Consider the following 57,103-nt stretch of genomic DNA (forward strand, 5'->3'; position numbering starts at 1 on the left):
AAATGACGCATTATATTTTGTCCTACAATTTTAGTATCCTATTCCAATCCACAACATGAAGAAATGCAAAAATCAAACAAGGATAGTAGTATTCAAAACATTATGCATACAAGGTCCAAGGTAAATGATTATAGATATCACTAAATGGCCTAGTAATTTGTACAAAAGACCAGTTCCACAGTTCTAAGGAAACATCCTACAACAAGATGTATACATTTGAACAAGATCATGAGAAATGGTGATATTTATATGAACTTAATCTTCTCAAGATGTTCATCCAAAATGAACTTTACTTGCTAATGTTGAACCACACTTAGGTTTTCGGTTAATTGACACCCCTGTATACAGATCCAGGGCAGAGCTCGTTCATGCTATCAATATTCCGATACCCACTGTACTCTCTTAAACATGTCCAGCCACGACGGGACAAGAAATCACGAAAATCATCTTCACTGTAAAAGGTTTTGTCCTCTGCGTGCACTGGCAAGTGATCTGACTCCTCGTACAGACATAGTTTTATTGTCAGGCCTACAAAAGGAAATATAACTTTCGAAGTTAGCTAAAATTAATTTTGCTGTTATTTTTTGAAACTATAAAAATAGCATCCTTGTACGATACGACTACTAGTGTCCCCACTTGTGTACCTATAGGACACAATCAAGTGAAGATAACTTATTTCCAACTTTAACCAGTCAAAAACTCTAATTATTTAAAACTTACTTATTTACATATAAGTAAAATTTTTAAGCTTAGTCAAACAAGTTTATAGTTATAGATGTTACAAGATATTCCACCTTCATCGACATGAAGTGTGTAGTTTCCCAAGGGCATATCTCTGTCAAGTGTTCGGACTACATTATCTTCATCTTCCAACCAAAAAGCACGCTTTGTCCTCAACCTAAAAGCAGATTTGATGGCTTCCTTGATGGCGTCTGCAGTGCCATCGATCCCTATTCTCTTTGTGTAATCTCCCAATTTCACTGTTATCACCCTTCCATCATACGAGTGACTTTGTTCACCTGGCAAAAAAGGAATATTAATCAGAGAACATAGAGGTCCAAACCATAAATTAAAAATGTCAAACTTTCATCATTTCATCAAACAGCTGACCATAATTAACAGCACGAATCTGAACAGTAGTGCATCATGAGGGAATATTGCAGCATTGGTCCCAAGACCCAACCTATTATCCCAATAGGTTCCCAATGATGGGAACAGTCCACAGCTTCATTAAATTAAGAAATCATGACACACTTCAAATTTCTTGGCACAAAATCAAGTTGAGAAGCAAATTCTAGCTTCATAAAGTCGTAAATGCACAGGCCACATAACTGTTACGATTTAATAGAGATTTTTACAGCTTCTGTTATTGTGACTAATTGGGTGACTCTAATTAAAGGATGGGAACTATTTTGCTCCTTTTTAAAGGTTGGAATTAATTTTCTACAGGGGCCATAGGTTGAGAGCAAAGTTTCCCTAAACCATAATGCTCTATAAAAATAATATCACGTGATGGAACAAATTCCCAGGTTCTCCACATAATCTGAAGACTGACCATTTCCAGAAGTTTCTCTCCAGTTCCAAGGAGATACTCCACTTGCTCCAATGGCATCAGCTGCAGTGATAGCAAGAGGATGCCCGTCATGATCTGAATGTCTTTCTAAACTGACAGCTGACCTGCCATTAGCTGTATGCCAAGGTTTTAGCAAAGAAAATTCCCATCAAAATGGGCATTATTAGAAGAGTGTATAACCCACAAGAAATTAAGTCCAAGATCAGATGGACGAGTCATTCAGAAGAATTAAAGGAGGAACCTTCATGGAAGTTAAACAAGCACATAAACATGCTGAAATGAAGATCTGAGAGTACTACATAATATTGGATGATATCATTTTAGAGAACATTCTTTATACATTACCGTTTTCACATAATTTTAGCATTTATTCATGTTATAAAATTAACTAATCATTTTATCTTACACTGATAGAGTTAAAAGATACTTATAACAAGAAAGAGTAAGAATGAAATTTCTAATCTGTAAAATGTCATGTGGTGTGGAAGAAGTGTCTCATCCACTACTAAGAAATAAACAGTATCATAATCCAAGGGAAATTACAGTACACAATCATGTCAATCCAGGGAGTTTGTACAGTGGACAGCTTATAAGCCATTCTCTGTAATAAATAATCTCGAACATATGATGATAACTCCATAAACAACTTCCTCTCACTTCCCAAAAATTAATATTTCAAATACCAGTCTCTCTCTCCCCTTTCACTCTCATACACAACTGGTCTGCTATTATTTTTCTTTTTTAAGAAAAAAGTTAAGTTAGATTAGCAAAAAAATAAAAAATAAAAAAAATCCAGACTGGTTTCTTAATTAAATGCGGTGTACACACGTTATGCATAGAATACATGGAGCAAAGGTGCCATCCAGAGATCCAAGCAAATGGCACTAGCAGACCTTGAAAATGTAAGTAGCGTTCCATCACGCAAAAAAATCATATGACATGATTACAACAAATATTTTAAAAAGGGAATTTATATAGGACTTTATTACCAATTTTGCTATATGTTCAAATATATACACACAACAGTAGTTGTGACTATTGACCAAAACTGAACTTGAGTTTAAAGATACTTATAAAAATTGAACACTTTGAAAGACATAACAATAAGAAAACTTGCCTTCCACAGGTCCAAAAGAAATACCAGAGTCATCAAGACCTGCAGAACCCAAATAAATTTAGAAGTTATTGGAATTTGTGCTACGTTTGTGAGCATTTGGCAAAACAATTAATTCCTTACAAATATGTAAGACTTCACTAGGCATCATTATTAAATCCATCTAATAAGCAGAAATTAAGAGGGATTCTGAAAATTAATCTACACAAGATGCAGAGACAGGGAATTGTCGAGATGGACAGATACGAGGAAACTAAGTGATCATTTCATCGTTATGATATATGCAGGTGCCAAACACTTCCTAATTAGAACCAATAAAGAAAAGATGCCCCAAGACATTCTCGTCCATTTTCAGTATTCCCAGAAGCTAAAAACCACTAAAACATTAAAAGAATATGAAAATGACAAATTGAACACATTCCTGCTCTTCCTGATTTCTCACCAACGATATGAAACCACCCAAAAGGACAAAAGCATGTGTGCTCGTTCTCCTAAGTTAAAAGAGTGAAATTCACTATATCATTCATTTCTGATGACCAGATGGAATCAATTAAAAAGCCCGATTCAATTATTAAACTTCCACATTCTCCCAACCCATAAAATAGAAGAACAACAGTCAAATAATTAAGCATATCATTGCCTGAAAAGCACTAGGAGAACCAGTATCAAGACAGAATATGAGATGGCTACAGTAACAGCAGCAAACACATAAATAAAATATATTCAATACTGAAATCACAATGATTCCCACCAATTCTCACTTCAACATGCCGTTATTACGCATAAAGAAATTAACATTCAAAGCAAAGAGCTCAAATAACATAAACCAACAAACAGATTTAGAAAAAATCAATTTCCAAGATTGAAAATTCACAACATTTTTCACACCAAAATCACGAAATAATCTGAATAAAAAAGGAAAACCTTTTTCAGCGAATTGCAAAAAGGATTCAACTTTTGAAACGCCAGCAGCAGCATTAGGAGGTGTGGGACTCTTGTAATTAGCTTCAATCTTGCTCCTGTCCCTCAAAATCTCCTCAATGTCCTTGTAATAAGACATCTTCGCAGAACCATTTCCATTACTATCTTGATTCTGCTTAGCTTTCCTGAACTCCTTCAATAAATTCCTCCACTTGTCGGTGCACATAGTGGGGGATCTATCAAACCCCCTCTCCCTCATTTTCATCGAAATCTGGTCCCACAAATGCTTATTCGATTTCGAGGTGTTAAAAGAAGAATCGATTTCTCGGCGAAGGGATATGAGGGATCGTGTCTCTTCTTGGACCCAAGTCTCGGCCCTTTTCTTGGAGGCAGTCGATTTTAGGTCATAAGAGAATGATGGGTTGGCTGAGTTATCATTAATTGCGTTTTCCTCGCCTCCACCGCTACTGGCGGCGGCGGCAGTGTCACCACCATTGGTAATGAGATGGTGAGAAGGAGGGACTTGGACGATCATGCTGTTTTGGTTGGTTTCTCGTTTGTTATAGAAATCTATGGCCTGTTGCTGAGATTTTTCAGATACGTACATGGTTTTTGGGTGAGGAAAATTGAAAACTTGAGGAGACCTTTGGGTTTTCCTTCTTCAGTATAGAGTGCAGGAACAAGAGAGACGACACTTGTAACATTCAGACATTTGTGTTGTTTGGTTACAAAGATTACAAGGGCATATCTAAGCCTTGATAGTCATTATTTGGCCAAAACAATGTTTTAAATAGTATTTTTTAATAGAATATATGATTAAAAAGTAGAAAAAATTTTAAATTTATTTATAAAATATTTTATTGTGTAAATCTGTATTTAAAAACGAGTATGTAAAAAAAGAGTTTTGAAATAATGATTGTCAAACTGGTACTTACTCTTAGAGCCTGTTTGAGAGTGATTTTAAAAATTGATTTTTTGACCGTTAGGAGAAAAGTGGGGTCCACATGTGAGAGATGAAGTCAAATATGACGGTTAGAATAGTGAAATAACGGTCAAAAAATCAATTTTTTGGAGCAAAAAATCGCTCTCAAACATGCTGTTATTCATTTATTAACTTTTGTTAAATGTGGAATAATATTTTCTTTAATATACATTCATATTTGTAGCTGCTGCATAAGTTTTTAATGTTTTACTGAAGAATTATATAGTTCATTGTTCTTATCAAATGAATATAACTCTAGCCAGGTAAACCGCACTATGCAAACTCAGTGCGACAGGCTCGATCAAGAAAGTATTGGCAGGGAGAATCGAACTCGTGACCAAAAGCTTTCGCGCTCATTTACTCCACCAATTCGACCACCTCATAAGGGGCAAATGACTAGTTTGATTGCATAAGAGTACATGTAATCTATTGGATAATTCTTCTCTGATCGTATATTAGAGATAATGCAATGATTACATCTTGTCGACCTTGATATGAGTTACTATTGAGGTAAACGCTTGAGTATCAAGCAAGGCTTTCATATGCTGATAAAAGCAAGTGGGGGTAAAAAGATATTGAGTCTTATCTGGATGAAGAACATTGGCAAGAAATCTGAAAAATGATTAAGATCTTTCGTACATTTAAAAATGAATTGAAATAGTGACGAAAAACGAACCAACCCATATTTAGCCATATGGTTTTCGTTGTTGGTAAGCATTTGTACTTTGGTTGTGTCTTGCGTGCTTTAATATTAATGATTCATGCACTTTATTTTTTTTTGTAGCTCCTCTTATTCATTATAAACAATATTCAGTACAAAAGCAAAAGGATGTTATTTCAGATCTACTATATGTACAGAAAAATGGCTACCAAAATTTATACAGCTAACACTTGGCTGCAATCTATCGACTAATGAATAAAAAAGAAAGAAAAACAGGATACACCGGATGCTGCTACAAGAGCATCTCGTGCAGTTCTGACAACAATTTCTCTGTACAAGAGGAATTGCTAATGTTATTTATGCTAGTCATGTCCTCTGCACAGATACAAGATGCCAAAAGGCCATTCCCTTGACACTTACTGATGAGAATTTTGATGACTCTGATGAATTGTACTTACTTTTTATCACAAAATTTCTTTCCTCTTTCATCTTGTTGTATGATAGCTATAGATTCTATAAAAAATATTTCTTTTTAAGGGGGGTGGGGGTTTGGTTCTTGTTATTGCACCTAAACAAGTATATTATTATACTCCTTGTACCAAAAAAAATAAAATAAAAATGAAATGGTTAATGATAAGGTTAAAATCACGAGATATTATTTATTCAGTAGAAGTAATTAAAAACTTTTGCATTAATTAATAATCTTCGTGAATTAATATTATTGCTTCTGTATTTGTAATTTGGTATTGATTCATGTAATGTTTACGCGTCTATCGCATTTTGTTCCTTTTTTTCTTGATTTTAGAATGTTATTTTGGTTGTTCTATCTATACAAGCAACTAGTTGGAGTGAGGTTCCCATTCGGGTGGATAGGACTCCAACCTACCTTTTTTTATACGTTGATGGTCAACTCACGATTCTTGTTATGAGAATGATATGTGTATCGAGAATGATATGTGTATCAAGCATGATCATGATTGAAAAGATCACGTATCTTTAGAACTTAACAAAAAATAAAATTTACTTTTTAGTTGAATGGTCAACTATTAATATTTCACTTTGGTTAAAAAAGAAATTCAGAATTTTCCTTTCTACTCGAAACCTAATTTTTTTTCCCTCTTAAGATTTTTTAAGTATTTAGCACAAAATACAGAATTTAGAAATTTGTGGCCTGTATATCCAAGCTACTTTCAACTTTGAAATCTAGGAATCACTGTTATTTTTGTGAACACGGTTCCTTTTTCTCTAACATTTTTTTAGGGAAAATTGCATAAATGATTTCTAACATTTTTATTTTTTACAGACTTTACTCCAACCTTCATTTTGTGCCAACGAAAGTTCTTAACCTTTCATAAATATGCACCTGAGATCCATTTGGATGAAAACCATTCAAAACACTATCAATTGACCCGAAAAATTCTTTGAACTATCTGCTATCGCAACGATTTTATTGGATGTTGATATTTTTCTAGACAGTGTTTTGGACAATTTTATTGAATGTTGATTCTTTAATTTTCCTGATTAACTAGTAGTGTTTTGGACTGTTTCCGTTCAAATGGACCTCAAGTTCATATTTATGAAAGGTTAGGACCTTCGTTGGTACAAAATGAAGGTTAAGGTAAAGTCTGCAAAAAAATGAAAATGTTAGGGACTGTTGCTACAATTTCCCCTTTTTTTATTTTTTTTTATCGCACTAGTGTGAGGCATTTTTCGTGTGAAAATATATTTGATTCAGATCTATAAACCTTAGCATAACATGTTACAAAAAACAAAATCAAACTTAAAAAAACTCCTCATACTATATCAAAGAAAAAACTAAATATAATTGAATCCATAATTTTAATAAATAATATCTCTTGATATACGATTTACTCAATAAACATGTTGTTGACCCCAAGAAGTGCGCCAACAGATGTCGGTCCCACCCGCGCTTGCGTGGGCGAATGTCCAACACGCTAAGACACGTGGACGGTCTAAAACGAGCGGTTTAAAGGGGCATGGGAGTAGCCCAACGACGCGGGACGGTGACGTTCGAAATTCGGCGGGTTGTTCGTAATCCGATTGTACAATAATTACCAACCGGTGCTCGTAAATGTATATGTAAAAGTGTATAAACTCGATTTGTGTATCGCAAGTAACTGAGAGAGAGTTGAGTAAATGTAGTCTTTGGTATTGATTCTTGCATTAGCCTTTGACATTACACAATGGGAGTATTTATAGTGATATATATGAAATGGGAGCCCTTGGATGAAGTGGCACGTGGCCTCATCTCTTTAGTTCAAACGTCTATTCTTAGGTATGGGACTTGACTTGCTAGCTTACGGCGCATTTATTGCTTGCGCAGGTCCTTGATACTAGTGACAAGACTTGACCTTTTATGCTTGTGACAAACGTTCTATCAGTCATTCGAATAAGATCTCTGAGCAGGCGATCTCTTGGGAGAAGTGACAGTGGAGGAAGCTCCTTGTGGTTAAGAGGCTCGTGCATCAGCTTCGGGGCTTCGACCATTTGACAAATACTTCCACCTGAGGACCTCAGCTAAATTCAACAGGTTCCATACTTTGGGTCATGGGGCTTGGTAGTTGGACTTCGGCAGGGTACGTCGGATCGTGGAGCCTCGGTGGATGGACCTCGGCTCGAAGCAGTTCGATGTAGCCCACCTCAGCAGGAACGCCACGTGGATCGGGATGAGTGGGCCATTAGCCCAGGTGGGTAGGACAGGTGCGACAATACGCAACAATAGTCCCCCAAGTCCAAGTATAATCATTAATGTAATGCGTGAACTTTAATGGAGTAAAAGTTGAAAGAATTTTTGAACCCCAAATAATAGTCCCCCAAGTCCAAGTATAGATATTTATATCATGGTTGGGGTTTGAGAAGTGTTGTCGTGGATGAATGATGAAGAAGCCGAGGTGGTTGAGAAAATCGAACCTGCGAGGCTTGATTGCTTAATGGTGAGGAGGAAGTCGAGGTGGTTCAAGAACCGAACCTGCGAGGCTTTGATGTTGAATGGGGAGGAGGAAGCCGAGGTGGTTCAGGAACCGAACCTGCGAGGCTTTGATGCTGAATGGCGAGGAGGAAGCCGAGGTGGTTCAGGAACCGAACCTGCGAGGCTTTGATGCTGAATGGTGAGGAGAGAAGCCGAGGTGGTTGAGGAACCAAGCATGCAAGGCTTGCTGAGGTCCAATGGTAATGATTGTACGTTGGCTGCTGTGCCAATGATTTGATGTTTTGTGCTTGTTTTAGAGGAAAGGTGGCTGAACCGTTATGACTTCCAAGGCGCTGTTGCCGTCGAATTAAAAATGCAATTATGAGGGCAGCTGGCGCTTCTAGAAGTAGATGCGTTGGAGAGGTGCATGGGAGGCACGCATAAATCTGAAGCGTAGGATTTAAAAATCGTTTGAATTCAACGCCTCGGATTGGATCTGAAATGGAGGGCTCGGATTGACTGAGATTTGATCTGATGGCTGGGGTTCGTCTTGGACCTTTATAAAAGGCGAGAAAATCCCAATTTTCAGGATTTTTGAACACTTTGCACTCTGAAACTCTTTCAAATCTCTAATTTTCCGGCGTCGAGGTTCTCTGTGATATTAAATTCCGACCAGTCTCCGTTTGTGTCGAACTCCTTTAGGTATTGTTTGCATAAAAAAACCCTTGTTACTGTCTTTGCACTGACAAAATGGAGTCCACTTCGGGTAGGGAGCTCGTTACAGTGGCGTCTTTAGACTATGGGGTCGGTCATGGGGGGATGTCCGAGGTGGATAGGTATGCCATGGCCGAAGAGCCTGTAGATTATACCCAGGAGTGGGGGGCTTCTAAAGCGCCCTCGAATATGATGGGGAAGAGGTTGGGGGAACATAGGGAGAGGTACAGTGTACCCCACTACATAGAAATGTTAGTCCCCGAGCCGAACGAGCGGTTATGCTATCCGAGGCCCGGCTGCGTGGCCGTGAGTGAATGCCTGTTCAAGGCAGGTATGCGTCTTCCTCTGCACCCCTTCTTTAGGGCGGTGCTTAGAAAATTCATGCTGTCGTCGACCCAGGTTCTGCCGAACGGGTGGAGCCAGCTGGTCGGCTCGTACTTCCTGTGGAAGGAAGTGTCACTTGGGGAGGACATGCCTCTGCACGTGTTCGTGACCCTGTTCCAGCCCCGGGTAATTGGGGAGGAGTCAAGGGGGTGGTACTACCTCACGCCTTGGGGGGCTCACGCACCCTTTGTGGTGAGACTTCCTTCCTCTATCAAGGGGTGGAAGGAGTCCTGGTTCTGGGTGCGAGGTAAATGGCAGGCAATAGAGGGTGTCAAAGCCCTGTCATGCACAGTGCCGACCCAGTACTACAAAGCTCGTGAGTCTCCGGACCTCTGCTTATCTTTTGAAGTCAGAATATGAATTCGTCTAACTGTTGGGGGTTCCTTTGCAGATAGTAGTACGAGGTTCGAGCTCAGCAGGGAGGAATTCGAGCTGATAGAGGACATTTACAAGAGGCCTCTGAAGCTTCGCCACTTCGATCACCTAATTGATAGGAGCAGATACTTTTTGGACTTCAAGCTGATGGCATCCAGAGGTATGAGACCCCAACACTTTATCCCTTGTTTTTATCCTTATTGTTTCTTATACTGATGCTGATATGACATATTGTGCAGATAAATTCAAGAAGAGGGAGTACCCAGCTCTGGACATGGCCTCTATCTTGAAGGCCACTTCTACTGCAAGGCGAGGCCCCTGAAGCCTGGGTCCAGCGGGGCAAAGGAAGTCCGAGGCAGGGTTGAGCGCCTGTCCAAGGACTGCACTCCCAGGGCTTCGGAGGAGGCAACTACTCAAAGGCCAGAGAAGCCTAAGGAGCCTCAGGGCAAGGAGAAAGTCTCTGAGGAGACTAAGAAGAGGAAGTTGGTGCACATCTCCAGCTCAGCTGGCAAGTTTGGGACCTCAGTGTCCCATAGGGCCGAACAGATTGGAGAGTCGAAGCTTCTTGCTGCAGCCTCCAAAGCCATCAAAATGGAGATGTTAAAAGAGGTAGAGGCTGAAGAGACTAGGGTAGAGGCCGCAAGGCGAGTAGCAGAAGCCGTCGAAGAGGAGGCAGCAAAGGAGAAGCCGGTTCGGGAGAAGGGGAAGTCTCCAAACTTTCTAGCTGGGAGGGAGGAGGAGCTGGCCCCAGCCTTGGTGGAGGCTCTCCCTGAGGAAATCAGAAGTGCCATCGAGAGCTTTTACAAGTTCTGGACAGAGAGGTGGCAGCTGCATGCCTCGTCTTGTGATGCCACCGACTTGACAAGGGCACTGGTGAGCCAAAGCGCCCGAACCTTTGGCCTCGCACTCGAATGCAGGGAGACCTTGAGCGAATTATAGACAAGGACCCACGCCTCGGAGGGGAAGGCTGCCTCCCTTGTAGAGGAGATTAAAGCTGCTAAGGCCGAGGCCGAAGAAGCCAAAGCCCAGAGAGTTGAAGAGGCGGCGAAGCTTGAGTCTGCTTTGGCCTAGATTGAGGCCCTAAAGAAGGAAGTATATGAGTCATAGTGCGAGATGGCCTCCTTGACAAAGAAGGTGGAGGTCTCCAATGAGCACCAAAAGGTGACTGCTGAGGCTCTTGAGAAGGAAAATCTCTCCTTGGCCGGTGCTCGAGATGCCTATTAGTTTCTCGAAGGCCAGGCGAGGTGGTGCATGAACGACGCCTCGGTTGCCAGAGAAGAGGGAACTGTAAGGAAAGAGGCGGTGAAGGAATACATCGCCAATTTCCACACTACAGAGGAGTATAAAAGCTTCAGCTCGTACTGGAGGAACTTCGCCTATGCCGAAGTGCTAGAGAGGGCAGATGAGCTGTATCCCAATTTGGACCTGGCTCAACTTAGGTCCGAATTTGTGGATGAGGTACCTCAGACCCCAGCTGAGGAGGTCCAGGGTGATGAAGAAGTTGATGCCGAAGCCCCAAGTGCCGAGGCAGAGAAAACAACTAATGATGCCCAAGTTGCCGAAGCCCCTAGTGCCGAGGCGCCTCCGTCATCTAGCCAGGCATAGACTAGGTTTTATTTTTCAGTAATTTGGATGTAATGGCCAGAGGCCCTCCTTTGTAACCTTTGAAATATCAATATAATATCTTTCTTCTTTCATTGTTGCTTTTTGTCAAAGTTTTTATACCTCGTTAAACAAATTTACTGGAACTTGATGGAAACTTTGTGAGCTTCGGACTGAAATAAATGAACATAACTTGAGTGACTAAACTGTACGAACCTCGGACTTAAGCAAAATAACATCACTTAAGGAGATGAACCGTGTGAGCCTTGGACTTAAGCACATTATCATAACTTAAGGAGATGAACAGTGCGAACCTCGGACTTAAGCACATTAATATGACTTGAGGAAATGAACAATGCGAACCTCGGACTTAAGCACATTAATATGACTTAAGGAGATGAACAGTGTGAGCCTCGGACTCTAGTGGTTGTGGCTTCTCCCCTTGGCGTTTAGCAAGGCCAAGGGGAAGCATGTGCTAGTGCCTCAGAGTTCAAGCGAGATGGCCCAGAGGTGGGTCCCGAGCCTCTCCTCCGAGGTGACGACGCATCCCAGACATGGTGGATGGCGCAGCCATGTTGAGGCTTCTCTCCTTGGTGTTCAATAAGGCATGTGCTAGCGCCTCGGAGTTCAAGCGAGGTGGCCCAGAGGTGGGTCCCGAGCCTCTCCTCCGAGGTGACGACGCATCCCAGACATGGTGAATAATGCAGCCATGTTGGGGCTTCTCTCCTTGGCGTTCAGCAAGGCCAAGGGGAGGCATGTGCTAGCGCCTCGTTCCGAGCCTCTCCCCCGAGGTGACGACGCATCCAGACATGGTGGATGGTGCAGCCATGTTGGGGCTTCTCTCCTTGGCGTTCAGCAAGGCCAAGGGGAGGCATGTGCTAGCGCCTCGGAGTTCAAGCGAGGTGGTCCAAAAGTGGGTCCCGAGCCTCTCCTCCGAGGTGACGACGCATCCCAGACATGGTGGATGGTGCAGCCATGTTAGGGCTTCTCTCCTTGGCGTTCAGCAAGGCCAAGGGGAGGCATGTGCTAGCGCCTCGGAGTTCAAGCGAGGTGGCCTAGAGGTGGGTCCCCAGCCTCTCCTCCGAGGTGATGACGCATCCCAGACATGGTGGATGATGCAGCCATGTTAAGGCTTCTCTCCTTGGCGTTCAGCAAGGTAAAGGGAAGACATGTGCTAGCGCCTTGGAGTTCAAGTGACGTGGCCCAGAGATGGCCCGCATGTGGGTCCCGAGCCTCTCCTCCTAGGCGATGACGCAGTATGATGATTTAATCAATGCATTTTATTGAGCCATAGAAATATTACAAAGGCTGGGAAAGTCATCCAGCATGACACAATTCATTGATAAAAGATTCTGAGGTGTTCAATGTTTCATGAACGGGGTTGTGCCTTGCCGTCCATGTCTTCAATCCAGTAGGTTCCAGGTCGGATTTCTTCTCTGATCTTGTATGGACCTTCCCAGTTCGGCCCCAGGGAGCCGGAACCAGGTTCTTTTGAAGATGGGAAGACCCTCCTGAGCACAAGATCGTTGATTCGGAATGACTTCTTCTTGACTTTGGAGTTGAAGTACCTTGTCATCTTTCTTTGATAGGTGCCTAGCCTCAGTTGGGTGTCATCCCTTCTCTCCTCAATGAAATCGAGGTCGAGCCTCCGGAGCTCGTCGTTGGTCACTTCGCTGAAGTGTAGACGCCGTGGAGATGGGAGTTCGACCTCTACGGGGCTCATCGCCTCAGTCCCAAAAGCTATGAGGAAAGGGGTCTTCCCAGTTGGGGTCCTGGTGATGGTTCGGATTGCCCAAAGTACTTGGGGCAGCTCATCAACCCAAGCTCCCTTGGATACATCAAGCTTCCTTTTTAGGACATGCTTGATTGTCTTGTTTATGGCTTCAACTTGGCCATTAGCTTGTGGGTGGTGAGGTGTAGAAAAGTGCTTCTTTATGCCAAGATCTTCACACAGTTCTCTAACCTTCTTATTATCGAATTGCCTGCCATTGTCTGAGACGATCGAGTAGGGAATTCCGAACCAGCAAATAATATTCTTCCATAGGAACTTGGAGGTGTTTGCTTCTGTGATTTTTGCCCGTGGTTCAACTTCGACCCACTTTGTGAAGTAATCAATGGCCACTATTGCAAAACTTGCACCTCCTCTACCCTTAGGTAGGGAGCCTATGAGGTCAACACCCCATTTCGAGAAGGGCCATGGGCTGGAGACTGCAGTCAAATCCTGTGATGGTCGTCTTTGTACGGGAGAGAATAGTTGGCACTTATCACATTTTTGCAAGAATTCAAGGGCGTCCCGTTTCAGGGTAGGCCAGTAGTACCCTTGCCTCAGTATTTTTTGTGCCAGAGATAAGCCTCCAGAGTAGTTGCCACACACTCCCTCGTGGACTTCCCTTAGTATGTAGGTAGCCTCTTCTCCCCCGACGCATCGTAAGAATGGAGAGGAGAAGCTTCTCTTGTAGAGAATATCATCAATGAAAAGGAAGTGGGCTGACCTCCTTCTCAGCTTATAAGCGTCATTCTTGTTGTCGAGCAGCGCCTAGTCTTTCAGATATGCTATGATTGGTTGCATCCAGGTCGGAGTTCCAGCGACCCACATGACATTAGGGGCCTCGGTAGAAGGCAGGAGGAGGTGCTCGATAGGCACTACAGTGAGTAACTCCGAGTCTTTGCTACTAGCTAGCTTCGAGGGTGCATCCGCATGAGCGTTTTCGATGCGGAGAATCTGGGTTAACTCGAACTTCTCAAAGGATGGGATGAGGTTCATCACCATTTTCAGATAAGAGGCCGTCGTTTTGTCTTTGGCTGAGAAGTTACCATTGACTTGGTTAACAACCAGCTGGGAGTCACTATTGACAATTAGCTTCTTTACTTGCATTTCCTTGGCCAGTCTGAGGCCTGCAAGGAGTGCTTCATACTCTGCAACATTGTTGGTGGCTTTGAATCCGAACCTCACGGTCGAGGTGAGTTTGTGACCCTCGGGGCTGATGAGGACAACCCCGGCACCAGAGCTGACCTTCCCAGCTGAGCCATCGACGAAGAGGCTCCACGTGGGGGGTTCGACGGATTCCATGATTTCATCCACCTCGGGTAGGTTGGCGAATTCAACAACAAAGTCGGCTACAGCTTGTCCTTTGATGGCTGCCCTGGCTTTGAACATAAGGTCAAATTCACTTAGTTCTACTGCCCATTTCAACAACCTTCCTGAAGCATCGGGCTTTTGGAGAACTTGCCTTAAGGGAAAATTTGTAAGTACATGGATGGTATGAACTTGGAAGTAGGGTCTCAACTTCCTAGAGGCCATGATTAAGGCCAAAGCAAGTTTCTTCATGTCGGGGTATCTGGTCTCCGGAGATAGGAACGCTTTGCTCGTATAGTAGACGGGAAGTTGGGTGGACCCTTCTTCTTGAATCAGTAGCGAACTGATGGCATCATTGGAGACGGTAAGATATAGTTGCAAGATGTCACCGGACTTTGGCTTGGAGAGGAGGGGGGCCTGCCCCAAATGCCTTTTCAGTCCTTGGAAGGCTTCTTCACATTCCTCAATCCATTGGAATTTCTTCCCAGCCTTGAGCACTTTGAAAAATGGGAGACACTTGTCAGTTGCTTTAGAGACGAAGCGACTAAGTGCTGCCACTCATCCAGTTAAACTTTGCACCTCCTTTGGCTTTCGAGGGGACCTCATCTGGCACAGAGCCTCAATCTTCTCGAGATTTGCTTCAATTCCTCGCTGGTTGACCATGTACCCCAAGAACTTGGCGAAAGCCACCCCAAAGGCACATTTCAAGGGGTTGAGCCTCATCCTGTACCTTCTCAGGATTTGGAAGGTGTTGTTGAGGTGCGCTACGTGGTTTTCTGCTTCTAAGCTCTTCACCAGCATGTCATCCACATAGACCTCCATTGTCTTGCCAATGAGGTCGGTAAACATTTTGTTCACGAGTCTTTGGTAGGTTGCTCCGGCATTTTTCAACCATAAGGCATCATTCTATAGCAATAGAGGCCTCGATCCGTGATGAAAGAGGTGTGCTCTTCATCGACCGGGTGCATGGGGATCTGGTTGTAGCCAGAATATGCATCCATGAAGCTCAACAACTCATGCCCAGCCGTGGAGTCCACCAATTGGTCAATCCTTGGAAGCGGAAAGCTGTCTTTTGGGCAAGCTCTATTAAGGTTGGTAAAGTCGATGCATACCCTCCATTTGCCATTGTCTTTCTTAACCAAGATCGGGTTGGAGACCCACCTCGAATAGGTGGCCTCCCTGATGAAGCCATTTTGGATGAGCTTCTGAACCTCTTCCTTTAGGGCCTCAGGGCCTCATACCTCTCAGGGTTGAGGGCTCTCCTTTTTTTGTCTATACGGGGCAACATTAGGATCAATTTTCAAATGGTAGCAGCTGATCTTGGGGTCTATGCCCACCATGTCCTCATGCCTCCAAGCAAAGACGTCAAGGTTCTTGCCTAGGAAGTCCTTAATCTTTTCTCTTAAAATATTGGATAGGCCTCTGCCTACTTTCAATACCTTGGACGGATCTCATGGGCCGGCTGAGAAGCTTTTAAGTTCCTCTACAGGGGATGCTTGAGGCTCATGTTCCATTATGCGGGGGTCGATCTCATCAATGATCAGCACCTCCTGATTAAGCGGTGCGTCAATCATATCAACATCTTCCTGGTCAGTGGGAGCGTCACCTGGGACATCCGCCATGACCACATCAGCTATGATCACGTGGACGTCCCGGGGCTCTACCTTCTTAATAGAGCTTAGATAGCACTCTCTCCAACCTCTCTGGTCGCCTCTCACCGTTGCCACCCCATTTTCTGTTGGGAATTTTGATGCATAGGTGGTGGATGGAGGTGACTGGCCCAATTTCTTTAGGGCCGATCTGCCCAAGACTCCGTGGTAAGCCGACCTGCTGTCAACTACGAGGAATTCCATGAAGTTCATCGTAGTTTGAGGAGATTCTCCCATCTCCACTGCTAGTGTTATCTTTCCTCTCGGAGTGATGCTATCTCCGGTAAATCCATACAATGGAGTGGTGGTGGGCGTCAACTGATGGTCCAATATCATTTTGTCAAAGGCGGACCCGAATAGGATGTTGACGGAGCTGCCGTTGTCGACTAGCATTCGTTTGATCCCATTTCGGGTTATGACAGCCCTCACCACCAGCGCATCGCAGTGGGGGTAATGAACTCCCTCGGCGTCTTCCTGGGTGAAGACAATTGGTGGTACTTGGTTTCTTCGAGAGCCACTGTCCACGATGTAACTCGTCATGGGGGTGCTTAGCCTCCCTAGCATAATTTCTTTTGGCGTTCCGTGTTTCACCGCCAACATAAGGGCCTCCAAATATGGTATCTATCTCGTGGATAGGGGCCTCATCTTGAGCTTGCCTATTTCTTTGGTGTCTACGCCCTTCCTTGGGCCTCCCTGTTTCTTGCTCTCTTCGCCTTGGGGATACATCCCTTTGACGAAGAGCGGCCGCCTCATGTCCATGTCGGTTGTCTTGCCTGGGCGGTGGCCTGTTCGCCTGGGGCGAGTTATGTCTTTCTCTGGCGGGTTCTTGTCGGGAGTGGTGTGCATAGTCTCTGCAATTCACGGTGTCGTGCCCGTAGGACCTTTGGTGCAAACAGTATCCAGGGAGGTTTGGATTGGACCTATTTCTAGGTGCAAAACCTTGGCCTCGGCCTCTTCCTCTACAGGGTCCCTGTTGGGCTCCCATCTGATGTGGGTCAGCAGTTGGGTTGACATCCTCATATGCCAAGGTTGGAATCACGTTCAGAGTTGTGGTGGCCAGGGCTTGGCCGGAGTTCTCATTTTCGGCTCGGTTCATCTGGTAGTCCATGAGGTGGGAGGTCGGTCCCCTACCTCGCTGTCTTTGAGGAGGTGGGAGGCCTCTGCTTGCCGTGTTCCTATGCTCAATCAATTCTTCATTAATTATCTCCCTTCTCATCATCTCTAGTAGGGCGTCATAGGTGGTGGGGTCTTGATTCTGCACATCCCTCCAGAATAGGGTGTTCATGTTCAAGCCTCCTCTCAATGCAGATAGTGCTTCTCTGTCGGTGACTTGTACGCAGTAGGTCATCTCGTCGGTGAAGCGGGATAGGAAGCTTTTCAGGGACTCGCCATGTGCCTGTCTCATGTCTTGGAGACGCTGGATGGGGGCCTCTCCTTCCTTGCTCACTGCGAACCTCTTCAAGAAGGTAGTTTTGAACTCGGGCCAGCTTCGAATGCTCCCAGGTGGTAGCCTACTATACCAGATTTCAGCCACTCCACTGAGGGTTAAATGGAATGCTCTGCACTTTACGACTGGGGTGGCGCCCCTCAGGCTCATGTGAGTTTTGTAAGCGTTGAGGTGCTTTTCTGGGTCACCTCTCCCATCATACTTTGGTATTTTTGGCATGACATAGTGGCTCGGGACCTGGGCATTTCTTAGTTCTCTTGAGAATGGCAGGTTCTCATCATCATCGTCCAAGTCACTGGACCTCTGCTGTTCATCAGAATCGTAGTCTTCGACCTTGTACCTCGGTTGTTGGTGAGAGGGTCCGGGCCGGTTCCTAGCCTCTTCCTCCCTCCTTTGCGGCCTACTTCTAGGTGGGACAGCGCGGGGGGGCATTTTCATGCCTTCTCTCCGGCTACTGGGGCATCGGAGGTGGAGGCTGTGGCCTTATCCGAGGCTGCTGAGTCTGCTGTGGATTGGGCCTCGGTTCGGCGGGGCTGATTCTGTCAAAAACACTTCCTGCTCTCCTATGTCTTGGGTCTTGCTCATATGGGGGTGGAAAGTTATCATGGCTCATTTGGACCTCGGTGGGTTGGCCAGATGCATAGTTGGAGAAAATGTCGACTCCCACTTCCCTCTCGAATGGGCTTTCACCTCGGCCATAGTCTGGCGAGGCAGCCCTATGACTCTGGACCTCGTCCTCTTGCTGATAGTGCCCGTGGGGGGCATATGGAGGAATGGGGAAGCCTCTCTGGCCTTGCATTTGGGCCATGAGCTCCCTTATGGCCAAGTTTTGGTTGGCTATATCCCTCATGTTGGCTGCCATGGTAGCCATTTCTCTTGATAGTCGTGCTGTCGCACGCATCCCACCTCTCCTCTGGTGGTGGTGGAGCTTCGTTCGAGCTGCTGGGGCAGCAGGCTGGGGAGGCACATTCGTGCTTTCTCTTACCCTCCTTGGGGGAGTATCTTCGTTAGAACTCATTTTTCTTTTATCAAACTTAGATTTCTCTAAGTGATAAGGGTTCCTCCTGTTCTTTTTCTAGAACAAATCCTTTTTCAAGGTGGGTTGCCCAAATATTTTTTCAGTAAGCTTCTACCACAAGGTTGCTCGTGGTTATGGTATAGTTTCCCACAGACGGCGCCAATCTGTTGACCCCAAGAAGTGTGCCAACAGATGCCGGTTCCACCCGCGCTTGCGTGGGCGAATGTCCAACACGCTAAGACACATGGACGGTCTAAAACGAGCAGTTTAAATGGGCGTGGGAGTAGCCCAACGACGCGGGACGGTGATGTTCGGAATCCGGCGGGTTATTCGTAATCCGATTGTACAATAATTACCAACCGGTGCTCGTAAATGTATATGTAAAAGTGTATAAACTCGATTTGTGTATCGCAAGTAACTGAGAGAGAGTTGAGTAAATGTAGTCCTTGGTATTGATTCTTGCATTAGCTTTTGACATTACACAATGGGAGTATTTATAGTGATATATATGAAATGGGAGCTCTTGGATGAAGTGGCACGTGGCCTCATCTCTTTAGTTCAAACGTCTGTTCTTAGGTATGGGACTTGACTTGCTAGCTTACGGCGCATTTATTGCTTGCGCAGGTCCTTTATACTAGTGACAAAACTTGACCTTTATGCTTGTGACAAACGTTCCATCAGTCATTCGAATAAGATCTCTGAGCAGGCGATTTCTTGAGAGAAGTGACAGTGGAGGAAGCTCCTTGTGGTTAAGAGGCTCGTGCATCAGTTTCGGGGCTTCGATCATTTGACAAATACTTCCACCTGAGGACCTCAGCTAAATTCAACAGGTTCCATACTTTGGGTCATGGGGCTCGGTAGTTGAACTTCGGTAGGGTACGTCGGATCGTGGAGCCTCGGTGGATGGACCTCAGCTCGAAGCAGTTCGGATGTAGCCCACCTCGGCAGGAACGCCACGTGGATCAGGATGAGTGGGCCATTGGCCCAGGTGGGTAGGACAGGTGCGACAATACGCAACACATGTCACTAGATTTCTCTTTGATTTTCCATCTCCAAGCGAGAAAATCTATCCATATTTTCTTGATAATGTGGACAAATTATTTCTAAAATCTTCCACCATTAGTCTATTATACTCATTCCACCTTCCAAAAACAAAAGAAAAAGTCATCTTGATGAAGATTTGGTTTGTGCTATGCACAGATTAAACGAAAGTTCACGATTATTATATTATTTATGTTAGTTATTAAAATTTTTTAATTAATTCACAAGGGTTAGAAAAAGGCTATTAGTCACTAACTTTTTAATTATCCAACTTTTCTATTTTTTCAAAGTTCACCGCTAACTCTGTCAGCATCCATACGTCTGCTGAAATAAAGAAAATAATAAAATGACATAAAAAATTGGAACGGCGTTTGATTGTATAATATTGCTCTTCCTTTCGTCGCTTTGATTGTCTTTCCATCTTTAATTAGCTTCGCCATTTTTGTATATGTCCAGTTTCCGCCTAATAACTGAAATAAAATCTTTCGCCATTTTTATATTATCAGTTTCTCCTAATAAATGAAATAAATCTTCATAGCACCACATCATCAGTATCTTCGATTCTCTCTATTTCTGAACTAAAATTCCATTTCCTCAATTAGTTGAAAATTGCACTATTCTTCTTCGACTTATTGTTTTCTACTAGCAACTTTCTGTCCATATCCGTGTTAAAATATATCAATTTAGACACGTCCAAAAATTCAAAGTGAAAAATATTTTTATAGTAGTTACGTGAGATTTAAGTGACATTTTGACGCTTTACGTGATTGATGATTGATAAATTAACTATTATGACAAAAATCGAGCACATGCTTGCTCATTTCAAAGGTTGGAGATGGACTTGCTCGTTGAGCACTAAGTTACACATCAATATTGTCGCAATTTTTTATTAAAATCTTACGACAAGCTAATTTCTTTAGCACTTCCAGTCTAATTTTGGCTAGTTTCGTTTGCTGCACCTTTCCGTGAATGTACTGGAGTCTTATCTTCTTTGTGCCACTGATTCTTTATTAGTGTGCCCCGTTTGGCCCCCATTTTCTAGAAATGAAAATGGACGAAATAATATTTTTTTTTAAAAAATGAGTGATTGAAAAAGAATGAAAAGTTTTCGATTTATATGTAATATTATTTTATAGAAGATTGAGTGGTTGAAAATAGGAAAGAGAAAAATGAAATGTAATGTAATAAAATTAAATGGGGACCAAACGTAGTAAAGACGATCACATTTCCTTCTCATCTTTGCATTCTATTATAAATAAGCTCATCGACCGTTTGATTTTATTTCAACTACCTAACCTCAAAAATTAAGAGAGAATAAGAAGCTTTCGGATTTGAGAATCGATGGAGTCTTTCATTAGTAACAGAAAATATTTAGATAGTGGTTGGTTTGCATTTTCATTTAAAACGATTTTTAGTTTTCTTCGAAAACGGCTCGTTTTCCACGTTTTGAGCGTTTTCGACATTTATAACTGAAAACGCTGAAAACGATAAAAAGCCGTTTTACGTTTTCAGTTATAAATTTTAACTCATTTTCGAAAATCGAAAACGAAAAATGGGTCGAAAACGGCAAACCAACCACAGCCTTAATGTTCTTATGTTCCCATGGTTGGCTCATGGACACATATCCCCATACTTAGAATTAGCCAAAAGATTAGCAAAAAGAAACTCCATTATTCACTTATGTTCCACCCCAACAAATTTGAGTTCCATTAAGCACAAAATTGGTGAAAATTTTGCACTTTCCATTCAAATAGTTGAACTTCATCTCCCAAAATTGCCTAATCTTTCCCCTTGTTACCACACCACTAATGGTCTCCCACCCCATCTCATGCCAACCCTCAAAAAGGCATTAGAAATGGCTGCCCCCAATTTCGGCAATATTTTGTGCACCATAAAACCCGACTTGCTCATCTATGATTTTCTTCAACCATGGGCATCGTTGGCTACTTCAGTGCATAATATACCAGTAGTCGAGTTCATGACAAGTAGTTTGAGTATGACTGCCTACATGTTCCACTTTTGTAAGAGACCAAGTGTCGAATTCCCCTTTTCTACAATGTTTTATCGTGATTATGAGATTGGTCATCGCGAAAGATTGCTAAAGACTGTTGCCAATGAGCAAGTAAAAAAAGGCGCATTTCAAGGCATCGATAGGTCATCTAGGATTGTATTGGTAAAGGGTTTTAGGGAGATTGAGGGAAAATATGGTGACTATTTGTCGAGTTTACTTGGGAAGAAAGTTGTGCCTATTGGTCCATTGGGTCAAGATCCTACACATGACGTATATGACAGTTTAGACATCATGGAATGGCTAGACAAAAAGGATAAGAATTCTATTGTTTTTTTGTTTTTTTTAGACTGAATATTTTCTTATAAAACCGGATCTGTTGGAACTTGCTTATGGGTTAGAACTTAGCACTGTGAATTGTTGGAGAAAATTGACCGGATTGGAGTAGATATCACAAAATATGAACCGAAAATGTCAATAACAAGATAATCATGAACTTGTATCAATGAATGACTTGAACACGATATTGTCGTCCTCAAATGATATTTGCCCCTTTTCCTATAAATTTGAGATGTTTTGAGGGTTGTTGGTAAATTGTTTGCAGGATTATAACAAGCGCTGCAAGAATTTAAACATCAAAGTATAAGTGCAAATCCTAGAAAACTTGAAAAACACAAAGAATAAATATGAATATGACTTTTAAAGATTTTGATCTTTGATACTGGAAGTAATATGGAACCTTGGTGTTTTTGTAATGTGTTTGCCTTCAACGTGGATCCAATATATATAGGCATACACTACATTCACGAAATGGTACCAAACTTTAAGCCAAAAGTCACTAATTTTGAATTTACAACGGGAAAAAACGGTCTCCAACAGTCAAATAATTGCACCATGCAACAGCATGGTACAAACCCATGCGGTTGCATGGTTTGCCCATGCTGAGAGCATTTGGTCTTGACATAAGGCCATGTGATTGCATGGACCATTATTTATTTATTTATTGTTATTGTTGATTTTGAACAATATTATCACAGCAATCCCCTACTTTTTCAAAATTAACAAGTCTCATATTAATAATATATGATACTCATGCATAAGGATTATATATCTTTCGATTTGAATCTAACCATAGTGTAATTCAAACAAAATATAGTCGAAATCAAAGGTAGGTGTAGCTTTGAACCAATTATTCCATATGACAGTACCAGTAAGAACACACACACGAGTACCACGTGTTCTCAAGTTTCTCATAACTCGTTTAGCTCTTTTATGGCCTTTCGCTTATCCTTTTCAACGATCTTTCTAGAAAGAAACTTCAACTCTCTATTAAGGTGATATCACCTTGAAGATTCTTTAGGTGAAGTTCTTCCAATACATTTGTTACCTTTAGAGGTACTTGTGTTTTAGCACTAAATTTCATTAAGAGCTTAAAACTCATCCCTCATTTCAGTAACAACTAGCATTAATTTAATTAGGATAGGATTATTACAGATTTAATAATGCTGCAACTATTCACATATCGAATGACTTGTTGTTACCTTTTGAACCCGTAAATTACCTTTTGAGTAATGACAGGTAGGGTTGCTATTATTGGTGAACTTTTTTAGTCAAGAAGTTTCAACCACATCCTACTCAAAGTAGATGCTACTAAATCTCTGTTTAGAAGTTTAGTCAAAGGATTTGCCAAATTCTCAATTGACCTTACATAATTTAGGAAAATTATTCCATCATTGATTAACTTCCTTATATAGTCATGTCTAAGACTCATATGTCTAGACTTTCCGTTTGTATACCTCGTTGTATGCTTTTGCTAATGTGGCTTGACTATTACACATGATAGGTATTGACGAAATATTCTTCGATCCTAAAGGTATCTCATAAAAGAGATCCTTAAACTACTCAACCTCTTTTCCGATATCCGATAGGGCTACAAATTCAGATTCCATGGTCGAGTGTGTTATGCATGTTTGTTTCTTTGATTTCCAATAAACTCCTCCTAGAGTGAACACCCAACCCGAGGTGAATTTACTTTCACCCTTACTAGATATCCAACTAATATCGGTAAATCCTTCCAATATTGTCGGGAATTTAGTATATTGCAGGCCTAAGTTCTTGATTTTCTTTAAGTATCCAAGAACTCTCCCAATGGCCCTCCAATGATTTTTGCTTGGATTGTTAGTAAATTTACTAAGTTTACTAATAGTATATGCTATATCCGGTCTTGTGCACTGAACTGCATACATAAGACTTCCAATAGCACTAGCATATTCCAATTGAGCAATCGCCATTCCATCATTCTTTATAAGTTTTGAATTTGGATTAATTGGGGTACTAAATTCTTTTATGTTCAAGTGTTTGAACTTGTTTATCACATTCTCAATATAATGTGATGGACTTAGGTGATAACCCCCACTAGTCTTTGTGACTTTGATACCTAAAATGGTATCCACTTGACCAAGATCCTTCATCTTGAATGTGGAAGATAGAAACCTCTTTGTTTCTTCTATGTCGTCCATGTGATTACTCATAATTAACATGTCGTCAACATTTAAACATATAAATGTCACATAATCATGATACACTTTAGAATATAAAAATGTCGTCTTGACATCCTCATCGAGATCCCCATTTAAAAATGTCGTCTTGACATCCATTTGATGAACATGCAAGTCATGTATTAAAGCCCATGCGAATAATATCCTAATCGATGTTATTCTAGCTACCGATACATAAGTGTCAAAATAGTCGATTCCTTTCTTTTGTCGATAACCTTTAGCTGCTAATCTAGCCTTGAAAGTATTTAGAGAGCTATCAACATTATATTTCCTCCTAAATACTCATTTACATCCAATAGATTTGGATCTCGGTGGTAGATTGACAAGTTCCCAAGTTTTATTAGATATTATCAAATCCATTTCATCTTTAATTGTATCTTTCCAAAAAATGCTATCACAAGAAGCCATAGCTTCTTTATAGGTTTTAGGGTCGATTTCCACTTGTAGAACAAAAGGAATTGTTCTTACAACATTCAACTCATTTCCTTCTACTAAGTAAAAGAAGGTTGAGAATCAATTTCATCCAATCCCAAAGACTTCTCAACTCGAGTTCCTTGCTTCATCATGGTTTACTAGACTCATCAATATCTTTAGAAGATATTTCATCACGTGTTCCACTTGAGCTAGGAATGTTTTCAATATTTTCCTTTAATTCATTATCCGATGATAACAACTCTTTAAAGAACTCTACATCACTTGATTTGATAATCACATTGGTATCCAAGTTTAGCAATTTATAAGATCTGCTATTATTAGCATATCCAACAAAAGAACATTTAATGCCTCTTGGACCCAATTTGGTCCTATTAAGATTTGTATTCTTGCAATAAGCAAGACACCCCCATACTTTGAAGTATCTAATGTTCAGTTTTCCTCCTTTCCACAATTCATAAGGAAAAACATTTGTATGTTTAGAAGGAATCCTATTAAGTATCCTACATGTACTTAATAAATTTTCACCCCATAAATTAAACGGCAACTTAGTATATATAAGCATGACATTAATCATTTCTACTAAGATTCTATTATTCCTTTCAGTCAAACCATTTTGTTCGGGTGTCCTAGGTACAGAGCATTGGTGAACTATACCATATTGTTCACAATATAAATTAAATTCACTAGAAAAATATTTACCACCTTTATCACTTTTTAAGATCTTTATTTTCTTATTTAAGTGATTTTCAACTTCATTTTTATAAGTCTTAAACAAATCAAAGGCCTCATATTTATGTTTCATCAAATAAACATAAGTATATCTTGAACAATCATCAATAAATGTTATGAAATATCTATTTGCACCTCTTGTTAGCATGTCATTCAATTCACATATATCGGAATGAATTAATTCTAATGTACTAGAAGTCCTCATCATGCTTTGGTAGGACTTTTTAACCATTTTTGCTTCTACTTATGTTTTACATTTAATGGCATCGTTTTCATAATATGAAATTAAGTCACAATTTCTCATGCGTTTCATGGTACTTTTACCTATGTGACTTAATCTAGCATGCCATAAAGAAAATAAATCAATCATGTAAGCAAAATCAACTTTATTTATTTCATTGTCAATAGTACAAAGTTTGAGCATTCCTTCACATGAATAGCCATTTCTAACAAATTTTTCGTTAAATGATAATACAAGTTTACTGGACTTAAAGACACTTTTAATGCCCGATTTTCCCAAAAGATTTCCACTCACTAAGTTCCAATTCATATCCGGAACATGTAGTACATTTATAAGAGTAACATTTTTCCCAGAAGTGAAGATGATTCACTTCCTTTTCCAATTACTTTGGACCGCACCTCTTTACCTATTTGGATTCCTTGGTCTCCATCCACGTCATTGTATGTTTTGAACAAAGATTTGTCATATGATACATGCATCGTGGCGCAAGTATCATACCACCAGTCGGGAATCTTTCCCTTAATTGCATTTATCGCTCATGGTGGCCACAATCTTGTCTTGTTGGATGAAATTCACTTTACCCTCGGAGTTGTTGTGTTTCCAGTGTCTACAATCTTTTGCGTAGTATCTAGATTTTTCAAAAACAAAACATCCTCCTTTGGTCTTCTTCTTGAACTTATTAAGGTTCCTCGAATGCTTCCTTTTGTTGGATTTTGTTGGCGGTTCAAAATTTTCTACAGCATTTACTTTGGAAGTGCCCTCATGTGAATTGCTTTTATCACTTATTCTCGACTCTTCCTCAATCTGAAGATGTTTTTGCAGTTGTTACAAAGAATAATGTTCGAAATTATGTATTATCTTCTTCCGGTATCCTTTTCAAGTTCCGGGAAGTTTGGCAATTATAGCCCCCACTTGAAAGGTCTCCGGTATTTCAATTTTCACCACCTTCAACTTATTGACAATTACTTGCATTTCATGTATTTGGGAAAGAAGGTGAATATTCTCTAAAAATTTAAAATCGAAGTACTTAGAAATTAAAAATTTCTTTGTATCTTCTTCTTCTGCTTTATACTTATTTTCGAGGGCATCCCAAATTTCCTTTGTTAAAGTTGTGTTTGTATATAGGTCGTACAAACGATCCGATAATGCTTTGAGAATGTGGCCACGGCATATCAACTCATCTTCTTGGCGCTTTTGTCTTTCATTCCTCACCGCTTCAGTTTCTCCATTTGTTGGTCCCGGTAGTGGCGCCAATTTCGAATCTAGGATGTAGAAGATCTTTAGTGCAGTGAGAAAAAACTTCAATTTGTCTTTCCATCGAGTGTAATTAGTTCCATCGAATCGATCTAATTGCACCAAATCTTGATTTATGAGTTTGATTGTCGTCAACGTTGTCTCACTTTCCACTGCAGAAATATCGTTTGAGATTGTTGGAGAAAATTCACCGAATTGGAGTAGAGATCACAAAATATGAACCGGAAACGCCAATAACAAGATAATCACCAACTTATATCAATGAATGGCTTGAACACGATATTGTTGTCCTCAAATGATACTTGCCTCTTCTCCTATGAATTTGAGATACTTCGAAGGTTGTTGGCAAATGATTTGTAGGATTATAACAAGCCTTGCAAGAATTTAAACACCAAAGCACAAGTGCAAATCCCAGAAAACTTAAAAAACACAAAGAATGAATATGAATATAGCTTTTAAAGACTTTGATATTTGATTTTGGAAGTAATATAGAACCTTGATATTTTTGTAATGTGTTTGCCTTCAGCATGGATCCAGTATAAATAGGCATACACCACATTCACGAAATGGTACCAAACTTTAAGCTAAAAGTCACTAATTTTGAATTTACAACGGTAGAAAATGGCCTCCAACAGCCAAATAATTGCACCATGCAACTGCATGGTACAAACTCATGCGGTAGCATGGTTTGCCCATGCCGAGACCAATTGGTCTCGGCATAAGGTCGCATGGCCCTTTTTTTTTATTGTTATTGTTGTTGTTGATTTTGAACAACATTATCACAGTATGAATTTCATATGGGTTGTGAGGTTTCCCAAGGGAGAAAAAATAAAACTTGAAGAGGTTTTGCCATTAGGATTTTTCGAAAGCGTGGGGGAGAGGGGACTAGTGGTGGGGGGATGGGCACCACAAGCTAAAATATTGAGTCACGAAGGAATTTGTGGTTTTGTCAGCCATTGTGGATAAAGTTCTGTGATGAAAAGTATGAAATTTGGGAATCCAATAATTGTTATGCCAATGCACCTTGATCAGCCACTCAATGCTAGGCTGGTGGAAGACATTGGCGTCGGAGTCGAGGTAGTGCGCAACTAGTTCGGAGTTCTGCAGAAGGATGTAGTTGCAGTAGTGATTCGGCATGTGGTGGTTGACAATGACGGAGAATGCATCCGGCAAAAGGCTAGAGAGATGAGTGAGAAGATAAAAAACAAAGGGGATGAATAGATTGATGAAGTTGTGCTAGAGTTTGTGCAACTTCGTGCCAACAAGAAAAGGAATGGATTCCATTGAACTGCTTATGATTTGCTTTTCAGATTCTGATTTTTTTTCCCTCCGCGCAATTTGTGGACATTGCAATTAAGGTAGGTTAAGATAACACTGCATAATTTATGAATTGCAGTTGTGTAAGCTCTAACTTCAGTTTGGATTTCAATAGTACATCTGGTTAATTATCCATTATAAGAGTTGTTTAAATTTCAAAATTTATGCATTGTTTAGTACCATGTTGTTGGAGAAATTAATGTAGTAATACCAAATCAACAAGACAAATGGATTTTGAGTTTTTGTGCTACTAAAATATTTATTTCTTTGATAAGTGGACGTTGCCCTAATCTCCTTTTTAAGAAGTGTTAAGCCACATTGTCCAAAGTTCAAGAGGCTATAGAATAAAAAATTCTATTTATCTAATTATTTCTCTCACATGTATCTTATGTTCGACTTTATTTTTTGGTAAAAAACGTACCTTATATTTAGTTTTCAATAATAGGTCATATTATGCTGCTTCAAATAAAAGCTTGATTATGTATGCTTAAAGTTTATTGAATTATATCTTCATAAAGAAGACTGTTTTACCTTTGCTTTCTCAACATTCATTTCTCTTCATTAGCTGCTTTTGGGGCCCTCTCATGCGTTTCAATATTCCATTTATTTTTTTTATTTGTATTTGCATTTTAAGAACTTGTTATCCTGCATTAAATTATTAATTTGTTTAAATTTTTTTGCCTCTTATTGTGACTTGGTTTTTACATAGAAAGATCGATTTGTTGTAACTGTTAAAAAGTTCGAGAGTAATTTGTAATCTTCAAAGAATTCAAATCCAAATTGAACACTTCAAAAACATAGGAAGATTGAAAGAATGTTATAAGATTTACCATTCAAGTTGTATACTCAAGTTCAATATTCAATAGATGCAAATGGAATTGAAAATCAACAACAAGCAACAACCAAGCAGCAGTCCGACGATTCAAATACAACTGCAAATACAGATTCATGAGCTGCAGATGATAAAAAATAGCTGTTATGTTGTTGTAATAGTAGAGAATTATTAGAACTACTTTACTCCATGTTCTCTATAAAAGGAAGGTATGCATCTAGTGTTATGTATGTAGAAAAAGTGAAAGAAAAATCTCAATAAAAAAAAAAGAAAAAACATATAAAAGATGTGCTGTAGCAACTCCTTTGTAATCTCTCAAATTTCATAAGTGAAGTCTCATATTTTTTAATAACTATTTCCTTCTATACCCAACAAATTTTGGTATTGGAGCCAGATTGAATATAAAAACCAAATTCTACCAAAAGTTGAAAAATAATCAGCTTCAAAAACCACCATAGCAGCAATAGGTTTTTAATTTTTTTGAGCAAAAACTGGGAAGCTATGGTAACAAATTTAGCAATCTCCTTGTTCACATATTTACCAAGTCAAATACCAATCTTTGAAGGTGAACATTATGAATATTGGAGTAGTCAAATGCAAACTTTCTTAATCTCTTCAGATTTATGGGATGTCGTTGAAGATGATGAGGTGGTAGAAGATTTGACCGAAGATGATGAAGAAGTTACAAAAGGAAAATAAAAAGAAAGATACAATGGCGTTGCAATAAATTCAACAAGGGGTTGGAAAATCAAAATTTTCTCTTATATTTGGCGTTAAAAAAGCTAAAGATGCATGAAAAATTTTAAATCAAGAATTTCGAGGCTCAAAAAAAGATAAAATATCTCCTTGAAACTTATTAATCTTTATAGAAAGATTTTGACAATCTCAAAATGGAAGAACGGGAGTCAGTTGGTGATCTCTCTTCACATGTTTAGGAGATTGTAAACCAAATCAAAAGTTGTGGAAATACGATCAAAGACAAAAGATTTGTTGAAAAAGTGCTTCGATGTCTCCCTTCATAATTTGATCATGCAATTGCTGCAATTGAAGAATCAAAGAACTTGCCTAAAATGATCGTGTATGAGTTGACCGAATCACTTCTTGCAGACGAGCAAAGAATCAATCGTTCAGCTAGTCAATCAATTGAACAAGCCTTCCAATCAAAGCAAGCATCTAAAATAATCTCAAGCAATCACGTGGGTTCAAATAACAAAAAAGGAAAATTTAGCAAGTGAGTCAAAATGAAAAGAGAAGCAATTCGAAAGCCAAGGCACCACAACAATCCACTAAGGCTCAATTTTACATTATTTGCAAAAAGTATAATCATGAATCAAAAGATTTCTATTTTAAATGCAAAAGATGCAAAGTTCCTTATCATTCTCAAAGGATTGTTGGTTTCAAAATAAGGAGAAAAATGAAGAACAAATTTTTTAAAAGAAAATAAAGATGAGATTCTATTTTATATTCACCAAAATGGTGACTTTGAATCCAAGAACCAATGGTATTTGGATAGCGGTGCTAGCAATCGCATGACAAGAAATAAAGATATCTTTATAGAGATCAATCCAAATATCACATCTCAAATCATTCTTGGAGATGGAACACAAAGAAGTGCAGAAGAAAAAAAGGCATCATTGCAGTCCAAATTAAGAGAGGTAGTAGAGAACTCATTACTAATGTTCTTTGTGTGCCAAATCGTTCTTATAATCTCTTAAGCATTGGATAACTCTTGCAAAAGAATTTTTCGGTTCACTTTGATGATGAAAGATGCAAAATCTTTGATAAGAAGAAAAATGTCAACGTGGCAAACATTGAAATGAGAAACAAAATGCAAATTTGTCACATCTATGGCATTTGTGATAGGGTAATTTAAATTGCAAGGGTTGTCATTTGCTCAAGGAGAAGAATATGGTGGTTGGACTTCCCAACATTGAAAATAGTGAAAAAAATATGTGAAGGTTGCATATATGGGAAAATACACAAGCTTTCATTTTTCAAAACTTCATGCACCATTAGAACTTGTACATGCATATATTTGTGGTCCAATGCAAACATTAAGTCTGAGAAATAAAAAATATTTTATTGTCTTTGTTGATGACCATAGCAGGATGATGTGGATTTATTTCCTCAATCAAAAATCGAAGGCACTCTCTACTTTTCTACAGTTTAAAGCACTAGTAGAAAGACAAAATGGTTGTCTTATAAAGACACTAAGGACTAATTGTGGTGGTGAATTTCTATTCAATCATTTCATAGAATATTTCAAAGTGGCATCCAAAAGCAGTTGATAATTAATATAACCTTGCAACAAAATGGCACACCAGAAAGAAAAAATCATACAATTGTTGAAATGCCTAGAAGCATGCTAAAGGCAAAGGAACTCCAAATCTTTGTTGGGTAGAAGCTGTAAACACAGCAGTAAATATTCTCAATCGATCTCCTACAAAAGCTATCAGGAACAAAACTCCTTATGAAGCTTGAGACAAAAAGAAGCCAATAGTAAACCATCTCAAAATATTTGGGAACATTGCATATGCATACATTCCATCTCAAAATCACGAAAATTTTTATGAGAAGGCCAAAAACTTCTTTTCATTGGCTATAGTGACAAGACCAAGGGATATTGTTTAAATCCATCAACAAACAAAATTACAATATCTTGAGCATCTAGTGTTATGTATGTAGAAAAAGTGAAAGAAAAATCTCAATAAAAAAAAAAGAAAAAACATATAAAAGATGTGCTGTAGCAACTCCTTTGTAATCTCTCAAATTTCATAAGTGAAGTCTCATATTTTTTAATAACTATTTCCTTCTATACCCAACAAATTTTGGTATTGGAGCCAGATTGAATATAAAAACCAAATTCTACCAAAAGTTGAAAAATAATCAGCTTCAAAAACCACCATAGCAGCAATAGGTTTTTAATTTTTTTGAGCAAAAACTGGGAAGCTATGGTAACAAATTTAGCAATCTCCTTGTTCACATATTTACCAAGTCAAATACCAATCTTTGAAGGTGAACATTATGAATATTGGAGTAGTCAAATGCAAACTTTCTTAATCTCTTCAGATTTATGGGATGTCGTTGAAGATGATGAGGTGGTAGAAGATTTGACCGAAGATGATGAAGAAGTTACAAAAGGAAAATAAAAAGAAAGATACAATGGCGTTGCAATAAATTCAACAAGGGGTTGGAAAATCAAAATTTTCTCTTATATTTGGCGTTAAAAAAGCTAAAGATGCATGAAAAATTTTAAATCAAGAATTTCGAGGCTCAAAAAAAGATAAAATATCTCCTTGAAACTTATTAATCTTTATAGAAAGATTTTGACAATCTCAAAATGGAAGAACGGGAGTCAGTTGGTGATCTCTCTTCACATGTTTAGGAGATTGTAAACCAAATCAAAAGTTGTGGAAATACGATCAAAGACAAAAGATTTGTTGAAAAAGTGCTTCGATGTCTCCCTTCATAATTTGATCATGCAATTGCTGCAATTGAAGAATCAAAGAACTTGCCTAAAATGATCGTGTATGAGTTGACCGAATCACTTCTTGCAGACGAGCAAAGAATCAATCGTTCAGCTAGTCAATCAATTGAACAAGCCTTCCAATCAAAGCAAGCATCTAAAATAATCTCAAGCAATCACGTGGGTTCAAATAACAAAAAAGGAAAATTTAGCAAGTGAGTCAAAATGAAAAGAGAAGCAATTCGAAAGCCAAGGCACCACAACAATCCACTAAGGCTCAATTTTACATTATTTGCAAAAAGTATAATCATGAATCAAAAGATTTCTATTTTAAATGCAAAAGATGCAAAGTTCCTTATCATTCTCAAAGGATTGTTGGTTTCAAAATAAGGAGAAAAATGAAGAACAAATTTTTTAAAAGAAAATAAAGATGAGATTCTATTTTATATTCACCAAAATGGTGACTTTGAATCCAAGAACCAATAGTATTTGGATAGCGGTGCTAGCAATCGCATGACAAGAAATAAAGATATCTTTATAGAGATCAATCCAAATATCACATCTCAAATCATTCTTGGAGATGGAACACAAAGAAGTGCAGAAGAAAAAAAGGCATCATTGCAGTCCAAATTAAGAGAGGTAGTAGAGAACTCATTACTAATGTTCTTTGTGTGCCAAATCGTTCTTATAATCTCTTAAGCATTGGATAACTCTTGCAAAAGAATTTTTCGGTTCACTTTGATGATGAAAGATGCAAAATCTTTGATAAGAAGAAAAATGTCAACGTGGCAAACATTGAAATGAGAAACAAAATGCAAATTTGTCACATCTATGGCATTTGTGATAGGGTAATTTAAATTGCAAGGGTTGTCATTTGCTCAAGGAGAAGAATATGGTGGTTGGACTTCCCAACATTGAAAATAGTGAAAAAAATATGTGAAGGTTGCATATATGGGAAAATACATAAGCTTTCATTTTTCAAAACTTCATGCACCATTAGAACTTGTACATGCATATATTTGTGGTCCAATGCAAACATTAAGTCTGAGAAATAAAAAATATTTTATTGTCTTTGTTGATGACCATAGCAGGATGATGTGGATTTATTTCCTCAATCAAAAATCGAAGGCACTCTCTACTTTTCTACAGTTTAAAGCACTATTAGAAAGACAAAATGGTTGTCTTATAAAGACACTAAGGACTAATTGTGGTGGTGAATTTCTATTCAATCATTTCATAGAATATTTCAAAGTGGCATCCAAAAGCAGTTGATAATTAATATAACCTTGCAACAAAATGGCACACCAGAAAGAAAAAATCATACAATTGTTGAAATGCCTAGAAGCATGCTAAAGGCAAAGGAACTCCAAATCTTTGTTGGGTAGAAGCTGTAAACACAGCAGTAAATATTCTCAATCGATCTCCTACAAAAGCTATCAGGAACAAAACTCCTTATGAAGCTTGAGACAAAAAGAAGCCAATAGTAAACCATCTCAAAATATTTGGGAACATTGCATATGCATACATTCCATCTCAAAATCACGAAAATTTTTATGAGAAGGCCAAAAACTTCTTTTCATTGGCTATAGTGACAAGACCAAGGGATATTGTTTAAATCCATCAACAAACAAAATTACAATATCTTGAGATGTTATCTTTGATGAAGGAGCAACTTGGGATTGGAAAGAGAAACAAGTTGTGGACTCGGGATCAAATCAATCTAAAGATCTAGTGATATCTCAACTAGGTTCATCACAAGTCTGCAATACTAATCCAAATAGAGCGCCAGCTATTCCAACAATTAATAAAGAAATTGATCAAGAAAAATCCTTCAATAAGACATGCTCACTAAGAGATATCTACAATTCATTTGAGCATGGATTATTTTCTTTTGAGCCTCAATCATTCAAAGAAGCATCAAAAGACAAATGATGGACAAAAGCAATGAATGAAGAAATATCCAGCATTGAAAAAAATAAAACTTGGGAACTCGTTGATCTACTAGAAAGAAAGAAGACCGTTGGTTTGAAATGGGTCTATAAAATCAAATACAATAAAGACAAGTCAATATAAAAATACAAAGCTCAGCTCGTGGTCAAAGGATATTCTCAACAGCCAGGAGTTAACTTCACAAATACATTTGCTCCAATTGCAAGAATGGTGACAATACGAATAGTTTTGGTGTTGGCAGCTCAATTGGAGTTAAAAGAAATTCAGCTCGATATAAACTCAGCATTCTTAAATGCCGAAATTTAAAAAGAAGTGTATGTTGAACAACTTGAAGGGTTCGAAATCAATAAATAAAAAGACAAATATTATCATCTTTAAAAAGGATTATATGGGTTAAAGCAAGCGCCCGGAGCACGGAATAGCAAAATCTATAGCTATTTAATTCAAAATGGTTTCAATTAACGCATAAATGAATCATCTCTCTATATGTAAAATGTAGAAAAAGATTTTCTTGTCGTATGCTTTTACGTGGATAATCTTATCTACTTCGGGACAAACATAAGCAATGATGGATGAATTCAAGAAGAAAATGATGAAAGATTTTGAAATGTCAGACTTGCGACTCGTGAGATATTTTCTTGGAATTCAAGTAAAGCAAAGCCTGGAAAAAAAAATTCTCTCTCAACAATGGTATATTGATGATCTTCTCCAAAAATTCAAAATGAGTGAGTGCAAGCTAGTCTCTACTCCAATGGATAATGTAGAAAAAGCTGATGCCACACTCTATAGAAAATTGATTGGCTCATTGATTTACCTCAATACAATGCCAGATATTACATATTTAGTTAGTTTATTATCTAGATTCATGAATGAACAAAGTAGACTACATTTTGCAGAGCAAAAAGAATTTTAAGATTTCTTAAAGGAATTCTCTCTCAACAATGGTATATTGATGATCTTCTCCAAAAATTCAAAATGAGTGAGTGCAAGCTAGTCTCTACTCCAATGGATAATGCAGAAAAAGCTGATGCCACACTCTATAGAAAATTGATTGGCTCATTGATTTACCTCAATACAATGCCAGATATTACATATTCAGTTAGTTTATTATCTAGATTCATGAATGAACAAAGTAGACTACATTTTGCAGAGCAAAAAGAATTTTAAGATTTCTTAAAGGAACCAAGAACCATGTCATCGAGTTTAAAAAGGAATATAATTGCAAACTTTTTTGTTTTATAGATAGTAATTAGGCAGGATCAATTGATGATCGAAAGAGCACTTTTGAATACATCTTTTCTCTTGATCAAACGCAATTTCTTGGAGCTCAAAAAAGATAAATTCATTGCTTTATCATCAGCAGAAGAAGAGTATATCACTACTATAGATTTAGCTTGCGAAGCTGTTTGGCTTAGAAGAATTTTGAAAGATTTGAAATTTGAGCAGGAAGGACCAACAACAATTTATTGTGACAATATGTCAACAATTGCAATGACAAAAAATCCAGTCTTCCATGCTAGGTCAAAGCATATTGAACCTCGACATCACTTTATAAGATATTTAGTAAATCAAGAAGAAATTTGCATAGAGTTTATAAATACTAACGATCAATTGGCCGATATGATGACGAAGCTATAATGATGATTGATAAGTTTGAGAAATTCAAAAAGTATTTGAAGATTACAAATTAAGAGGGGGTGTTAAAAAGTTCTAGAGTAATTTGTAATTTTTGAAGAATTCAAATCCAAATTGAACACTTCAACAACATAGGAAGATTCAATAAATGGTCAAATGATAAGATTTACAATTTAAGTTCAATATTCAAAATATGCAAGCTGAAATTGGAAATCAACATCAGGCAGCATTCCGATGATTCGAATACAACTGTAAATACATATTCATCGGTTGCAAATGATGAAAAAAAGCTATTATCTTTGTTGTAATTGTAGAGACTTATTAGAACTAGTTTACTGCGTGTTCTCTATAAAATGAAGGTACGCATCTAGTATTATGTATGTAGAAGAAGTGAAAGAAAAATCTTGGTATAAAAATAGAGAAAGAGTGTGTTGTAACAATTTCTTTGTAATCTCTCAAATTTCATAAATGAAGTCTCATATTTCTTATAACTATTTCCTCTACACCCAACAGTAACTCTCGTGAAGATTTTATTGTGACAACTCCTCTTATTTGACCTAAACAAGTTTAAATTTATCAAGATCTTTATTTTACTACGACAATATAATCAACTTGTTACCATATATATAGAAATGGGAAAATATTGTTTTTATTACCTTAGTTATAATTGTCTAAATTGAAAAATAAGATCTTATTTAATTCTGTTTATTATTACAAAATTGTTTAGTGTAGCAAAAAATTAAAATTTTGGTTGATTTTGATAAAAGTTATTGAAATATATGTTAGACTAAACAAACAACATATAGATCAAATGCGGAAAATAAATAACAGGACCTAACCTCTAGCCATTGATCTTCAAAATACCAAATTTCAGATTGTGTTTGGTGCTTCTAAGTCTTCAATACCTCTCTACGATGGTACAATTTTGTGAAAGTCTCAACTCGGGGACCAATACCACTACTTCCCTTTATAAACTCTTTCCCATCAAAGGAGTTACGAAATATGAATGGTTAGGGAATGGACGGTTATGAGATGGTGTTAAATATCCAATAAATGAGGGAAATAATGGACCACTAAAAAATGTAAAACGTCTAAATTCTCCCACTTGGTCTATACATTTCACTCAATATGATATCCAAAATCCATCAATTCTCACTTTCAAGAAACAAAAATACATGAATCATGGCGATAGGTCCTCTAAATATGAGTATTATCTTCTATGTATCACAATGCATCATGTCTCTTAAACACCAGCCCACATAACTTAATGAATAAACCCTATATTTATTCTAGATCCAAACATCAATGATATTTCTCAGCATTAATGTGTACATAAGGAAAAACAAATATGAGAAAATATCACAAATAGAGTTTCATCAAGTTAATCATTCGTTCTTATAACGAAAATTATATAAAGGAATCAAGTCCCATTTTATCTACATGATCTTTAAATCTTAATGGTGGCATGTCTTTTGTCAAAGGATCAACAATCATTAATTCAGTATTAACGTATTCAATGACAACTATTTTCTCTTTAACACATTCCCTTATGGCCAGATACTTTATGTCGATGTACTTTCTTCGACTACGATTTTGTTGTTCTTAGCCATAAAGACTGCAGCTGAATTATCACAATATATCTTCAATGGCTTAGATATTGAATCCCAATTCTAAGCCCATAAATGAAACTCTTCATCTATACACCATGCGAGGTAACCTCAAAACAATTTACGAACTCAGTTCGACTATACATAAGCATATAATTTTGGTCCCTTGAAGGTGCCTCATTACTTTCTTCATTGCTTTATAGTGGGTCATACTTGAATTACTTTGATATCGTCCTAACATTCCTATGGCAAATGCAATTTCATGTCTTGTACAGAATTGAGCATACATTAGGCTTCTGACAGCAGAAGCATAAGGAATGTTCTTCAATTTGTTCCCTTTCAAATCATTTTTCGGGCATTGGTTCAAATTGAACCTATCACCCTTCACAATGAAGCTATACTTGGTGAACAATTTTTTTATTTGAAATCTCTCTAAAACTTTATTGATATAGGTCTCTTGAGACAGGCCTAAAATACCTCGAGACCTGTCCCTTTCAATCTTAATACCAATGACATAAGATGCATAACCCATATTTTTCATCTTAAAATTTCTAGAGAGAAATTGTTTCAAACCATTATCATTGGTTGCAAGTAAAATGTCATCCACATATAGAATAAGAAAAAAAAAGCTTACTCCCATTGTCCTTCTGGTATATACATTGACCCATAATATTATCTACAATTTCAAATGAAGAGATAACACCATGAAATTTCAAATACCACTGATGGGAAGTTCCATATATAGATTTCTCAAGCTTGCACACCACATGCTCACTTCTACTAGAGGAAAATCCTTCTGGTTGTTTCATATAAACCTCTTCTTCTAGATCTGTATTGAGAAATGTCATTTTCACATTCATTGCTTGTGAAAACGTTTCAAGATCATTTTCCTCTAGTATTGAAAACTAGAGGAAAATATTATAGTTCAATTCTTGCAGATACACAACATAATCACCAGGCATCACTGATTTCTTTATTCTAGTAGATCTCCTTAATGTTGTATCAACATTTTTCATTGGATCATGTTGTTCAATTGGTTCAACAATTTCAGGCATTTTCTTGAACATCTTGATCTACTGGATTATCATCTCCTCACCATGTCCATTAAAGTTCGATTCCTTCATTCTGCTACGCCATTTTGTTCCGGGAAACCAAGCATGGTGCATTGGGCAACTATCCCTTTCTCTTGAAGAAACTCAGTAAATGGACCAGGTGCTTGTCCATCCTCGGTGTATCTACCATAATATTCTCCATCTCTATCTATTCTCACGATCTTAATTTACTTTTTACATTGTTTATCTACTTTGGCCTTGAAAACTTTAAAAGCAACTAGTGCTTCGTTCTTGTTATGAAGCAAATAAATACACATGTATCGTGAGTAATCACCAATGAAAGAGATGAAGTATTTCGGACCATACGAGTCCATATCTGGACTACAAATATCTGAATGTATGATCTCTAATATGTCTGTACTCCTCTTAGCACCTTTCTTAGACTTGTTGGTCTGTTTTCCCTTAATGCAGTCCACACAAGTGTCGAAATCAGTAAAATCCAAAGTACTAGGTACTCCATCATCTACTAATTTCTTAATCCTTTCAATGGAGATATGTTCCAATCTCCGGTGCCACAACATAGAAGAATCTTTATTCATAACACATCGTTTCATACCAGTATGAACATGCATAACATTGTAAATAATATTATTTTGTAGATTAATAGAGAAAAGACCATCAAATTTATAAAAATAAACTGAAAGATATTTCTAAGAAATTGAGGGAATAATCCAAAGGTACCAGTCTGAAAACTGAAATCAAGTTTCTAGAAAAACTTGTAAAGTAAAATTTCTTTTCTAAATTCAAAATAAATCCACTGTTTAAAACTAGACTGCATGTTCTAACAGCTTCCACATGTGAGCGCATCTCTTTTTTTTTTTAATGCACTACTCACTTTCACTGGTTTCATTAGGTTTTGCATACCCTCTAAGGTATTCGAAATATGGATTGTAGAACCAGAATCAATCCACCATGTGTTAGAAATAAAATAAACCATATTAGATTCATAATAGATAAGTGAGATTGATTTACATTTCTTCTCAAGCCATTTTTGGAACTTTGTGTAATCATTCTTTATGTGTCACTTCTTTTTACAGAAAAAACACTTGAATTCATTTTTTAATTCCACCTTAGGGAGGTATTTTACCTTTCCCTTTCCTTTTGGCTTGTTTTTCATCATTTCCTTGCGTTGCCATCAATGCACTTTCACCCATTTCATTGTCAATCTCTCATCTTCTTGAACACACATGGTTAGAAGTTCATTAATTGACCACTTATCCTTATGCGTGTTACAGGATATCTTGAAGGGTCTATAATTATGTGAAAGGGTGTTCAAAATATAGTGCACAAAGAAAGACTCAAACATATCAACCTCAAGAGTCTTCAATTGAGCCTCAATGTCCCTCATTTGCATGATGTGCTCACGCACACCCCTCTCAGTAGTGATCCTCATGGATGAAAACTTCACAATTAGGATGTTGGCAAGTGCTTCATCTGAAGTCTCAAATTGCTCATCAATAGCCATCAGCAATGCCTTAGCATTTTTATGCTCTTCGATGGAACCACGAATACCAGCAAAAATCTTGTTCTTTATGAACATTACACTAATGCGATTGGATCACTCCCATCGTTCATAAAGAGAAATTTCTTCTGGAGTGTTGTCCGAGTCATTTTTTTGGTTAGTTTTTCCTAATGGCATAATCAATGTCCATCTACCCCAAATGAAGGAGAATTCTCGCCGTCCAGACTTTATAGTTTTCACCCTTTAGTTCGGGAACATCACATTTAATGTCAGAGAAATTCGATGATTGTGAAGCTGCATATTGCTTATATTAAATTGAGGCTTTTATTGAGTAGATTGCATGTTTTACCAATGTAAGTCATGCTAAAATTGGATTTAATGACATAAAAATTGCCTGTGAGCTAAATTTTTAATTCAAGCATATTCAATTATACATTATGATAGAATTATCAAATCACATTTTACCAACACAAAATCATGCTTCAAAATATGAATCTAGTAACATACAACTTGCCTGTGGCTAAAGTCCTACTCAATTAGATCCACATATAAATTTTATGATAAAACTATCTAATTACATTTTACCAATGTAAAATTATATTTCAAAATATGAATCTAGTGACATAGAACTTGCCTGTGGGCTAAAGTCTTACTCAATTAGATTCATGTGCAAACTTTATGATAAAACTATTAAACCAAGTTTCAATTCCCAATTCCTATGGGTAATTATGAAAGTTATTTAATATTTTATCCNTGCATGTATAACAAAACAAGAAAATTATACATACAAAATAACAAAATTAAATAACTTTAGCACACAAAAACAAAGTCAATAAACAATTCCCATTAACTTCCAGCACATGGGTCCATAGTGATATAAGAACTCAAAAAATTTCGACTGTATCAATGTTCAATAGTCAAAAATATTATTAAAATATTCCAAAATAATAACATAACCAATTTGTTATGAAAAGACCTTGAAATCTGCACCATTTTTTACCAACTCACTATTTGGTAATCACGTGTAGTAACAAATTGGCAGAACGGATCTTTGCCAAACTTAACAGTACAACGGTAGCATTATTTCACGTAAGTGGGCCCGTGAGTTCAAGGAAAAAAACAGCCTCTTGTTTTTTTTTTAATTATTACTTTCTACAGTTTGTCTTCAACCGGGTCATTTTGGCCTGATTTCGACCAAATGAAAAATCTGACAGTTTCTCTATCTTCCAGACACCAAAAATTACATTTCAAATCCCAAAAATGTTAGAAATCTAATTTCCTAATGATTCTTATCCTTATTTCCATCAAAAACTATGAAATAAGATTTTGAAATCTTTAGAAAAATTACTGAAAATTTTCTGGAAAAATTGCAGAGAACTTAGCGAGCAAGGCAGAGGCAAATATAACTCTAATACCAACTGTTAGACTTTATCTTGATCTATCATGTGTAGATAAACAAACAACATATAGATCAAATGCGAAAGATAAATAACAGGAACTAACCTCCAACCATTGATTTTCAAAATACCAAATTTCAGATTGTGTTTGGTGCTTCCAAGTCTTTAAGACCTCTTTGTGATGGTGCAATTTCATGAAAGTCTCGACTTAAGGACCAATACCACTACTTCCCTTTATAAACTCCTTTCCATCAAATGAGTTACGAAATATGAACGGTTAGGAAAAATGGACAATTATGAGATGGTGTTAAATATCCAATAAATGAGGGAAATGGTGGACCATTAAAAAATGCAAAACGTTTACAATATATAGTTAAAAAGTTGATAAAGGTTTTGGATTCCATAAAATGTGTGTTAAAATTATTTGTTGACTTTGACTTAAATTCTTATCAAACTTTTAAGCCATACCAAACAGGGGCTAAGAGTTTTCGATCAAGGCAATTTGATTTTTCCTTTTTCCTTTTTATTTTTTATTTTTATCTTTGCTTTGATTTTCCTCGTTTTGTTTAAGGGTGGAAAAATCCAAAGGCAAGGATATGAGCATTTAGGGGTATCTTTATTCTTTTCACAATCAAAACGGTATTAGTAGCTCAAATTGGCCCTTTTAGAACTTCAGTTACTCTGCCATTTCCACGCTTATGTCCACCTTTTGTTGGTCGAGCGCCAAGCAAAATGGAGAATAAAAGTATTGTTATTCAAAAACGATGCTTACTACCTCATGATGTGACATCAATTGATTTGCTTTCTTAATTCCTATATTTAAGATGACAAATTAACTAAAGAAATTTAATTACTACATTACTATTTATGGATAACCAGTGATGATGAATAACATTATTCAAATGTAGCATCATTGATACTATAACACTAGTTTATGCTTCTTCAAGTGATGAATCATGTAAATGAGACCAATGTCTCTACTTTTAAGATAACCTAGCAATTAATGAAACTTGAATGTCTCGTAAACCGCTTGCATCGTGGTGATAAATAGTATATATTGCTAAAAAATTACAAGGGCTCAGGGAGAGTGAGCTATTGAATAGAGAAGAAGAAAAGTTGTTGACCCTTTATAATGGTCAATAGGTGTCGTTAGAAGACAATGTACACGTGGAACCGTTTTGTGGCATTTCTACTTTAAATAAATTTGTAGAAGAAGAAGAAGATAGAGACAATGTATTGTGTTCTCTTTTCTATTCAAGGATCCATCCTCCAAAATGATACGAGAAGGGGGTATTTATAGTGTTACACATGAGATGTTGTCTACTGGATGAGGAGCCGCGTGGCTTCATCTCCTTAACCAAAGCATCTAATTCTAGCTATCATTTTTTACTTCTTAGCCTATGGTGTATTTAATTTTCTTACACATAGCAGTCATCCTATTGACAAAATAAGATAGTTATACTGATTACAAATGTTACATCAATCAGTTCCGAAGATACGTTTGTCAGACCCTCTGGGTGTCAAGGACCTCGATGCCAAGGGATACAACAGGAAGACGTCAACCCACTTCAAATGAACAAGGTCAGAACCACTTTGGAGAACTCTAGTAAAATGACCTCGGAGTTCAATGCAACAACCTCGGTCGTTGACCACTTACACAGTGCTTCGCTTTAAGGCCTCAGCCACTTGCTCAGGGCTTCGGCTTAAAGACCTCTTGAGCCTCGGTTTGACGCGTGGACCTCTTCTTGAGCCTTCGTGGATATTCTTGAAGGCACTTCAACCATCTTTGAAGGCACCTGGGCTTACCCTTTAGAGAGCCTCAGCTTGGGCTTTTGAAGCACCTTGGCTAAGCTTTAGAGGCACCTCAGTTGACCCCCTTAAGAGCCTCAACTCATCCATGCATTTCGCTTGTACTATTGTGGTGCCTCCGCATGGCATTTCATATTCAACTAGTAACAAAAGTAAACAAATAAGAAGAGGAAAAAAGGCGCGGTTAACAAACTTCGAAAAATGAAGCACTTGTGACTGTTAATCAATTTTATGTTGCGGGTTGATCTCATAGATAAATTGTTGAACATTTTATTTCATGTTTGTTTTCTCCATTTCTTCAAAAAGGTAAATTTTGCATTTATTTCTGTAAAAACATTTAAAAAGGACATTAAATAAAAGAGAAAAAAGAAGAATAAAATACCGTGACAACAACAAAATAAAGGTAACATATAACTTAAAAATCCAATACTCTAGAAAGCCTTATGTAAAAGAGGATTAGACAAAACAAATTAATTACTGTATACAATAAAACCCTCCAAGGAGGGAGAGAGAGAGAGAGAGAGAGAGAGAGAGGATTAGATGGATAATTCTTCAAATTAGACTATAGTTAAGGTTGTTTTGGTCTTTAGTTATGATCACTTGTTTGAGGTTTAGTTTGGAAATTGGAATATTCTGCTTCTCTCAACTAGGGTTTTGTTTTGTCTGTTTGTGTTTTATTTTTATGAAAGTTTGTCTCTTGATTGCAGTTGGTCACAAGAATGAACAAGTTGGTGATCGCTTGTATTTGTCGTTTCACTTTCACAATATCCATTGCATCACTATCTCTGCAAATTGTTGATGAAAACAAGTGTATTTGTCGTTTCACTTTCACAATATCCATTGCATCACTATCTCTGCAAATTGTTGATGAAAACATGTGTAAACGCATAAAGATCATTGCTTCCTATTTCTAAAAGGTCGTAATACATATTCCAAAGCATAAATAAAGTGAGTTTAATTCTCTGACTAAAAGGGTTGAGATACTGTCTTTAACCTATATGACAGCAAGTGTTCACGAGGACTTAGACGTATGGATTGTAATAGTTGACTTGGAAAGCAAGCTTCCAAATGGATTAAATTGTTGACCTCTAAAACTATAGATCAACTTGTTGGAATTAATTGAATTCGATTTGGGTTTAAAATATTAAATGTAATATTTAATGATGTGGGCCATTATAATTAATTTGGGTGAATGGAAAAGTCTCCAATATAGGCTCATATGTTGATAAGCCCATTTTAAGTGTTTTTATATGGAAAGGAGTCTCATATCGAAAGTTTACAAGAAAATAGTTTTGTTTATATAGTGGGTTGTGTAAATAATATATAATTTAATAAGTTACCTACCACTTGACTAACTTTAGCTAGCCAAAGGCTAGCAAACTAGCTAAAGGCTAGTCACCACTAGAGTGGTGCTACGCACCACTAGCATCTCTCCCCGGACCCGGTCTCGGCACGCGTATGTCGTAAAGTACGCATTGGGCGCTTTAGAGGCGCACTTCGCACGTACGTATCGTCGCGAGGAGTTGGGGAGCCTTATAGTTTTCGAAAATGGACTCGTGGTTTGATGACGTGGCAGCACAAGGCTCGGTGAGTTGACATTCTAGGTGGCGCACGAGTGGTAGGTCGCGTCCCTTCGTCCTGCGTGGCGGTTAGATGTACGCGTGGCATCCGCATGGCTGTGACTGTTCAGAAATTGGTGAATAGGCATGATGAATGGACACTTCACTTCATGGTTCAATCTAGGCCGTCAGATCATGAAAATAGTGCGATCCAATGGCTAAGACAAATCAGATCAGGTGGTGCACCAGTTTTTGAAATGTCATACACCTAGTCCATGAGACACTTCAATCTCTATAAATAGAGAACCCCAGATTCGTTTTTGAGACACCAAATCAATTACGAATTCAATTGATTTCTAAATTCTTCTCTCTCCATATTCTGCTCTAAAAAATTCTCTTATACTTCCGTGGTTATTCCGTTCGAGTACGATCATTCATTGGTTCGACCGACAAGGTTGGTATTGTGCAGTATCGACTTTGGAAGGAGCGTTGTATCTTGGGAGACAGACGTCCATAATTCCGTTTGCACTTCATTGGAGGGCGAAATCTGTCTTAAGGAGATTTGCTTACTTTATTGGCATACCTCGCTTCATCTACTGTTTCTATTTTTCTGCTTATTTTATTTGTTCTTTCGATTGCGTTAGTCGAATTTCTGACAACACAACTAAGCAACTTTGGCGAAATTTTCATTAGCGGGATTAATCAAACATTTCATGAATGAATATAAATCCTGTATTTCGCAACAATTTATTCTACCTCCACAGGATATTCATATTTTTATCTTCATTGTAGATATTTATATGTGAAAAGTTTATAATCGGAGAAACCACAATTGGAGTTTTATAGATTATCATTTATTATGGCTCGCCCTTTCATGTCAAACTTGGGATTTTTTTTTTTTTTTATAATATTCAAACGTGATGAAAATTAATTGATATGGCCTCTTTTGAAGCTGTCATTAACCATGGATGATGCATTTATAGTTATTTGCTTAATTGGCACAAAACGTGTTTACATTTCAAGGTTATTGTGCAAAACGTCTCTACCTTTCATTTTTTTGGCATTTTTGCCCCGATTTCCACATTTCTTTGTGGTGAACGTCCTTTTCACTTTTTTTGACGATTTTACCCTCCACTCAAATCAAACAAAAAGAAAAGAAAGAAAAAAACAAATAACTAATTGCAACCATAGTCCCAAAATTTTAAAAAACTACAAATCAGTCACAAATATAGGAGGGAAGCCCCATCCAATTTTTCGTTAGTCAAAGGTGATGTTTGGCTGCAAAATTGGATCAATTGGTGCTATAATTTCTGGAATTGATTGTGCATCCACTATTTTTTATGCCTGAATTGCAATATGCCTGGACGAATTAATGGAGTTAGGCATTGCAGCCCCATCAATTGATTGAGCCATGTTTTGTATACGATCGAAGCAGGCTTTCGAGCTCGGATGATGAATTGGATAAATTGACGGTGTAACCATCGATGTTTAGCACTGAGTAATAATTTCTCCAAGTTGATTTGAAGGTTGAAGCAGTTTCAAAGTCTCAATTGAAGGGAAATCTAAGCTCGCTTGCCTATAAACTATACCGGAGTGGATCGCAAGATTTGTATCAAATTGTGAAAGACCCATAGGTGGAATAGCTTCGCCATCTGGATGGGGTGGTCCGCTATTAAGATATCAACCACCGTCGTCGAAAATAGCGTCTGAAGTCTGCATGTTGACTGCGTGCAAAAATAATGGCTGCAATTATTGATTGGGTAGTTCAATAGGTGTTTGATGACCATGGTTAGGTGAGCCATGATGAGGGGAGTCTACCAGTATGATGGGATTGGGCAATGAGGGCTTCAAGGTGGTGTATTGGTCCGGTGATTTTGGTGGCCGGAAGGTGTCGAAATGGGGCTTCATATTTGGCCTCCTATATTTGTGAATGATTTGTAGTTTTTTGAAATTTTGGGATTGTGGTTGCAATTCGTATTTGTTTTTTTCTTTCTTTTCTTTTTGTTTGATTTGAACGGAGGGTAAAATTGTCAAAAAATAGTGAAAAGGACGTTCAACACAAAGAAAGATGAAAATTGGGGCAAAAATGCCAAAAAAGAAAGGTATGGACGTTTTCTACAATAACCTTTAAAGGTAGGGACGTTTTGCGCCAATTACCCATAGTTATTTTCATGCAGGAAGAATTTTTTCTCTGTGATTTTCTTAAATTTATCAGTAAAAGAATGAACTTATATATGCAATTCCAAAAGAATGAATTTATATATGCGATTCCAGTAGTTATTGTTGAAAAAATTGGATGATTTGTATGTAGATTTATTATCAATTAACATAATAAAATAGCAAATACAATTCAAGAATAATATAATATAAAATAGAAAAGAGATTTAGAAAATAAGCCTTGCAAGTCACATCCAAGACGCTGTCCTAAAGTCGTGTTGCCTCCTCATAGTGCAGGTTCTTTCAGTACTACATAGCTCCAAGATAAAACTTATGTGACCCTCCTTCTATGGGCACGATTATAGGGAAATAAGTGAACGAGTCTCTCATTGAATTGTCAAAATAGTATGAATATAGTATAAAATTGTAGAGAGGACAATACTTCAAGTTGTTGTCTCCAACTATAAAAAAATGACTCCCTTTTATAGTGTGAAACTTAACCCTCACAATAACGAGAATTATCCCAATTAAAATATAAGTCACATTGTCTTTTAATTTTATGTTAAAACTAAAATTAAAAGGTTTCAATTTGAAAGGTTGAAACTTTTATTCTTAAGTTACAACCTAAATTATGAGATTTAATTTTGTATTAAAAGTTACTATTAAAATCAAATTTGAAAAATTAATATTTGTAGTGAAAGTTTAAAACTTTAATGTTCCAACAGTTTTGCCCACAAAAACTAGAATTAATCAAGTTTAAGTGAACATAAAACCTACTAATGCCATCCATGTTTATTATGAATAACGTTGATAAGTCTTTTTCTTATTAATTTTCGGAAAATGTTGATAGGATTTTCCTCTTGTTGCCCCTAAAAAATTCCCAATTCCTTAAAAATGACTACCCTTATTCCATCCATAATTATTGCACATAATGGTGTCCATAATGTGATGTGACAATCATCCGATTGTTGATGTGCAAATGTGATATTTGAATTAAATGTTTAATCCAGTGCCACGTGTAATTATGAATATTATTATATAGATAATTATGTACATGTAGCACTTCCCAATATTTTTATCCATTCCTAATTGATACACACCACGTGGCAATTGTAGAAACTAGAAACTTCACTTCACTTCTTGATTGCCCTATTCCATAAAAAGAAGGCTCTTCGTTTCTATATATTGGAAATACATCGAAGACACATCAAAATAAGAATGTTTATTATATTTATGACATTTTTTTATATTTCGGATCCAAACTAAATAAAAGACATAATCATACACTTCAAAAGGAATATAGCAACAATGGGCATATGCAAATTAAAACTGAAATTACATGCACAAATAAGAAACTTTGCCAATAAATTAAACTAAATTTAAAGTTCTAAATTCTGACACCCAAAAGTTTTATCTGCTGGGCTTGAGCCAAGAAATGCATTCAACTCCATATCAGCTTCAAATTTAACCATATCTTCTTTCTTCAAACTAATCCATGCCTCAATTCCATCACCTGATTTTGTGTCCATAAAAGTAACAAGATTCTTGTAAACTAAGCTAGCTGATCCCACCCAAACAGGTCTTCCCCATCCAAAATCAGCTTCATATAAAGGAAACCGGCACAAACTTGTGAAATTAAATGTCACAAGGCCCCCTTTATTAGTCTGTGCAGCTCTTTCTTTCATAAATTTCAAGTGTTCGTCACCCTCCCGAAGTGTCGCAAGATAATCGCCATTAACACCTTGTATGGCTTCGCGTACTTTGTTGAGAACACCGTAGCCTTCTTTCTCTCTGTCTTCTACAGATGTTATTGCGATTGCTAGCCGGCTTATGTTCCCAAAATAGTGTTCTGATAATGGTGGATCAAGCCTTGTACGCAGGTTCACTGCATGAAGTACCTGTTGATTACAAGATCTAAAAGTGATCAACTTGACATTTTTTCTAATATCTTGAGGGCACATGATAAAGACAAGATTTAACTGACTACACGTAACCTTCTCTATATGCTTAAACTCTTATATAAGATGGTTAAACTACCGTGTAAATCTTGTTGGGATTTTGTTTATCTTGAGTGGAAGACATGAAACGACTCCATAAGTACGTAGATAGTGCCTCAATCCTCGTTGGACGACGAGAATCCTCCCCATTTGTATCAGCATATTTGTCTCTAATTGCAGAAATCTTTGAGGAAGAAAATGTAAAAATCTTGGTCACAATATCTTCTTTCACGATCCCAGTACCAGGTTTAAAACCAGCCACATCCCGAGGTGGAAAAATGGCGGCAGATTCAAATTTCGGGTACGAAATTTCTTTTTCCTCCCTAGCCATGGCTGCCCAACTATTTGCGAACAAGAAATATGACAATGCATCAGCAATTTTATGAGAAATGAGTAATCCAACAGCGATTCCACCGCAACTGAACTCTGTAATTTGCACAGCTGAACAGAGATTTGTCACATCATCCAATTCACAAGGAAGAAATTTGGTCATTTCACCCGGTATTGGATCCGAAATAACTTCTGAAAGTTTAAGGTTTGCTTTAGCTTGAACAAATGGAATGCCGTCATCATTGCAATCAACGTACAGATTGTCCACAATACGCCCCGCCAAAGGATAAAATCGGTTCAAGGTTTCTGAAAGAGATTTCTGGAGATGGTTTGTTCTTTCCAAGTTTGTGATTTTTCTGTCTGATGGATAGAAATAAACAAGTGGCATAAAAATAGGAGGCGCTATTTGATCAAGAAATGAAAGCTGGTATTTTCTAAGGGAATCTGGGGTTGGAGAAGAAGGCTTAATGTTATCTGTGCAGATTACTTCAATTTCGGCCATCACTATTGCTTATATAAAAGCAACTTTTGGGGGGATTTTGCTCTATGATTCCTTGAAGATTGTAAGCACTTTATACATATCTACACATTCATATATTATATATAGTAATGAGATTTATATCTCTTTCTTAAGTGTGTATTAATGCAAATGTTTGACAATCTATCTTTTTTGCCATTTGGAGCTGATGTTGAAAATTATTTGATGTTGATATGATAATTATCTTTTGCTTCTCTCGTCTCTGTAGATTCATACAATGATATTGCCTCAATTGTCAAACAAAAAGGTTAAATTAAGATAGTTTAAAATAATGATGCAACATTTTATATTTTGTTCCATTACCATTATTTCTCCATTACATAGAGAGGAGGCAAGTTGTGGTGTAATCTCAAACATGTTGAGGTATATATTTATTGTATTTTGAGCTGTTAAATATGACCATGTTCTCCCTTATGTGTATTGAATATTTTTTCTTCATCAAAGTCTAATGCATACACAATTATTATTATTATTATTCAGTGTGTGACGTGAAAATCACGAGGATAATAGTTAGGAATAATCACATTCATAATAGTAATAGCAGGGACGGATCCAGGATTGGATCCACGACCGGGCTACAAAATTTTCAACTGGGCTACTACGTGGAAAAAAAAAATTTACACATAAAAAACTGATTTTTTACCCCAAAAAAATAAAAAATACCTTAAAAAAAAAAACTCTTGGACCTGGGGGGGGGGGCTACAGCCCAGCCCAGCTGTGACGTGGAAATCACGAGGATAATAGTTAGGAATAATCACATTCATAATAGTAATAGTACAATGTGCATGGTGCATGAGAATAATTATAATAAGCAGCAGTGATGTTACAAGGGGACTAGGATCCACTAACCTTGTCGACAGTGCGCTAGGTTGTTCTCCACTGAGATAGAGAAAATGTGGAAAAAAAAAAAATGTGAATACGATGATAAATTCACAAAGAAATAGTCTGTATGAATTACATTCTTCAATAGTCGACATCCAGTTACGAAGTCAAACTCCCCTTCCCTATTAGCTTCTTCAGCATATATTTGCACAGCAGCACAGTCGGACAAAGTGGATAATTTTATGATGTGTGTGTATGCACACATTCCTGTACGTACAGTGTATGAGTGGACATAATTCAGTTTAGTCGAGTAATCGAGGAGATATTTAAAAATGAAATCAAAGTTGATTTGTGTTCTCCTTCGTGAGAACATAGAAATTTTATATTAACTTGCTAAAAATGACGAGAAAGTGAATGAAAAATTGGATGGAAGATGTTTATATGTGTTGGAGATAAAACTATTTTAGTTTGTCCCACGTAGGAAAATGATTAGTTTATATATGGCTATATTTTTAAATGATGCAATTATTTGTGACATAGATGTTCTTTTCACCTGCATGCATACTGGTGCAAATCGTTGACTAGATTAGCAATGCACTTTGGACTTTGAACTTGTAGTTCGAAAATTTATATAAAATTCAAATCAAAATCAATAATTACTTTTAACCACATATCTTATGAGACTGGTCACAACTTTTTAATAATACATTATATCAATTTTTATCAAAATTCACTAAATATTTGATTTTTAACTAAACCAAACAAGGCCTAAGTTGGGGCAGTGTTAAAAATATGAAAATGTTATCATATTATTCTCCATGATATTTTGTTAACTTTCTACAATTAATAATTAATTGTATGATTAGTATATAACCTTTCATTTTAGAGTATTTTGTAACCTACATATAGGACATTTTTCTTTATAATTCTTTAAAAACATCCATAATATATTATATTATATTATACATCTTTAGCAGAATTTTGTCAGTTCTCAATTCAAAGAAAAATCAAATTTGAACTTCTTTTCAAACAAAATTAAACAACACAGTTCAGTTTATGAAGAAAATTTCCCATTTGTCTTTCCTCCCTTGGATTTTTCTCGTCAGACAATTTCGCTTTCCATTTCCCAAAAACAAACACTAACAATAAGATGCAAACAGAAGACTGTGGATTGGCCAGATATTATAGAGAGTAGTCGAAATATTTGAATATTCTTAGCATGACAAAATAATGGTGTAACATCATAAACTAGAGTAGGACAAAGCTTCACGTATAGGGCGGTACTCACAAGGATTAGCCAAGGCAGACACAAGGGCGGGCTTGCACAATTTAATTTTTTTTTTTTTTCTTTTTTTTTTTTTTTAATGTAGGTCAATGGAACCGACCTGTAGCTACAATGAGGGGGCCTGTAAGCCCCCTGTAAAACAGTGCCTTGTACGCAGGGCATTGTTCACTATAGTAAATCAGTTAGTTCCATATTTCCATATAAAATACCCTAATTAATAATTTACACATGTTGGAGTGAATTTAAACTAATTTCCTTCATATTATATAACAATATCGTTTTCTTTGTACCTGTCTCTTCTAGTTTTAATGTATTTATTTCAAATATTTTCAAGATATTGCAACTTGAAGCAATTCCCGTCACACTTAATTGACGTTTACCGGGAATTCTGCAGATATGTACACTCAAAGCAGGTGAGAATTAATTGTTGTTTGGTATAGAATTTTTTAGAATAAATTTTATGAAAAATGATTTATTTATTTGGAAGTATGTATAGTTAAAAAGTAGAGGAAAGTTCTTAATATACGTGCAAAATTATTTTATTTGAAGAATGCATGATTAAATATAAGTTTAAAAAATATAAATTTTATAAAAGAAGACCAAACAAGGGCATAATAATCAATCTTATCGCTTAATGTTCCTCGGTTCTATTGTGAGTGAAAAAAATGTTTAAATTGTTAGAAGTTTAAAATTCTCACATGCTTAAATATAAAAATAATAAATCATTTATAAAGGTTAATTCAAATTTATAGTCGAATTTCAAGATAGGTCGTAATGCTCAAGTATAAATCAATATATAATGGATTTTAAGATGGAAGTATGTGACCCAATATAAATTTATTTGAAATTTATAAATTGTGATCTTATAACCTCCTTTGTGTCTTTGGCGAATTTTTAAATTGTTCGTAAAAATAATAATAAGAGAAATAGCAGTGGAATTGATCGTCAAAATGAGCAAATATGACCAAGAACTTGAAATTAAAGTGAAAATTATTTGAAGTCAAAATTGTAGTACTTCTCGCATTCAAATTTCCTCAAAAGTTAGTTTAACCTATCTCGGCGGCTTTAATTATATTAGTTACTCATTGCTTACTTAGTTTGATAAAATATCCAAATCGATTTGGCCATGTGTCAATTCTATCAATTAGTTTTAAATCACTTAAATATAATTAGACAATATTCATTGGATTCAACACTCTTTATGACTTGTTTAGTAATCAACATTCAAGTTCTTGAGCTATTTCTTTATATCCTTTTGGACTACTCCAAGACCTTACGTTTTGTCGAAATTGAAAAGAGGCGTGTAACCTGTTTGTCCATAGATTTCTTGAGTCTTGTCAAGTCCAATGCATCAAATATAAAGGTGCATTCTAATTAATTACTTAAAGTTATCAGATTCAAAGAGTTGTTCTAAATATGGGCCATGCAGTTTAGATTGAAATAAAGTGATAGACATAAGCTAACTGCTAACTACAATGGGACAGTTACCCGTATTCAATTTTTGGAGATATATTGAAGTGTGCTATTTTCTTATTATTAAAGTTACGTATCTGGCATTTTTCCGTTTGCAGACGATAGAACAGGTAAAAGAATTTATCCCCAAGTATTTAAACTGGAATAAAATTGAGGTGCAGGTACATTGATCAGCTGTACAAATGTTTGTACGTGGAATATAAACACACGTCAAGTGACACTGGTGTACAGCCCTCCTCACAAGAGTGGGCTTTCGATTTTTTTTATTGAGCTTGAACCCCTCTCTTGTGAGAGGACTGTACAATAGGGTATACAAATAGCAAAACTCTAAACACAATGGTATAATATGTGTAAGTGTTATGTTCAAGGTCCAATCGACTTTGAAAATAAACACTTTTTAATATATAATTGATGCGATTTATGACATATCTATTATTTAATTATTTAATATTCAATTGAATTAAATAATGAAGTCCGTAGATTAAATATTAGTAATTTGTTAATCACAAGAATTTATAATTGCGAGATACAAATTACATATGATTGAATCTTAAATTATTCGTGGTCGTGAGTAATGACGAGATACGGATATCGTTATTACGGATAGACCATCGTGTGTAGCATTTCTTACTTGTGAAGTAAATAACTGATCTCACAAGTTAAAGTGTGATGACACTTGAATGTGTACGTGGATGTTTTGTTATAGGACAAAACATTGGATATTCACCGAGAAATTCTACATGGATAACTATCTGAGTGTCAAAGATTAATCTTTAACGTTTGATAGTAGGATTGTTCTTTTGACTTAAGGTTGTCATAGTGCTTTATATGAAAACAGTCATGCTTTGACGGTGTTACATATTGCTCTGCCAAGGACCGTTAATACAGCATCGTTCGGGTATGTCAAAAATCGTATGAAGGTTGTGAATGACCAATAGATGATTCGTCACTCTTAGATAGTAAGAGATTATGATCTGTATTTCATTCAATTAAGTCAATAACGAAATCTTTGATCAAAGTGTACTCATAAATCGAAAAGGAATTTTCGATTTATAGTGACTTAATATTGGAATGAAAGATATGATCAATAATTGGGATTGATACACTTCCATATTTTGTAATTAATCGGATCATATTAACGAAGAAATTATAGGTTCACGGTAAACGACAAGTTTGATTTTGTCATACCACGTAACATTTTTCGTTACATGTATTGCCCTGACATATTGCTAGATGTCAATCTGGAACGGTGAGTGTGAATTGATGATAAATTAAAAAGGTGTTCTAATTTATCAATTCTGATTAGATCAAAATAATGTTTCACGTCATTAGGCATCGTGATCGAGAACTTGGTGGGTCGCATACAAAAGATTATTGGAAGATTGTAATTTGTTGATTAATTAATTTAACAAGCGTCGGATAAATTAATTAATAGAGTTGCTTATTTATACGCCCAAATTAATTAATTTGATTAATTAATTCACGGATCGAATTTAATTAAATAAGTTAATTAAATATTGGATCGGGTTAGACCAAGTCCGTTTAGACTTATATAAATATATGACTAGGGTTTTCAATTTGTAGAGATTCTCATAATTCTTGCTAGTATAAGAAGAGAAAACTCTAATTCTATAATCTTGTTCTTTGTGTGGATTACTGTTGGAGACTGGATAATTGGACAACTGTGGATAGCGAATCAAGATCGTTGGAACAAAAGAATAGTAAAGAAGTTTGCAAATCTTGTAAAAAGTACATTTTCTTTCACAATTTCTATCCAAACATAAGGAAATCCTTTGTCGGAATCGAATCTGTTTTTATTTTCGTCGCGCATGATAAGTAAATTCCCAACAATATGTCCAATGACGGATAAGACACAAAAATGAATATTTTTGAGTAATATCCGTCCTTAATTATACTTGTATGTCATATTAACAATCAAAATACAACAAAATAAAATAAAATAAAATCCAAGATTCGCCCATGTTAGAAAATTCGATGAGTCGAGTCTTCCAGTATCAGAAGGTTGATTTTTCACTCTTGAAATATTTTCTTGGCACATTGTTACTTGTTACGTGTTGACACACTTGGCCGACCCTATGAGGCCCATAGCTCATCTATTCCGAACCACATGGCATATTGGCCGAAGTCCTTAGGCCCACCAAGAGGCAGGAACCACTCAAAACAGGCCTATGATGTGGCCTCTGGAATGTCGAAGTGCTGTAGCCTAAGTGGTTCATATTTCCGAGGCTATTCACCGAGGCCCATCATGCCGAAGCCTTGAAGCACCTCTTGCATTACTTCTCCCCAGAGATCCGACCTTACACAAGAATCCTCTTTGAATGATTGATAGAATACCCATCATAGAGTGCCAGTACCTTGTCTTGTTAAAGTAGAGGCGGCTCTGTCAACTAATATATGTATAGAAGGCTAGGTTGTCAAATTTGATACCTATAATTTGACATGTAAATTAACGAGATGTGGCCACGTGTACTCCTAACCGAAGGCCACGATCTAACTTATAACACTATAAATATTCCTCCATGTACCCTATACAAAGTTAATGCAAGATTCAACACAAGAACATATACAACATTCTTTACATTTCACTCTCTTGCAACATACACGGATTCTACAAATATCGATTGGTAATTATTGTACAATCGTTATGCAAACATCTCGTCGAATTCCGAACGTTCTCGTTCTGCGCCTTTGAGCTGCTCCCACGCCCTCTTTTTCTACTAGTTCTAGACCGTCCACGTGTTTTCACGTATTAAATCAGGCATTTGTTGGCAACATATTTTGGGGTCAACATTACTTATCCGTGATCCTTACATATAACTAATCTGTTGGCATTGTATGTACCAACCAAAATGGATTCAAAGTTGCGAATGTAGAGAAACCATCAATTTTACCATCAGCAGAAAAATGTGGAAAGTGAAATTGGATGTATAGATATGAAGCACCGTGCACCTTACAGGGGATATTCAATCCTAGGGCTGGGCAAATTTCCCGAACCGAACCGATCGAACCGAACCCGAACCGATCCGAACCCGACGGTTCTTGTCAAATTAAATACCCGAACGGGTATCTAAATTGAGAACCGACGGGTACGGTTCGATTCTCGGTTCTAGACCAAGAACCGAAGAACCGAATAAGAACCGAATCTTTCTAATTTTTTTTTTATATTGAGTAAATGAAATTATTTTAATTTTAATTTTTTCTAAACGAATTAACAAATTAATGATTTCTAAATCCAAATTTTTGGCCCAATAATTTGTTTCATTTCTAATTTTTTAATTTTTGGCCAAATTACCTATTTTATTGTTTCATTTCTTAGCCAAACAAAATCAAATCCACTAAATAACCCTAAACACCTACAATAAAGTGCATAACATTGTCTCAACACTCGCACTCACTCTCGCAGTCTCGCTAATATTCCAAAACCTATACAATCGTCGGCCGACACTCTGACCTCCGATCGAAGCCGTGACTTTCGTCGACTGAAGCTTTGATCGTAGCGATCATTTGAACAAGGTAGTTTACCGATATCTGACATTCCAAAACCATTGAATGTATCATTAGTCGTATTTATATAACGTTGTTATAAATGTTAAAAAATTTAATTATAGTACAGAACCGAACGG

The 57,103-nt window shown here is 37.2% G+C and overlaps 2 protein-coding genes and 1 pseudogene across 4 annotated transcripts; 1 reads left to right on the forward strand and 2 right to left on the reverse strand.

Moving 5' to 3' along the window:
- Positions 1–64: 64 nt before the first annotated feature.
- Positions 65–4,325, reverse strand: LOC111403372 (trihelix transcription factor GT-4-like). Of its 3 annotated transcripts, XM_023031860.1 has the most exons (5): positions 3,612–4,323; positions 2,691–2,729; positions 1,556–1,687; positions 795–1,019; positions 65–528 (listed from the first exon to the last, which is right to left on the reverse strand). In XM_023031860.1, exons 1-5 carry the CDS (start codon positions 4,213–4,215, stop codon positions 326–328), a joined length of 1,203 nt encoding a protein of 400 aa, XP_022887628.1. In that variant the 5' UTR covers positions 4,216–4,323; the 3' UTR covers positions 65–325. The 3 variants fall into 3 exon arrangements, with proteins under 3 accessions (XP_022887628.1, XP_022887629.1, XP_022887630.1); XM_023031861.1 differs by lacking the exon at positions 2,691–2,729 and having other exon boundaries at positions 3,612–4,325; XM_023031862.1 differs by lacking the exon at positions 1,556–1,687 and having other exon boundaries at positions 3,612–4,325.
- A 16,713-nt stretch (positions 4,326–21,038) lies between these two features.
- LOC111404456 lies at positions 21,039–27,932 on the forward strand (annotated as a pseudogene).
- Positions 27,933–48,233: 20,301 nt separating this feature from the next.
- LOC111403373 (vinorine synthase) lies at positions 48,234–49,979 on the reverse strand. The gene is made up of 2 exons (XM_023031863.1): positions 49,052–49,979; positions 48,234–48,912 (listed from the first exon to the last, which is right to left on the reverse strand). Exons 1-2 carry the CDS (start codon positions 49,841–49,843, stop codon positions 48,394–48,396), a joined length of 1,311 nt encoding a protein of 436 aa, XP_022887631.1. The 5' UTR covers positions 49,844–49,979; the 3' UTR covers positions 48,234–48,393.
- Between the last annotated feature and the right edge of the window lie 7,124 nt (positions 49,980–57,103).

The sequence above is a fragment of the Olea europaea genome, chromosome 11 (assembly GCF_002742605.1).
Source record: "Olea europaea var. sylvestris chromosome 11, O_europaea_v1, whole genome shotgun sequence".
NCBI lineage: Eukaryota > Viridiplantae > Streptophyta > Magnoliopsida > Lamiales > Oleaceae > Olea > Olea europaea.

Coding starts and splice junctions, on each gene's coding strand:
- LOC111403372 (XM_023031860.1), bottom strand. CDS start 4,215: ATGTACGTATCTGAAAAATCTCAGCAACAGGCCATAGATTTCTATAAC. Junction 1,688..2,690: donor TTCTTTTGGACCTGTGGAAG/GCAAGTTTTCTT, acceptor CTTGGCATACAG/CTAATGGCAGGTCAGCTGTC. Junction 529..794: donor CACACTTCATGTCGATGAAG/GTGGAATATCTT, acceptor TTCCTTTTGTAG/GCCTGACAATAAAACTATGT.
- LOC111403373 (XM_023031863.1), bottom strand. CDS start 49,843: ATGGCCGAAATTGAAGTAATCTGCACAGATAACATTAAGCCTTCTTCT. Junction 48,913..49,051: donor ATCCCAACAAGATTTACACG/GTAGTTTAACCA, acceptor TGTAATCAACAG/GTACTTCATGCAGTGAACCT.